Genomic DNA, 72,089 nt, shown 5'->3' on the forward strand with positions numbered 1-72,089 from the left:
TTATATAATATTATTGTATTATCCATCATTAATATTTTATCACTATTAATATTTTTTAAAAAGTAATATAAAAGTTATACATTTAAAGTAGAAAATCTATCTATAGATGCAAAATCGTTTTCTTTGTAAAGTTAACCTGTGAGCTTTCCACGTGCCCCGGCCTGTGAATCACGAACAACCCTACATAAAAGTTGTACCTGAATCAGCTCTGTAAGAATCTTTTTTCAACTGCTTGTGATGAAGATAACATTTTTTCACCATCTCCCACACTACACGCTTTAAGGCCTCCATGACGTTTTTAGGCCCCCACTTTTGTCACCTAGGCTAAACGACAATTTAACTAAGCTCGATAACATACTTTATCTCTAATGTTGGTTTTCGGGGAATCTAATATTTGTGTATTTTTTTAGGAAACGTTTCTCTCACTACATCTTTTCAAGGGTAGGTGATATAAGTAAGAAACAAAAGGGTAAGAGATGAATGAGAAAAGGGGAAAGGGAGATAGAAATAAGGGATGGATGATATTATGATATATTAACTTTATATAAAACATTTTAAGTCCATAAATATTAAAGTCACGGAAAAACAGGTACATAGTAGGACTCGTAAGAGACTCGTAGCTATGTTTGTGTTACCGGTGTGCCATTGGTGACATTTGCTTTAGCTAAATCCGATGCTAAAAAGAAAAGGACAATGAATGATTAAAGAGAACGTCCTCTAAAAAGATGTGCCGCATGATTGGATCCGTAAAATACTTGTCCGTTGGGAGCAGCTTTTAGTGCTTTATTATCACACAATTCCATTCACGTTGTTTCATATTGATTCCTGCATTTTTAGTAATTCGTGATTTTTACTGTCAATTAAAGTTGGTTTATCTTATCCATTTTCTATATACTAAGGAAAATGAAAACATGGTTAAGTAACCAACAAAATATTAATGTAATGATATAAGATATTACTGAATCTAAGTAGGTAAAAAAATTAGATGTTTACTTATCTGGAATAACACTTATTGAGAATGATAACAATATATCCAAAAAAGATTAAATGATGACATATATTTGATTATACAAGAAACATTATTAAACCTATTAATATTTATATACAGTTTATTAAAGTTATCATTTGTTAATTATTATTTTCTCTTTTTACGTAAATTGTTTGAATAAATAACAATATTTTTATAAAGAATTCATTTATTGTACATATAATCTTAAAATAATATTATAAATAAGAACTGAGTAAAAAACTTATAAAATGGAAGTGAAGGGAGTATTAGTTCCCATGTGAACGAGCCTAGTTTATTTTATGAATTCTTCTATGGTACTACGTTTGCAATGTATTCCGGTTTTGAATTCAGTAGTTGCACAATATTGTTGGTACCATTTACCTATAGCTTGTAATGAAATATAAACTAATAACCAGCCAAATGATATTAGATTGACTGTCATGTAAGGGTAAATTATTATATATATTTTTAGTGTTTGCTATGAGCACACGTTTTGGATATAAAGAAAAGCAAGTTTTCCATGAAAAAGCTAAATGTATAATATAAATAATGGTGATTGCTAAAATGCAAACTATAAAATAGTTAGTTTGGATGCGAACTATATTGTTGGATTAAAGTGTATGGTAATAGGATACCATTTTAAAAAAAAATTATGAACATGCAGAAGTTGGTATTGTCTTTTACAACTTCTGAAGTTGTGACACACGACTGCAACTTCCATGTGGGGTTTTGGAAAATCTCTGAAGTTGTGAAACAAGTCAACGACTTCCATGCATAAGTCGTGAAACAAGTCACTAACTTCCATGCATAAGTCGAGAAACACATGCACCACTTTTGATCTTTTGCTTCCTGTGCAATGAAAGAAATAAGATATTTTTTGTCTCCAATCTATGCAAGAGGAAATACAAAATCTTATGCTTCAAAACAATGATATTGATTATTTAAAGAGATTAGAGAGTATTGGCTTGTCCTTTCTTTTAGATTGGAGAGTATTGGTCGATTTTTTGACACGGTGGACTGTTCTGTTTTGGGTGATACTTTTTTCCCTCACACCAGAGTCCTTCATAGATAGATCAACCTTATGCTGCTCATCATTGGATTCCTTCTACTCCAAATTCACAAACAATTCATGTTTCCCCTTGCCCATTTTCTGCACTAGAGTACCTCCATTCTCAACTACTCTCCGTTTCTTGATTTTTTCTTGGTTATGTTCAAAATTTGGTGTTTATGAAACATTTCTTTTATTTTTCCTTCCTACCAATTTTGAAACAACAAACCCGACGACGAAGGTGCTACGTTTGGATGATAATCGTACTGAAGTTGGGGACCACTTTTCTCTAGTTCGCATGTTAGATGCCACCATAACGAGTCCCATGATATAGAATACACCCCTTTAGAAAAAAGAATGGTTTATTGGGAAGTGGTGTTGTAGTGGAATAATTTGTTGGTAAACAATGTAGTATATTTAATAGAGTAAAGTATAGGGTTAATTTGGTACTCCTCCCATCTTCCTTAAATTCTCAATTTAGTATACTTCATTTTTCTTTTATATTATATATGACGCTTTAGGGTTAGTTTAAGAGTTGAATTTTGGAAGGGAAATAGATGGTTTGAGAGTTATTTTACGAGTGTATTTCATGGCTCCCAAGTCTTCTATTTCAATTCCTTCCCATCCAAAATCCAACTCCCAAACTAACCATTAGAAATCAAGATTTATTAATTGTTTTTAATTTGTTTTCCTTATAATGTTAAATATGGGGTGAGAATAGCAATTTGGTTTTAATCAAAGCTTTTTCTAAAGCAATGTTAAATATGGTGTGAGAATAGAAATTTGTTTTTAGCAAAAACTCATACACGTTTTGGATATTACACTTATCTTTTATACCGACAACAATATGATATAATAAATATAAAATTTTACTACATTATTAAGTAAATCAAAAAGTCAATATTTATTTTTTAAGAGTGATTATTGTTGAAATAAATAATTACATTAACTCATTAACCAATAAGTAAGGGGATACAACTTATAATATTTTTACAAGTTGAGCTTTAAAATTAAATAAAAAAGACTAGCAAAGATATTCTAAAACTTTTTTACCTTCATTCCCCTCAAACACCTCGACTAACAAACAAATCCAGTGCACATCACCTCACTCGAAACCCCACTCTCATTGCAGGGTGGCCACAAGACACTATTCTTTCTTCTTTCATTTTCTACCCTTATCTTTTTGTGATGGTGCGTACTTGTACGTCTTCTTTTTCTGAACCCACTCATTGAACACGTGTACGTGATGGGCTGGTCCATTTGTCTGTTCAAGTGGTCACTCCTCATGAACACGACCGCATAGTATGACAACGTGTACCAGTTTTTTCACCTCTAAAATAAAATTTTAATTCTTCAAAGTTGGGAATAAATAACCAATTCAATTTCTTCATTGTTATTTTCCGATAAAGTCCAATATCATTTTTTATTTATTTATTTTTAAATAGTTAATAATAATAAAACATGATGTATCGATAATTAGTATAAACACTTTTTATCCATTCTAAATACTAGGAAGTCAATTAAAGTCTGATGTGAATACATTAAAATTATCATCATGTTTTCAATTAATGTTAATGTGTAGTGATAATATATCAAATTTATACACTATTTGTGTATATTTTTTTCTAATAATTGAATTGAGTTTACTTACTATAGTTTTTTTAACGTAGTATATAGTGTAATTAACGTTTGTGCATAGTGTAATTAACCGTAGAATATATGTGCCCAGTCATTGATATAAATTGGAAAAGATATTAATATAATTTTATATTAAAAAAAGAAAGGGGGTATGGTCCCCCACGTCACATGTGGGTCCTAACAGTTCCTAGCTTTGATTCCAGTATTGGTAGAGCCATGTGATGTGGGACCCTGGATGTATATAACATGTCAATTTCAAAGGTCAGCATCACGTAAAAATTGCAACAAAGCTGGAAGATGCACGATGAGAATGTGTACAGTGTTCTTTCTTTGGACGCAACAATCGGTGACAGCTCATCCACCTAATAATAATAAGGAAAATTATACATCTATTAAATTTTGTTACAAATTCTGATATTTATAAAAAAGTGACCTATATTATAAAATAATAATTTATTTATTATATATATATATATATATGATATGATATGATGATTTAGTAGGAATAGAGTTGGTTTGCTTTTGAATTTGTAATATCTAGTCTATGAAAGTATTAGAACCAAAGTAATTAAGAATGATAATACAATTTTATCTACTAAATAAGTGTGATAACTCTGAGTGTTTATATAATTTTTTTGAGATGTGTATGATTAAAGATAAAGGTCTAAAAAATAATGTATCATAAGAGAAATTGTTAAACTTAATTTATTCAATTGAATTAAGAATTGGCGTGCCTTAACAATTGCTTGCTCCGTGACTTGATTCTGTTAGAGAAATAGAACAAATCAACAAATCTAATACTAGGATTAAGAAAATGGAGAGATGCAATTGGTTATTCGTGTTGAAATTTGGTAAGTTTAATGGTTCGGTTGATATTTTTTGGGTTTTTTAGTGAATAAATGCCCAAACATTTTAATATCTTTAAAATTTCATAAAATTTCAACATGTGAAAATAAGAGTAAAAATTTAAATAATATGATTGTAGCTATATTTGTCAAGATTCTCAAAACTTTACATTGTGCCTATTACCACCTAACACAAATTAATTGAGTCCTAAAAATTTAACGTTATGACGTTTGTAATAGTCATGAACACTGATTTAAAACCTTGGCTAAAATTAATAATAATAAAATACACTAAATGATAAGAGAGAATTAATAAAAGGAAGAAAAAGGAGTTGAATAAAGGGGAGGTGCCAATTCTGAATTAGAGTGCACTTGGTCCATTGATAATATAGGATGATATCTTAAATTTGCTCAATATGGGTTGCGTAGAACCTCATTGTAGAGGATCTTGTTCTACAAAATTTATTGATTTTTATATAAGGCACCACAGAATCTTCATTTGTTGCCTCTTTCTCCCACTTCAGGTGTTTTTGTTTTTCTTCTTTCTAATCTCCTTTTGCTTTTCTTTTTAATTTAATAATTCCGCTTTTGATAACCCTCGTCATTTGGCAAATTAAGTATCAACATTATTGCATAGCCTTTTCTCTTTATATTGTGTGTTAAGTATTAACAAGCAGCTTACACATTAGGTAGCATGCTCCACTTTGTCCTTACAACCAATACAATGTTCCTGCACGTCACTTTTTATTCACAAAACAAATGCAAATCCCATAACTTTGTTCTCTTTAAATTTCAGCTTCTATATATACAGTGTATAAACCTTAATTAAATAAGACACAAGCATTCAAAAGTAGGTAACTGTGGAGAAGAAAATGCTAAAGCATAATTGGGCTCATCTATGATACATAAACGAAAAGTTTAATATGTGTGGTGTGGGTATAAAGTTTTTTATACAATTAATGTTTAATTAACTCTATGTATATTACTTTTATTGAAGAATTGAAGATATCAAGATAATAAATATAAGAATGACAAATAATATAATATAAAACGCTTACATTAATAACTATTTTTTCATAAATTAGTTGTCCACTCTAGCTTTTACGCTTTGTATATATATAAAAAACTTGATTTAAAATCCAAATAATAAAATCTTTTAGCTAAATGAGTTGATGGTTAAGTTATTATCCGGAAATGAATACCCTCAGACTTCTTTTTCTTAATTTATAACTTTTGTAACTAAGCTTGTTACTCAAAGAAGTTTAGTTTATAAAAAACTAATAAACTTAATAAAATAAGCAAAAACAATCTCTCCTAAACATGCACTTAATTTGAGGAAGTTTTTATTATAAAGCAAAAATATAATGGAGGGAATTAGAAGGGTAAATTCAAACCTTAATTGGAAAACGCTGCCAAACACTATTTAATTAAAGTTGTGATGATGTGTAGTAATGTATGACTAATTCAACTTATAAATTCTAATACGAAAACAACCAAAAATACAATTTCTTATACGCAATTTTTATGATGCATACCTTTCGATAATCCGAAAAGTCAAATATTTCATACTTAATTATTTCACTTCCCTACATATGCTAATTAAAAACCACTCATACTACCAGATACACAAGAAAGTCATAGTATAAATTCTCAAATATTATACACGTTATTTCATGATATTCGAAACTTTTACATAAGAAAACATGCATATCAAAGCATCAAACATATAATTTAATGAATTTTATCCACTCATGTAGCCACACGATTAATTGTTAGTGGTTGGTGATGCTATTATTTAAATAGTCATAGGAAGCTAGCTAGGACATAGGGGTGTTGAGGTTTGAACAATAATGGATTAGAAAATGGTGACCAAAAGCTCCGTTCATGTGTGCCCCATGTTCATAACTCACCAACCTCCATGAAGCTTTTTATACTCAACCATGAATTAGATGATGACAAGAATGAGGACCAGTGAGTACTCTCTATTTCATAAGATGTAAGGATTAGGGAAAGGGGCACATTTGCTTAAGACAGAAATAGTATAATCACCACTTTCCTATTATATCCGTCTTTCAAATGTAAAATGTCTTATAAAAAGAATTGTTAAAAACTTTTCGATTGATTTGCATTTACTATTATTTTTGTTAATAAATTAATATATCATTTATCTTTTTATGGTTATTAATTTTTTATTATTATTCAAGTAAAAATAAGAGAGTATTAAATAATGATAACTATCTAAAATATTAATTGAGAATTGTTCTTTACTGTTAAGAGTGGATGATCGGAAGCTGATGATGGATGGTCGGAAGCTGACGGTGAATGGTCGGAAGCCACGGATGGATGGTGGGAAGCTGAGGATGGATGATCGGTAGAATGTAGGAAATCAGGTGACTTGGTCGGATTGTCTTCTGGACTCGTTGGGGGAGGTACCTGAAAAGGTTCTCCGACGCTCAAGTCAGTAGAGTATTCTAGAGAGATAAAGGAGCAAATAAGAGAGAAGTTAGAGCAATATGTGTAGCAATAAATGAAGAAATGAGAATTAATTATACTCTCCGTGTGGTATCTTCTATTTATATAGCTTAAGAAGTGTTGAGATGACATCTGGTCATTGACCAGCATTTAACGGGTACAAAGGACGTACTCTGGTCGTCCTTGCTTGACCTACGGATCTTCCCTTGTCAATTTGTCAGGGGCAAGTAGAATGTTCAGGCGGCGTGACAGGTGGTTTGTTGTCTAATATTGATAGCGAGTCAACGACACACTAAATGGTATGTCAAATATGCATTCAATAGTATGCATGTGGTGCATTAAATAGCGTGTCAGATACCTTAATGTCATGTTAGGAGCATTTATTGCATCTGCCACGGATGGACCCATCTAAGGTGAACAATAGGGACATGCAGAGTACTGCATGGGGTACTCGGGTAGAAGGGGCAACCCGGGGATACCGGACTAATAAATTATTTTGGGGTTGACAGCCTGGGTATGACCGAGCTAGAATAGTTGCCCCGAGTCTATTAGGCCGATCAGAGATGACCGGGCTAGTAGACTTTATGGGGTCGACAGCCGGAGTAAGACCGGGCTGGAACAGTTGCCCCCCCCCAGTCTATTAGGTCGGTTAGAGATGACCGGGCTAGTAGACTCTATAGGGTTCACAACTCGAGTATGACCAGGCTAGTAGACTTGGATCATTCTGATTTGGCGCAATATAATATGGGTAGGGTTTCTAGGTAGATATAGGGGTAGGTCATAATGGCTAAGGGATTTTATCAGACACGTGGAAGAATGCTTGGCGTTTCGTCTAACATTAGAATGATAGATTGACGCGTCTGTTCGTTTCAGTTCTGTTGCCTGGGTTTTTGTGTCACCGTTGGATTGTCCTTGAGTGATTTTGAACGAGTGGATGCACATTTTGGGCTGGGCCCTTGGGGAGGTCTGGGCTTGGGTCTCTCTTTATAAATAAGGGTTCCCTCCTTCATTCTTCTTCACTTTGCCTTCTGAGAAATTGTCTCTTGCCGAGCATACGCATTGTTTGAATCCGACCTCCAATTTTCTTCTAGAATCTTCTACTTCCATTAAATCGGTAACTTTTCTCTCTCTTTTGCTTTTTTAAATAACATTCTAAGCAATTATGGCATCGTTAAGTGAGGATTCAAGCCCTGATGAGGTGGAGATCTTATCCGGACCTCCACCCATTTTTACTAACGCAACTCGTCGCCGTTGCCAACGAGCCCAACATGTTGCCGCCCCGGTTAGTAATCATTCCTCTTGGAGGCGATCTAACCAACTATCACTACTGGCCTTGCTGCACGATCTGAGGGAGAAAAAGATCGGGCATGAGGCCGCCTTGATTGATCGGACGGCTTTATCAGAGAAGTGGTGTCCGATCTTGGATAATATGTCTAGCTCGAATTCTGACACTTCTTCTTATGACAGGTCTACCATGGGGCAAACTTTTGCTGATCGGGCCAATCAGTTTATTCTCCCGGAGGAAATGGATGGTAGTGAGTGCCGCTATTGGTGGGTCGATCAAGAGGTTAGGGGAACCCCATTTTATTTCCTATTAGATGTACGTCCAACGGTAGAGGTGCTGACACGACCGACTAATGATATCCAGTGGTATGCTCCTACTGCTCAGGAGCGAGTTTTCCGAGACATCTTATTTGAGACCAAGAATAGGTGGGGCTTTTATATGTACGAGCATGTCTGCCGGGTGATAAGAGTGAAAATCCCCTTTGAGGGGTGGTACACTGAAGTGTTGCAGCACCTTCTGGTGGCCCCCTCTCACTTACACCCCAACTCATGGGGCTTTCTTCGGGATTTTAAACTTTTTTATGAGTTCATGAGCGGCCTTGCACGCTCCGGTTATTCTTATGGATGTTCCGGGTGACGCATAGTTCCAATAAAGATGAGGCTCGAGATGGGCGTCGCGGGTGGACGTCTCTTCAATCCCGGAACGGACGAACTCTATTTCTTTCCTTTGAGGGTTCTGTGAAGAACTGGAAGGGCGGTTATTTTCGTATCGAGGCTCGAGGGACCCACCATACCTGGGCGTATGGTCCTGGTAACGTCCCTCATTTTCCCTTTTCTTGGTATTGGGAAATTCACCAGAAGCCGGCCAACTCCTTTGGTTTCTCCTTTGATCATTTAGATGATCAGGAGAGGAGGAAGGCGAATGTGATGTTAGCCTAGGTTGAAGAGGGTCGTTCAATTCTTTGCTACAAACTGGTTCAGGGCGACCAAGTCTTTGAGGAGGCGATCGGTATGTGTCCGATTATCTATATCTTGTATTTATTTGTTGACATTTATCTAACCTTTTTCGTTTGTTTCTTTCAGCAACGGCCATGGGGGATCAGGCAGACTGAAGCAGGCTCCTGAAGCGGGCAACTGCTAAGAGGAAGGATGCGGAAAACAGCAAGTGTCCTAGGCTGAGTCTACCTACCCAGGTTGAGGGTCCTCCTTTGATCAAGGCCGTACCCGATACAAATAATATAACAATTAAAACTGCAGTATTAGGAAGTGACTCCTAGGTCGTTTCCCAAGGATTATCTTTCAAGCAAAGATTCAAACACCTTATACTCAAACACACAAGGGGGTTTTTGTTGTTGGATAGTATGAACATAAATCAAATTCAGAAACAGTAGTTAAACAATGTAATAAAACGGCTAAATCCCTTTGGTTTNTTTTGTTGTTGGATAGTATGAACATAAATCAAATTTCGAAACAATAGTTAAATAATGTAATAAAACGGCTAAATCCCTTTGGTTCGTTTGTTCACAACTCAATCCTCGGTTTCAAAAGATTTTCAGATTTAAACCATTAACTTCCGAATTTGTTGAGAATCAATTAACTAATCGATAATCAATTCAAAGTTCCAGAACCTAAACCTCCAACTAGGTGAAATCAGTATAAGCATGAAGCGATTAACAAATTCACACGAACTAAGCATTCATGCACTAGAGAGGGTAAATCAACTAAGTGAAGATAAACTCAACCAATCAGTTTCTAAACAATGGCATTAAGCAAACCATATTCAGAAAAGATAGAAGCAATCAACAATAAAGAAACCGAAAATGCATTAATAACAGAACATCAAGAGTTGTGATACATTACCAAAGGAACTTAGTCCAGAAATTTAGCCTTCCATGGCAATGGAAGAGCAAACCGAAAATGAGAAAATGAAGAGGGAGTTAAACCCTAGCAGAGCACAAAGAGGAAAAACGGAAATTGTGTTTTTGTTTTGTGAGGCAAAGTGAAAGTGTGTGTGTTTGGAGTGGGGAATCCGAATTTAACCCCTCCAACACACATAAACCGAATTGGGCCTAAACAATGGGCCCATAGCCAAATTACAATAAAAACAGCTCCTAAATTAAAAATACAATCTTCACTTCAACACATATCCTCGACTTCCATAATGCCCAAAATGCCATTGGTGCCAAATGTGATCTGAAAATGATAATAGATTTAATCAGGCCAAATAATACCAAATTAACTCATTTCAGGAATATTAGTCCAAAAGAGTCTAAAACACTAAACCATGTGAAACAAAGTCATTTAGGCACCAAGAATCATCAATCATGCTAAATTAAGGTTATGAATAGTGTGTAATATATTGTTCATCATCATTCTACTCCTCGAAGGGAAGCTTCTTAGGCAAGTGGTTTGGAGGGGACCACTGTAGACCGACCAACTCCCATCACGGTGGTGCCTCCTGAATCTGCCTTTGGTCAATTAGTTGACCTAACTGAGGAGCCTGTCAGCCCTCCTGATGCAGCCTCAGAGGAGGATACACAGCTGGGGAAGCAGAAGTCGGGCAAGTCCTCTAGCAAAGGTAAGTCTGGGCCCCTCTGCCTTAAGACTACTTACAACATTCCCAGGATCGTTGAAGAGGGTTTGGTCAACCCAGGGGTGAAGGACTTTATGGATGGGGTACCTCTGGTGGACCTATTGAGGAGGTCCCCAGAAGGGGAGGTTATGGTGGGTTTAGACGCCAAATATCTTGAAGGTGAGGAGGTGATTGCTACCCGGGTCCGGGAAAATGCTTTGGCCAACCTACAAAAGCTTCATTCGGGTGAGCTTCATGAGTTAAAGGAGAAGCATGCCAAAGTTGTGAAGAACTTGGAGGCTCAGAACCTCTCAGCTGCTAAGCAACTCTCTACGGTGTCCCTCTAGCTGAAGGCTGCCCGAGAAGTGGAGATGTTGGCCAAGATACACGTGGGGACCACTAAACTGGAGGCGCAGGCTCTGGCTGATCGGCTTCCGAGGAGTGAGGACGAGAGGCTTCAACTTGGGGATAAGTTGAAGACGTTGGAGGCTGAGAATACACGTGTGCATAAGGAGTTGGATGACCTCAAGGCTGCCTATCTGAAGTTGGAGGATGATGTTGGTGGGGCAGCTAATGCTGGATGAGATAATGCCCTTGCCCAGGTCAGCTTGGTTTATCCTGATGCTGGCTGGTCTTGGACTAGGATAGATGCTCGGGTTACCCCCGAGGGCGGGCTCGTCGTGAATGAAGATAAAGACCTCGTCGCCCTCCCAGTTCTGACCAGAGGTGGCGGGGGAATTAGGTTTAGTTATTTTTATTTTGTTTCTGCGCTTGTAATTTCTTGTTTTCAATGAAGACATTTTGTCATTTTATCTACTGTGCTTATAATGAAGACCTTTTGTCATTTTATCTACTGTGTTATTTTGTTTTTGCTCTTGTAATGTCTTGTTGACCGAAATAATTAATCAACTAATCAACCAATCGGATAACTAATCATGTGGATAATCAGTAAGATCTGGCTTACAACTTAATTGATGTTGAAGTGAGGGTTGAACGGATATCATTATTAAAATATGGGACATTCCTCAAGTAGTAAAGGTAATCATTTTTGAACTTGAATGAGAATGTTATGTTAACAGGTGAACTGATATTAAACTTGAATGAAAATGTGGAATACCCATTAAGTAACAATTGCTCGGTTAAAATGTTGTTGAACTAGAATGAGAATGGAATATCCATTAAGTAACAGTTGCTCGGTTTAAAATGTTTGTTGAACTTGAATGAGAATGGAATACCCATTAAGTAAAAATTGCTCGGTTTAAAATGTTGTTGAACTTGAATGATAATGGACTACCCACTAAGTAACAATTGCTCGGTTAAAAATGATGTTGAACTTGAATGAGAATGGAATAACCATTAAGTATTAGTTATTCGAGTATAACTGTTTTGAACTTGAGGATGTTGAATAACCCTTAAGTATTAGTTATTCGGGTATAACCATTTCTAAAATTGAGGATGTTGGATAACCATTAAGTATTGAAACTGCTGTCAGAGGGGGACTAGCCTATGCCTCTAAGGTTATATTGTTGGCGACCAAGAGGACTTGGTCCTGGCTTGGGTTTGTAGAGTTAACCACTGCCAGAGGGGGACTGGCCCACGCCTCTAGGGTTATATTATTGGCGTCCAAGAGGACTTGGTCCTAGCTTAGGTTTGTAGAGTGAACGCCGCCAGAGGCGGACTCGCCCACTCCTCATAGGGTTACATTGTTGGCGACCAAGAGGACTTGGTCCTAGATTGGGTTTGTAGAGTGAATCGCCGCCAGAGTGGGACTGGCCCACACCTCTGGGGTTATATTGTTGGCGACCAATAGGACTTCGTCCTGACTTGGATTTGTAGAGTGAATCGCCGCCAGATGGGAACTGACCCACGCCTCTGGGGTTATATTGTTAGCGACCAAGAGGACTTATGAAAGACATCTGAATAATACCTCGTTAACATATAAGTTGGCTTTGGTTACATCATTTTGCTCAGCCGTATAAAGGTTTGACACTGATTTACATTTTCAAGTGAAAAATTGTCATAGGTTTGCCGCGTTCCAAGTATGGGGGATCTCTTTCCCTGCTAGGTCTTCGAGCTTGTAGGCCCCTTTGCTGGTCTTGCTGGTTACTCGATATGGTCCTTCCCAATTGGGTGCCAGTTTGCCCTTTGTCTTTCCGATGGCAGCCCTCTTGAGTACTAAGCTGCATGTTTCAAAGCCTCGAGGTACCATCGTTCTGTCGTATTTTTTTGGTGGCTCTCCTTTTGACGGTGGTCACTCTAATTCTGGCTAGGTCTCTCTTCTCTTCGATCAAGTCCAAGCTATGTCTCAAGATGGTCGAGTTGGTAGTTTCATCAAAGTATGTTGTCCGCCAGGTGGGTTCACCGATCTCCACAAGGATCATAGCCTCAGACCCGTAAGTAAGGTTAAAAGGCGACTCCTCGGTGGTGGAGTGAGGAGTTGTACGGTAAGCCCATAGGACATGATGTAACTGCTATGGCCATGCTCCCTTGTCTTCTTGCAATATTTTTTTATCCCACGGAGGAGGACTTTGTTAGCCGCTTCCACCTGACCCTTTGTCTAAGGGTGCTCAACTAAAGTGAAATGTTGTTTGACGTGAAGGCTTGATAGTAGTTCTCTGAACTTCCGGTTAGAAAATTGAGTTCTGTTATCAATGACTATTGCAGCACGTATCCCAAACCTCGTTATGATATTCCTCCAAGTAAATTTCCGGATGTTGGCCGCCGTGATGTTGGATAAGCGTTCAGCTTCAATCCATTTAGTGAAGTAGTCGACCGCCACTATCATAAATTTAAGTTGTCCGATTGCCACTGGTAATGGTCCCAGAATGTCCATACCCCATATGCAAAATGGCCATGGGGTCATTGTTGTAGTTAGCTCTTCAGGGGGGCCTTGTGGAGGTTAGCAAATAATTGACAGGGTGCGTACTTCTTGGTGAACTCAAAGGCATCTTTGTCCATGGTCGGCCAATAATATCCGGCCTGAAGTATCTTCTTGGTGAGTGATGTTGTGTCGAGGCAATGAACGCAACTCCCTTCATGGATTTCTTGGAGGACATACCAAGCGCTATCTGGACCGAGGCATTTAAGATTTACTCTTCCCTAAACTCACACATAGATTGATTATAATATCAAGAACAAAAACCATCATGTTAATTAAGACCTTAATCTTGCATAAAATCACACATATATTGATCTTAATACAAAGAACAAAGTTATTAACTAAGATTTTTATCTTTGTGAAAATCACATAAGCACTGATTATAATATCAAGAACAAAATCTTCATGACTTTAATTTTGCTTAAAATCACACATACATTGATTTGAATATAATAAACAAAATCTTCATGCAAATTAAGATTTTAATCTCCCATAAAATCAAATGTGCACTGATTATGATATTAGGAACATATTCATAACGTTAAAAAAACAATCATTTTTTTAGTGACAAGTATCACCTAGAAGATATGTATGAGAATAGTCATTACATCCAATCAAAAAAATATATATAAATATTAATCTTTCTCAAAGAAGTTCAAGAATTTTTTTCCCAAGAGATAATCACCTAAGATATTCATGACAAATTTCTAAGTGCACCAATTCCACGTAAAGGAAGTCATATCATAGTTTTCATCATATTTAATGATTTCAATACAATTAATCATAATTAAAGCAATTCAGAGCTCAATTTTTGGGGATGAGTGATCTAGAGGGCTACTTGGCATGAGAATTAAAGATGGAACAAGTCTTTAATTGCCATGACTATTCAGAGGCAAAGAAAGTCAAGGTGACAACCATTGAATTTCAATAAAAGGTGGCAAAGAAAGTCTTTAATTGCCATATGTTATGGTTTGGTGGGATCAACACCAAAAGGATAGAGTGAGATGTGGAGATGTAGCCATTGATACATGGACTGAGATGAAGAGACCAATGAAGAGAAGGTTTGTGTCTCATTCTAATAACAGGGATGTTCATAACAAGCTGCAGAGGCTCACTCAAAGATCCCAAACAGTCGATGATTATTTCAAAGCCGTGGAATTAGCCTTGCTTAGGTCCAACCTCAATGAGGACCGTGAAGCAACAATGGCTAGATTTCTTCATGGATTGAATCCTGAAATCCAAGATGTGGTGGAGTTGCAGGAACTGGATATGAAGGTAGAGCAACAAATCGAGAGGAAGAAGTCTAAGTACTCCTCTAGTACTTCAAGGTCTCACTCTTGGAAAAAGGAGCATAAAAGGGAGAGCCCTAAGGCTAAGGAGGTCGTGGGCAGCCACAAAACCACCCAACCAGCCGTGGAGACCAATGGGAAGACTAGAAACGTGAAGTGTTTCAAGTGTCTTGGCCATGGTCACATTGCCTCTCAATGTCCTACAAAAAGGACAATGGTGATCACTAATGGTGTCATTGAATCCCAATTTGAACCATCTAGTGGAGAGGAGTGTGATGATGATACATTCATGCCTGATGGTGATATTTTAATAATGAGAAAGTTCTTTGGCAGCCAAGTCAAGAGGTATGAAGAGGGCCAAAAAATAATATATTTCACTCGTGATGTTTGGTCCAAGGCAAGGTATGCATGTTGATCATTGATGGAGGTAGTTGCTCTAATGTGGTTAGCCAAAGGCTAGTGTCAAAGCTAGACCTTGAAACTAAATCACATCCCACCTCTTACAAAGTCCAATGGTTGAGTGATGTGGGTGAGCTGGTTGTGGATAGATAAGTCATGGTACCCTTCTCCATAGGGCATTACCATGATGAGGTCTTATGTGATGTGGCTCCTATGGAAGCTAGCCACATGTTGTTGGGGAGACCATGACAATATGAAAAGAACACTAGCCATAATGATTTCACCAACAAAGTCTCATTTATGCACCATGGTCACATGGTAGTGTTAGCCCCTCTGAGCCCTAAACAAGTCCATGAGGACCAAAAGATGCTAAAGGCTAAGATTAAAGAAGAAAAGAAGGAAAGTGAGGCAAAAGCCAAGTTAATGGTCGAACCTACACTTGACATTGTTCCTACTTCCAAGGCTATAAAAATTTCTACACTTAGTCATTCTTTAAAAGATCATGGCAAGGATAGAAAGAAATATAAGAATGAAGGCTAATTGAGGATGAAGTCACTTGAAGGGGGGGGTGATGCAAATTCTCCTAGGGCAGCCTTTGAACCCAATGGCAAGAGAAGTCATGATAGTCCTACAACTAGGGCTAAGGCTAAGGCAGGGGTCCTTAAAGTATCAAAGGACACAATTGACCCAGGAGAGGGTATGTGAGAAGGACATTTATGTCCTTAGGTTATGTTCCAACTTAGGTTATTTTTATTGTTATGAATAAATGAGAATTCATTCTCATGTAGACTTAGGAATAAATTGATTACATCAAAGGAGATAAAGGTAAGAGGTTGGATAGCTACAATCAAGGATTCAAGTAAAAATAGATTTGTTTTGACCAACTTAGTCAAACATTATCTTTTCAACAAACCAACCAGTTTGGATTAGATCTTATCTATTTGATAATTTAGGATTTTAAATTTCATTATCTTCACATTAGCTTAAGATTAGTTAGGATTTTTATTTGCATTTCAGATTTGATTAAATAGGATATTATCTTTTAGTATTCAAAGATAATTAGGATTTTATCTTTAGACTTATCTTTAGTTTATTTCAGCCAAGGCAAATTGTCTATTTATAATTTTGCTTATTCATTAATAAAGTCAAGTTTAATTTTGAGAAAACCTTGTGTTTATTTTAGTTGAGAGAATTCTCCTAAAAACCTCCATTGTTGGTTGTGGCCACCATTGATGAATTCTTATCAAGCTTCCTAGCTTGTGGCGAATAACACTAGCGTATCAAGCATTCTTGCTTGTGGCGCTTCCCCCTTATAATCTTTAACATTTCCCTCACTAAAACAACCTCAAATTCCTCATAATTCACCAAAACCGAATTAAAACTTAAAAAGCTCAAGGCTTCAAGCTAAACGATCCTAAATTTCAGCGCCCATCTTTCTTTTCTTCTGGACCACCAGCCTTGCCCCTGGATTCGTCGTGAGTCGATGGCAAGCCACTGAGGGGTCGATTTCGGGCATATCCATAGCGGACCAGGCAAAAAGACCCTTGTTTGTCTTCAAGCACTTGATCAGTTTGGACCTTTGAGCTTCGTTGAGATTACAGCCGACATATACCAGATTTTCTTTTAAGGGGCCGAGTTGAAGGGAGGTTTTTTCTCCTTCTGCCTGAGATCATATGTATTTTGTGTCTACCCTGGCATCTAGCTCCACTAAGTGCACACCCCGTTGTTTTTTCTTGGGGGATGGTGCCCGTACTAAAGTGTGGTTCGGCCGAAGACTCATCTGATAGCAACTTCTTGCACTATGTTGGTCTTCCCTAACGGTGCCTACCCGGAGATAGAATGAGAGAAACTTCATGCAAAGATGCAGGATGGAGACAATTGCTTCAAGATGGTTTAGTGTTGGTCGACCGAGTATGGCATTGTAAGCCGAGACACAGTCGATAACCAAGAACTTTGCTTGAATCGCCCGGGTTAAAGGTCGCTCTTCGACAGTTAGCCATAGATCAACATAACCTCGGGGGTGATTCCTTGTCCAGTGAAATAGACAAGCTATCCATCATATGTCAACATGTCCCTGTCTTTGAGTTCCATCTTTGTGAACAGGTCTTGAAACATGATGTCCTTTGAACTACCTTGGTCAACAAACAAACGTCCCACTTTTTTATTGTTCATTTTCGAGGGTGTTGCCTGGTGGCCCTGATACTGACAGGGTTTGCGTACAATTGATTGTATGACTTCCCAGACATACCTTTTTTGGGCTGTCGTGAATGTACCACCAGCAGCGAATCCAACGGATATGGTGTTGATATCCACCGGACTCCATTGTCGTATTTTGTTGGAGCGATAATGGTCTCCCCGGTCTCTTTTCAGAGGACGTGCTTGTTGATTGGAGGGGGGTATCTCCGAGGAGGACTGGATCGACGCAGAGGTAGTGATCGCTCTTGGTGGATACAAGCTATAAATTTCTGAAGGTGTGCAACTTGAATCAGGTAATTTGATAGTGTCCCTTAGGTGGGTACACTATTATGTTACATGGCCAAAGAAGGTGTGGAAGTCACAATATTTGGAGCAGTCTTGGGTCCCTAATTTCCTGCTCGGATTGGGTTTGGGGAGCTGGACTAAAGGGTTGGTCATAACTTCTTGCGGGATTCTAGTGCGGCTAACATTGAGGGAGTGTAGGAGATGTATTTAGGTTTTTTGGGTTGTCGGGGTGGATCATCTCGAAGGTGTTCATGTGTTTTTGGGCGTTTGTCTTTCCGTGAGGGGAGTTGGTATTCTCTATGCTCGATGGATGGGCGGTTAGGATGAGTTTCTTCCAGATTGATGAATTATTGAGCCTTATATCAGAGTTCTTCTAGTGTGAGGTCTGAATATTTAGCCAACTCCTGTCTGAAGAGGCCATCCTACAAGTCTGTCACTAAAATATGCACCGCCACCTCTAGGCTCAGGGTGCAAACCTTCATGGCCTCCGAGTTGAATTTGTCTAGGTAAGCTCGGAGGGGCTCATGGGACTCATGCAGTATACCAGACAAGGTGTAGGAAGAGCGAGGTTGTTCTTTGCTTGTTGTGAAGCGGATGTTGAATTTGTTGGCGAGAGTGGCCCATTGGTCGATGTTTTTTTGTACGAGGCGAGTAAACCACTACAAGGCAGCGCGTTTCAGATTGAGGGAAAATGCTCGACACATGATGGGGTCGGCGGCCCCATAAAAAAGCATTGAGTCTTCAAAGACATCTAAATGATCTTGTGGGTCACTTGTTCCATCGTACTAGTCGATGTTGTTGGGTCGGGTAAGATGATTTGGGAGTAGTGAGGACATGATGGTTTCTGTTAAAGGATGTCTTGCTCGTGAGGAGTTGTGGTCGGGGGGTTGAGTTATCTGAGTGGTTTTCGTGTTTGGGGGGAGGGGGCTATTAGCCTAGATACATTGGCGGATTCAACGAAGTTATCGGCAACTGACCACGAGGGTCCGTTACTGGGTTCTGGTTTATGTTGGTGAAGCTTGGCTAGTAGGTGGACCTGTTGCTGAATAATTTGGCCTTGAGTTTGGATCATGTGGAGGAGTTGTTGGGTAGTGCGTGCTTTTAGGGTGGTGTTTGGGGGATGACTCTAGCTAGTTTGGTGAGATGGTTGCACTACTATTGGGGGTTCAATGGAAGGGGTGTTGTGATTTAGATTTAGTGGTTCTGCATGGCTAGGTGGTTAAGCTTGGTTACGAGTGGTCACCATGTTGTAGGTAAGCCATAGACGACGCCAATATTCTTTACTGTTAAGAATGGACGATCGGAAGCTGAGGATGGATGGTCGGTAGAATGTAGGAGATCAGGTGACTTGGTCGGATTGTCGTCTGGACCCGCCGGTGGAAGTACCTGAAAATGTTCTCTGACGCTCAAGTCAGTAGAGTATTCTAGAGAGATAAAGGAACAAATAAGAAAGAAGTTAGAGCAATAAATGAGGGAATGAGAATTAATTATACTCTATGTGTGGTCTCTTCTATTTATAGATCTTAAAAAGTGATGAGATTGTATCTGGTCATTGGCCAGCATTTAACGGGTACAAGGGACGTACTCTGGTCGTCCTTGCTTGACCTGCGGATCTGCCCTTGTCAATTTGTCGGGGTAGGTAGAATGTTCAGGCAGCGTGACAGGTGGTTTGTTGTCTGACATTGATGACGAGTCAACGACGCATTAAATGGCATGTCAAAGGTGCATTAAATAGCATGCCTGATGTGCATTAAATAGCGTGTCAGATGCCTTAATGTCGCGTCATGAGCATTTATTGCATCTGATATGGGTGAACCCATCTAAGGCGAATGATAGGGAGATGCGGAGTATTGCACGAGGTACTTGGGTAGAAAGGGGCAGCCTGAGGATACCGGGCTAATAGATTCTTCTGGGGTTGACAGGCCGAGTATGACCGAGCTGGAACAAGAATAAAATATATGTTGATATGAGAAGATAAATTATCTCATATAATCACTAAAATTATGACAGATATATTATTTGAAATTTTTATACAAAAATATTTCTAAAAACTAAAAAAAATAGAATATTAGTGACTTTGTAACTTATCTCCTAATGAGATATTTTATTTTCCTATTAATTAATACACTCTTAAACCTCTAGACCTGATGAGATATAGATAGGTGAGTATGAACATGGGGCACACATGAAAGCAACCTGCACCTGCCAATTTGCCCAAGATCTGGCTTTTCCGGGCTTAGGTTATTTGTTTATTCATTGTTACTAAAAGAATCATTTCCATCATCCATTTATTTAGTTAGTATACAGCAGGGAATTGATCCGGTAATTTAATGAAGATAAACCTTTAAATATTTAATACATACTATGTTGTAGAACAAGGTTTGATTTGTGGTTCAATGGAAGGTACATCACCAATATCAAAAAGAAAATTTATCGCTCATTCATAGGATGAAGATATCCAACTCGGACAAACAAATATAATCATTTATTTATACTTTTACTAAAAATATGTATCTTAAAAAAATAAGCTAAAATTTAGCAAAAAATAACTCAAATATATTATTAATTTAGTATTATATTATTTCTATTATATTTCTTCCTCCAATCCCATCCAAACATGTGCACTCCTCCTCACATGTCGGCAAATTTTATGACCAAAACCTTGTTCTAAGATTGTTTAATACTTTGTCTTATTTTTCTATTCTACAATAGATGGTGACAACTACTGATACAAAATAAAAGATCAGTAAATTATGTCAGAAAATCTGCTGAGAAAGCATAAAATCTGATACTTAATTATAATCCCAATATTAAATTGTTTTGTGAATTTAAGTTATCTGATGTATGTTTAATAACTATTATTTTCAGACATATGTTACATCGGGATCAAATATCTAATATATTTCCCATATGACCACTGTTTTGCATCTGGTGAGAACTTAATTAAGGAACTATATTTTTTTTTCACAGCAAATTAAGCAACTATATTACATGACCTTTCAACAATGTTCTAACAATTCAGTCTGAATAATAAGAACTATGGTTTTTTTAAAGAGCGTTTGTTTCAGGTAATCTGAAATCATTTTTTGAATAGGATGAAATGGACAAAAGCTATTAAAATGGGCTCATTTGGGCTGGTCCGAAAAGCCCACAAAACATAAGGGCTTAGCTAACAAAATGTAGCTCGAATTAGATCTGGATCTTTTTAGCATATTAGTTAATATTAAAGATGTGAAAACTTTTTCAATGAATTTCAGACGTAATTGTTGAAGACAAAAACATTGAGAAATTGTCGTTGGTACTCTTAGAATTGATGTTTTTTTATTGTTGTTGCTATTTTTATTTTATTGTTTTTGTAAAGTTGCTTTTCTTGTTCATATTGTTTTGCTAATTTTGTTTGATTTTTAATTTTGAAGTATAAACTGTGAAGGCTATTGTATTGTAGAGCCTTAAATTGTGCTTTCATTGTGGCATATTTCAGGAATTTCGATGGATTTTTATATTTTATTTTATCATAGATTTCAATATTCACTGCTCCCACCGGTTATGTAATTTAACAATGACCAAGGCATTTCATTGCAGTGAATGCTGTAATCAAACCCAAGAACCATCTCTCAAGCTAATAATGGCTAACCTAACATTTACTCACTTTTTTTTATATCTATTACAAAATATAAATTGATCGGGGAGTAAATTCACGAGCAAAACATTAGATCTATAAAAGGAATGCAATTTGAGATTATTCTCAAAAGGGTATGTAAAACCAAAGTGGAATTAAACTATGAATCTAACACAGACGAAAGAACTGCAAGAACAGTCTATTGGAACAATTTCAAGTATTCCTTCTATGTATCATCTACCTTTTGTATGATATTAATTTTCAACGTATGAGCTTCTGTATACCACACTATCTTTCAATCTTTAGGCAGAATTCGAGCATAAACTTCTGTTATAAAAAATAATTTGTTAATCACACTATACCACACTATATTGTACGTGAATAATATGGGCTTCCATTACCAATTATAATACACTTGCAATTTCTTGCACAAATTATGGGTATCATACTATCAAATATTTGCCTTCCACTCTAATCATCTTCATTATAAATACTCCTACCTTGGTCCAACGAAGGCTGTTTCATTCTTTGAAATATATCATCAAGGGACTCGGAGGAGGAAGCACGAGATATCTTATCTTCCTGTGTTTGTGGTAATGGTAAATACCCTTTTTTGGCCCCTATGTTGGCCTTGAAACTCTGAAAGCCTGTCTTCATTGTTTTCCATGTTGAAGACAAACCTGAAGATGACACTTCAGAAGTATTACCAGAATGTTCATTGATTTGATGAAGCAAGGAAACCTTAGCAGACGCTATGTTTGTCTCATCGGGCTTCGATTTATATGCTTGTCGACTCTGCTGTCTGACAGCAGCATACTTGCTGCTGATGACTTCCCTGTTTGAACTATATCTCCTTGTTTCCTCCTTGTATGCCGTTTTAGGCACACTTCTACTTATTTCTGCATTACTTGAATGGGAGGTTCTGTCAACTTCAACACCATTCTTCTCCTGAACAAAATAAGTTTATATAACATGAGTAAACTGTATGAACACATGAGTAAAGTAACAAATGTCCATATCATGCAGCTGTCAAAATCATGTTGAGGTGAAACTACATGTTACAATAAAGATGTGGGGAAAAAAGAATGGAAGATTGCTTCCTTTTTTTGTGTGTGGCATGTTGTCATACCATAGGATAGTTGGCAGATTCAACATCGACACTATAAAAATTCCTTGCTAGTGGAACAACTTGCTCGCCTACTTTGTGCCCTTGTTCAATCCAATACCGTTCTACAAATGATATGAACTCAATAGTCAAGCATGAGTATATCCAAATTACAATGATGTTAACTAATTCATGTGTTCATGTGATTTAATATTTAGTTATTTGAACTAGAGTTTTAACAACAAATGGAGTTTGGTTTTTGTACCTTTCTGCAAGATAATTAACCCTGATGGATCGAAACCATCCATATCTTCAGCATCCGTTTTAAAAATATATCGCTTCCAGCTCCCCAGAAAATCAAATACTCTGTCAAAGAAGTTGCTTGCTACCAAAATGGTGTAAATAACCATAATAAGTGGATAGATTCTGTTAAACTTATCTCCAAAGAAAGGAACAGCCTTATCAATGTTCCCCATTCGCTGCAATCAATATCACATGAAGTGCCAAATTAGAAAAAAAGAATAAATAGGAAGGAAAGAAAGCAAAAATGTTCTCAAATAAAGCTACTGATAATTTATCAGCTGCTAGCTTATGGGAATAGTTAATGAGAAATCAAAATATATGTTAAGGTTCCACCTCAAAACCAATTGACAATGAAAGAAGTAATCCAACAAGTATTTAAACCATTTCCGAGACAATGAGGTAGACGATTTGAGGCTTACTTCTCAACATGCCCCCACAGAAGTCTGCCAGAGCAGGCGAAGGGTTACCTTTGACTAATGATAACCAAAGATAAGTTGGACTTTGACTCTAATACCATGTTAAGATTCCATCTCAAAACAAATTGGTAATGAGAGGAGTAGCTCAACAAATATTTAAACCATTCTCGAGACAATGAGGTAGGCGATGTGGGAATTACTTCCCAACAATATAAAAGGCATTTAATGACATTAAAATACTACATACAAGCAAAAAACCAAAAGACACTTAAAAAATAAGTACACCTATATGGGACAATGAGAAAAGAAGAAAACAAACTTGGGTTAATAAACATCATGAAGCAATAGTTGAGTGGATTATGTCTATTTCAATGTACAGTATGTGCACTCAATCAGTGGCCATGACAATGGCATTTTCCAGGATTATATGACAAAGATATTTGGAACTCTACGCAAGAGAGATATGCGAGAGAATATCAAAGTAGACAGCAATACATGCGACCATGTTAAAAGAACTACCTGCTCAAATATTGTTGTTTTATCAGAACCAAGACGAATGAGATTGAGAAAGTTGTATGAGATAGGGGGAGCATAACGAGCAACCATACTGCAAACAAGAAAGAATGTAAATGCTATTTATAAGTCATAGCACTAGCAATTCAAGAAATAGAGATAAGTAGCAGTGGTAGTAGTATTAGTACTAATAACAACAACAATAACTTACGAGCATATCATAAGCAAGTTAACTGAGCTGGTCTGCCTGGGTGTCAATGTGTAAAATGTCAACCTCCCAATTTTGAACAAGGAGTAGTATGTGCAGACGCACATGTACATGAGAGGAACAAGAGCAAACACCTGGGAAGAAAATAGATATGTGATTTCATGCAAATTTTCGGAGAAGGTATGAGAAACATAAAATAAAGCCTAACTCCTCCCGACAGGTGATTTACACAAGTGAAACTATCACCCATTCATCCTAATAACCCCTTATGTTTGTTTTTTTCATAAATATTAATATTTCACAGCATGGGAGAACTAGAGTAACATTTTATAAGTACCATCCTCTGCGATGGTAGAGCTTTAAAACAAATGAACAGAACATTGAGGTATGATTCAAAAAGCAACCTGTTTTCATTATCTGATGTTCCATGAGTAATTTGTTGGCAGTAATTTCATGTATAACCCAACTCCACTCCACAACTGAATCCAAATTGATCTTTTTTGTTAAGTCACAACCGTCACAGGTAGTGAGTATCTTAAACCAAAAGGACACAAGTTTATTTTGCTAAAAAAAGTAGGCACAAAACCAATCATATTAAAAGAAAGGCATGTACGTAGTTGACCAATATGCATACAAGAGGAGCCCATATTACTAATCCATAAAGAAGTTTGTATGAGACATGATAAATTTCAATTTTCGCTATATAATTATATGGTTTTCAAGAGGGTGAGCCTTGACACAATAACAAGGTTGTTTGCCTTGTGACCTGGAGATCATATGTTCAAATCCTAGAAACAGTCTATTTGCTTGTCAAGGTAAGGCTACATACATCTACCCTCTTAAGACCCCACTAGATGGGAGCCTCGTGCACTAGGCTACCATATAATTATATGGTTTTCAAAATTCTAGAATGGAGTCGTCATCCAAAACTTTCATTTGACAAGGTCAGAGAAGATTTCAAAAATATATACAGCATCTCAGTGTCCAGGATTAGTACAAACACTTAAAATCATAGAAACTTAATCTACCTGCACAAGCATCTCCTGTGTTCCAAAAGATTTTATGAGGATTGAGAAAAGAGACAGATCAACACTAGGTAGAAGAGTTGCCTCTGCTAAAAGAATTGCAACAGACATTAAACCAAGTATAATAGCCAAGCCTTTCTGAACTTGTTTCCTCAAAATGCATCGCCAGAAAAATTCTGCAAAGAACCTCCATTTATTCAGAAGCCGCCAAATGCCTCTAATCAAAATATTCCATATTCATAAAAGGAAGGAAAATGTGCAGTTAACCTGTCATGATGAAATGATATAAAATAAAATAAATCCAACATGACAGAACTGAAAGGAAAAACTGAGTGCAAGACAGAACATAAGCAAAATGGAATTGAAGAAACTTCTGAAAACAGCATAATATATACATTTATGTGCATGTGTGAGGGGGGGGTGAATTGCACTACTCCCACCAGCTTTGCCAATATTAGATTCAAATTTTATGCTCTTTAAAAAACCAAGGAAATTTTCCATTGACAGACTTGAATGTTTTGTAATGACTGCGGAATACATAATTGCACTGAATACTTATTCTCTGTTAGACTACTATTCTACATGCAAAAACAATTATGTATACATAGATTTTTTTCAGTAAAGTTAGGAACAAATAGGTTATTAACAATTGTAAATAATTACCTGAAGTGTCAAATAGAGACCCCAACTTGCCAGTCCGATCAGGTCTAATGCTTGATATATATTTCCTGAAACGATAGTATAAAAGGTTGTTTAAGGTGAACTGGGAGAAACTTTAATATATATATATAAGGATATAGAAGCAAACCATCCAGTTGAGGTGCGGCGTTCATAATTCTTTATCGTATCTTCCAATTCAAGGGCTTCCAGTACATAAGTCATATACTCACTGCAAAAGCAACAGCATAAGGAAAGTTCCAAGAGACTTAGTCATTACAATGTGACAAAAGTAAGAACTACAACTAAATAATCAAGCTGGCATATATATCCAGTCAACAGTCTGTTGTGGAATTGTTGAACAACACCAATGGCACAATAAATTAATAATTCATCACAGCGTTTATTGACTATGTACATCAAAATATTTCAGTAATAAGTGGAATAGTTTCTTTCTATGACCAGGACTCTTCAATGGTTATTCAATATGTTGCAGGACTAAATATATTTCCTCATTGGAAAACGTCAGAAAGACAGAGATAGAAGCTAGGAAGCACGGCTAAAATTGTCGTCCATTAAGTAAAACCAAATTAACCAGAGCACTATAAGAAGATTCATTATTGAGTATGGTTAAAGAGAAAAAAGAAACCATCAAAGTAAGGATGCTTAGTTTGTTTTCTGTTTTCATTTACACTTAATATGTTTTCACTCATATTTACAAAAATGTGTTGTTCTCAATTACCCTAATGCCTCTCCATTTCCTTCTCAAAAGTTTGAAAACAGGAAACTAAGTCTCATTTTGTAAATATGAGTGACAATATATCAAGTGGAAATGAAAATAGAAGACAGACCAAATGCCCCCTAGAGTGTGTGGGCCATGTAAAGAAAGAGGTTTTTTTTCATATTAATGTAATTAATAAACAGTGGGAATTCTAATTAACATGAAGATTGCTCTCTTAAGCATTTATCTCCCTTGAAGAATATAACAAATGAATTTACCATTCACAACAATTGTAAAGGATTCAATAACAATTTTCCAAACAAACCCACTTAAAAGAACAAATTGACATTTGCTTACCTTCTATATCTGTAGTACTCCTCAGCAGCTCCCCGAAGATGACGTCTTAGTGTTGCCATCGACTTCTCATCAGTATCATAATCCATATCACTTTCCCCAAATTGACCACCTTGTGGTTTGAAAGATGGGTCTTCCCTAAACTGGAAAATTGAAGGTTATATATATCCAAACATACATCCAGGTTCCATAATCAGAATCAAGGAAAGTAGGCTCAATACCATTCGAGTTAGCATATCATCAACGACATCCATGAAAGGTCTCAGGGGGTCACGCTTGGATATTAGGTTTGATGTTGCTTGAGCAACCTGTATATATAAAACACCATAAAATTATGGATTTTTTTAAATGTTGGTGGTGTTGGGGGGTAAAAAGGGTTAACTAAAGGGTGAAACTGTTACAATAATTGGGCCTAAATCCACCCCAAAAAGCTAGCTCATACAGAGAGGATTGCTCAAGCTACCATAAATGTTCTTGCCTCATATTGTCACCCTATGTGGGACTTTGATACTTTAGTTCCCCACACCCGCACGCTTAGGTGTGATTTATCTGCAGAGTGGGATTATGCAAGAATGAACATCTGCATGTAGCCCAAGATCCGAGTAGGCTCCGACACCATGTTAGAGTAATTGGGGCTAACTCCACCCCAAAAGCTATAGCTCATAGGAGGAGGATAGCTCAAGTTACAATAAATGGCTCTTGGCTCACATTATCATCATATGTGGGACTTTGACACTTCAACAAAAAAATATTACATTTAACATTGTTTATTTTTGACAAAAGAAGAAACATCACAAGTTGTTAAGGATGGAGATAACATTCATTCTGAAGAAGTAATTCTTACTGGAACACCAACTGACCAACACGATGGTGAAAGCTGAAAACTAACACATCCCAAAATGGTTAAAAAATCTTAAATTGACTGAGTCACCCTGTTAGAAATTAGAATGTCCTTCTATAATAACGCTTTCCTTAAAAACTTGCGATAACCACAAACAATTTATCAACATTTTTTGTAAGACACGAGATCTTACCAAGACGAGGGCACGAACAGGAATCAGATACCAAACTCCATGCAACTTCACGAATTCATAATTCTATGATTCCAAGGATATGTAATATAAGACACTATTACCTATATAATCCCACCCTGCTTTGCTTAAAAATTACAAATTACTATATTTTTGATGTATTTTCTGGAACTTTAAATTAATCCAACAGGATTTGAGGAGGACATGGGAGAGAGGGAATTCTAGTATAAGTTTCTTATAAAACTAAGAAACAAGTTGTAAACAATGATAATTGGTCCTTATTTTGCTTGCAAGTAACAAAATTTCAAGATTGTATATATAGATTCGGAAAACAGAAAAGACCAAAACTACAAAAGAAATTTTACAGACATGTATGAACCACTTACAACAATGGCATTTGAAAGTTCTTGGTGAGCATTATCAAGTTTGACGGCCATTTTAGCAATTTTGTGGGTAAGAACTTTCTGGCGGGTTGTCTGGTCAGCATTTCTCCAAATGCTTTTGGGAATTTCACTTAAACCAAAGCCAAGAAGAAATGCACCAGTAACAAGTCCAAAAGTATTCGACAAAGCCATGGCTAATCCCAGAAGACTTCCAGTCCTGTTTATAGAAGAATCAACCAACTATAAATTATTTAAAAAATAAAGTGGGGCTTCACCTAAAACCAAAGAGAAAACATACTCACACACACAACAACAACAACAAAAATCAAGCCTTTTATCCCACCAGATTGGGCCGACTACATGGATTGAACAATGTCATAATAGTCACACACAAATGGATAATTGTTTTTGCAAGCTGATTTGTCAAACATGACTATCATGTCAAAAAAATATAAATTAATGAGACATCGCAGAGGATGGACATGTGTCCTTTAGTTGAAAAACCAAACAATACAAGCAACTAATTCAGTGTATTGAAAATATGTTACTTCTATGTACTTCTGTACATCTGGGATTTGCCTCAAATGATCCCATGACTTTTATATAGGTGTTGAAAAGCAGGGACTTAGTTACCATGGCCTATGATTTGTCTATATAATTAGAAACAAGCATATTAGTAGGATGTCAACTTGAGTTCCTTGAAATGTCATCATAGAGGAAACTAGATGGGCTCCAGGATTAATACAAAGACGTCATTGAGATTAAATGATTTGTATTAAAAAATTATTCGCAAATGCATGGCTTTAACAGATGCCCCATAAAAAGTGGTTGACATGAATCCCTCATTATTGACAAACACAAAAGCAATAGAAAGAGAGTTTGATGTATTTTCGGGCACAAAATTTCAGAACCCATCCATGACAGAAAATGCAGACAAACATTAATGACAAATAACTATAGACCACTTGGAGTAAAATTAAGAATAAAAAAAGTGATTAGAAAACTCTAGACAGCTTTGACTTAGAGCTAAGTTCATACAACAAAAAACTATAATATATGTCAAAACAACCAAGGTGAAGAGGATAAGAACCAACCAGGCCTTGCGCATCATGATGAGAATAATAAGTCCGATAAGGCCAATGGATCCCAAAATTAGATAGAATATCAAGTTAACATGTAAACTAGTCTTCAATCTTTCTGACACTGTAAAGTCCCCAGCATCTTCAAAACCCTGAATAAGGGGCGCAGCAGCCCTGCTTAGGATATAATTTAAGCATATGAGGAAATCTGCATTTCTGATCTGTAAATATAACATTCAATACTTCCTTGCAATAATCATGCATAGCATATAGGCAAGCATATGAGAAGACAAGGAGTGACAATGAAGCAAATTAGCATAATAGAATAAAAAACAACTAAGTTCTGCAAGTATACACAACAAATATTATTTTTGTCATTCATTGCCACATCAGGCATGGATTAATGTCTACTATATTATAAAAAATGTCAACATGCATGTATGCATTATGTATTATTAAGAAATTGGATATTAGATATACCAAATTCCAGTACCAATCCAAAGTAAATAATCTTAGTTTGATCATATATGTGTTGATGATAATTATAGTTATAGACATTCACATTAAATAGTTCTTTCGGCATAATCTAAGTCTGTATCAGATGCACGACAAAGTACATAGTTCCCTGACACAAACAAGGAGCCAACATGAATATTTCATTGCAAACAAAGAGAGAGAAAATCAACATTCACAATTTCACATGATAAACAGAAGGAGATCAAAAAAGCCCTAGATATCATCTGATGCAAATCAAAAGTATTTAAAATTCCAACACACAGCTCAAAAATTAGCCATTCTAGAAAATACATATCATTTGAACTACACAAAGGGTTGTCACAGTGATGCAAGCATGTATTAATAAAAACTTCTAAATGAAGCGTACCATGTAAGCAAAAATGTACTCCAATATGACCAACTCCAAAAGAAAGAAATGCCTGCAGTTTCATGGTTGGAAGATATTGTCTGTATGTGGTAAAGAAACACCATTATATGAATGAAATAAAAGCACAAGCTTTTCAATTGGCTGCAATTGTTTTCAACTGTTAACGATGCAAAAAGGTTTTAAAAATATGACTTTTGAAAGGGAAAAAATAGACCTTATGTATAAAAAAGAGTGGCCCGGTGCACGAGGCTCCCAGTTAGTGGGATATGGGAGGGCAGAAGGCAGATGTATACAGCCTTACCTCACAAACAAAGAGATTGTTTCCAAGATTTGAAACCACGATCTGGGTCACTAAGCAGCAACCTTATTGTTGCACCGAGGCCCACCCTCTAATACACCGTATGTATAAGTGAAAGAAATGGTAATTTGAACTAAACAGAAAATAAAAAAATGACAAGCTTAATTACAAATAAAAGGCCATATATCTGCCTTGCCCACAACATGGAGGTAGCATAACAATTGTGTTAGAACTTAGAATCAGAAACTATAACACTTTTAGACCATTATTGAAGCTTGACAATTAAATCTTTCTTCAAACTTCAGATATGAAATCCTCAGCTGTTCAGAATTTCTTGATATCCAGTCCTCTTAGAAACTTAACTGGTTAAGACTCCCCTTAAGGTGTATTTCTGTTGGAAACTGGCAATTAACAGAATCGTGAATCTCGTGAAGCTACTTCTACCGATTTTTTGTTAAGTGTTTTGGAATTCAGAGAGAAATAGCAATCCTATTCTGCATTTACTTGGAATGCTATGGAATAAGCTTTTAGGAACTTAAGTTTTGATTAGGTTTGTTCAAAAACCTTTGATAGTTGACAGATTATAGTGATTTACCGATGGCAATGATAAACTTTTTAATATTAATAACAAGTTTTCCCCTCTTTTTTGGCACTTGAGTTTTGATTGGTTTGTTAACATAATCATGCATTGCTTACGATTGTAAGAGACAAAAGCAACCACACCCCAAGCCACCGAAGTTTTATTTTCAAAATTGATAAATCAAAAGGAAACGACCCAAAATACAAGAAAAGTGCTAATCAATGTATTCAAAACTCTCTTGGAAACAGACAACACTTTCAAGATATAAACATTACACAGAAGCATGAGAAAATTACAGCCAATTAGAAAAATAATCAACTAGAGAAAGGCAGCAAGCCAGTTCCTTTTGCCTATGTCGTATATATTTATATTTACTTTTTCCGTGTTTTTTCATAAAAATGTTGGCTAGTGCTCGAGGCTCTCACTCGATAGATATAGACTAAACTCCTAGGGTACGATCAGGACTCGGGCACCTAAGTGGGGACCCCTCCCGATTGTGTATTTTACATACACATGAATCCAGGGATAGGACCCCAGGACCACATATTTAAGTGATCCAAGCCCCTTCTACTTGGACTAACACATCATTACTAGAAACTACAGTCTACGGAATACCAATAAGGCATATGATGCTCCTATGTAATATAAACACATGTTCCTCAATTATAAATCAAAGAGGGTGTTGCTAAGTACTATAGACTTATATTAAATACCATCCACTAATGAAGAAAATATAAAATGTATGGTAAATGAGGACTAAGGGAATAATAATTATAATAGTTCATATCGCATAAAATGTGAGAACTCATATTAGGATAGAGTGGAAAAGGCAAGCTAGATAAATCATTATTTAAAACCCTATAATGTATTAATAAACAAACGAAACCATATAGTAATTAAATTTTTAGCCAAAAGATATAGAAATTGAGGAAATTCGTTTAATAATGGTAATCGATAATATAAAAAAAGATTGATTGGAGTAGGAGTAGTACCGCCCAGATATCAGCGGGGACGAGAACGATGATGGAAAGAGAAGAGAGCCATGTATATCCAACGGTGAAGAGAACGTAGCGAGGGACATCAGGGCCAGCGAAGTACCTTAAAGGAAATATTACCATCCCTAAAGTTAATGGCAGTGATATCAGGTAGAATACCCACATCATGATCTTTCGCGGTGGTGCGATCAACCTTTCTTTCTCTTCCCTGAACTATGTGCTATCCGAATTAACTGAACCACCACGCTCGGTTGTTGTTGTTGTTGTTGGTTTCTGCCGTGGGGTACACTCGCGTCGCGCCATACGCAACCGCGTTTCCTTTTGTTTCTCTTTGGGCTACTGTCCCTATTGCCTTATTTGGAAGGACTGGACCGAGTCCACCATCTACACCTGGGCTCTTGAGTCCGATATATGCTATGATTAGTTTCCCCCAATAATGCCCTCATTAAAAAAGTGAATTACTAATATTATGTCTATGCTCTAATGTCATAGATCCAGTTTTAAACTCTATTATGTCAATGGTTGAGGAGTTGATTGCAAGTCAATCCAACAAGGAGGTATTTATTGTGTGTCAAATAATGTTAAGACACTTTATATACATATGTTATGAATAATTATTACTAAGTGTAAGGTCTTCAAAAAGGTAGTCTAAAATTGGTTGGGTAGCTTAGTCTAAGCCCAATTTTAAAACAGTCTGATCAAATCAACCTAAAAAGTCCAATATTAAGAAATGATAACTAATAAGATACAAAAGACATGAATTTCGGGTTTTAACAAATCAGACAACCCCATTTTCATATATCTAAAATGCGCAATAATTAAATCACTATTTTAATAAATTATGCGTAAATGGGTATTATTCATCCACAAGAAGCCCAACAAACCCTTGAAGTAGCATAAGCTAATTTGATTAAAACTAATAAGAAATTCAAACCCAATGAATTATGGGCTTTAGCATACTAGACAGACCCATTTCGACATGTCTAGAATATGCAATAATGAGATCACTATTTTAGTAAATGATACATATAAAAGGGTAGTGATATTAATCCACACAAAATCCAACAAACCCTTGAAACATCATAAGCTAACCTGGGTAAAGCTAGAGGCAAAAGAAAAATAATTGAGGCAAATTCTAGCTCTCAAAAGCGCTATAACATGAGTAGGGTTATCAATATTATTGCATACCAAGTTGGAGCGTCCGAAAACCCCTCTTTAATCAATAAAATTTCCTCAATATTATGTTAATTCCTTTTTCTCTCAATTGTGTTATATATATTCTTTTTTTATCGGTAATAGTAATTTTATTAAAGGTCTACCAAAGGTACAAAGAGGTTATAAGAGATTTCGTATTTGCTTAGTAAAAATAGAGAGACACCCAATCCATTAGCCATATGTGTGGTTTGTATTGACAGCTCAATCAAACTAAGTCATGTAAAACTTATCTTGGAGTCCCCTAATCTAAAATCATGCTTTCACCTTCACTTATTCTACATTATATATATACCTTCTCTATGATCTGGTACTTAACATCTCTCTATGATGATATGGCACCTAACATGATGTCAGTGTAAAGTGTGTTGATTTCGTTTCTATATTTTTTGTTGATTTCATTTATATATGATCAATACAAATCTGTCATCATCTGGATAAACTTTGAATTTCCATATTGTTCAATTATAGGCAGTTAGCACTTGCATAACTCACTACTACTAGTTCATCCCACACAAACCCACAAGCAGTGGACTATAAATCCTGAAAAGATAGCAACCACTTAAACTTCCTAATTTAATCTCCATTTACCCCATTATCATTAGGTGTATGCTTATCTTAGAAGCTTTAAAGCCTCCCCACTCCTTTTTTTGACTCCAAAAGTTAACACCTATAAATATTCTATAAACCACAATGAGAACTTCGAAAAGTTCTTCAACTTCCTTTGGCAACCAATTTTAAGGTGAAAAAGTTTATAATTTGTCACTATATCATTTATCATTTATTTGTACTACTTTTTCTTAAAAGTCAATAATCATTATATATGAATGATGAATGACACAATAATTGATGATAACATCTAGGGGATGCCTTTGATTGTAGGATCGTTTTAGCTTGAAATTAAGAGCTTTATAAACCAGAATTCGAGTTTGGTATTGATAGAGATTTTTAGGCCAATTTTAGGATAGATTTGTGGGGGAAAATGGAAAAGATATGAAGATGGAGATGCCACAAGTTTAAGAGCTTGATAAGTCAATGATATTCACCACAAGGAAGGATCCTTGATAAGAATTTAGACGCCACACCGAGAGGGTAACGAGTCTTAGAACGCCACAAGAATAAGGATCTTGATAAGTTCGAATTACGGAGCTTTGGCTCAACTTTAGGAATTCAATCCAATTTTTCTCAAAACAAACTTAACTTTTATTAATGATCAAATAAAATATAAATAGGCAATCCGCCTTGCTGAATAAAGATAAGACTAAGATAGAATCCAAATTATCTTCTAATAAAATAAAATTCCTAATTAATCATGTAGATAAGATCCTAATTGTGCATCAAATGATGTTGGTTAAGTTGAAATTGATTGTTTGACTTGGTCTCCACGTTTTTGTTTGATCTCCAATGCCAAAGGTTGCCAAATTTAATTTGACGTGTGGTTGACTGAATTGTGATGCTTAAATCAACTTAATCTTCACATTATCTCTAAGCAAGAATATGAGATTAATTCCCATAAATCAAGCATGCTAGATTTCAGATTTTTATCTCCACATTATCTTTTTCAATTAATTTCCTAACCCATATTACATGAATAATTGAAATAAACACTTGATCATTTAAATGAAATAACTCCTAAGACAGAATTAAATCCCAAGACTACCCATGAGAATAAATTCTCATTTATTAAACTTAAGCAAATAAATAAATAAACTAAAAACTTTCATAATTCCTTCCAAGAATATGAACTCCAATTGGCTCTCCTAATTGTAAGATTGTCCTCACAAATTATATAGGTTGCCCCCTTGGTTTACATCATACCCTCCTTCTTGAAAAGAATTTGTCCTCAAATTTGAGGCACCATCATCTCCGAGATCAAAAACCATCTTCTTGAATTGTTTGAAACAACTCTCCATATATTCATCATTGGTCATACCCTTGATGAATAATCCAACAAGAAGAAAAACAACCATAATCTTTGTTGTTAAAAAATATGCATCTTTAGAAAACACCATAATAGTTGAATCTTCATGTCTTGTCCTCATCACATCCATATGAACAATTTGACCAATGTAAAATTCAGCCTCCCATAAAGGTGGATGATCAGGTGCTTCTTCCTTAAGGAAGATTACTCCGATGTCTTGTAATTTTTTTTGAACAAAACCAGACAAAGACTTGTTAGTGGTAAAAAATAATTTTCCATCCTAGAGTGGGGGTAGGGGCTGTTTTGGACTCAACACATTTCCAACCTTACTTTTTTCTGTAAGGAAATTTCTCTCCTCTTCACCAATCTTCCTCTTTCTTCTAATGACTCTTTTCTCCTCATTTTTTCTTCTCGCTCTCAATTTTGCACAACTTTTCCTTTCTCTCATCCTCAATTCTCTTTTTCAAAATCTTTCGATCCTCAATCACTTGCGCAGAAGATAAGGGACATAACACCACCTTTCGGTTTTGGTGAAAAAATGTGTATTTGTTTGAGAATCCATCATGGATGGTTCTCTTGTCCATTTGCCATGGACGACCCAAATGTATATGGTTGGTCTCCATGTGAACCACATCATAAAGAACTACATCTTCATATTTCCCTATTGAAAAGGGAACCTCCACTTGTTGGTTCATAATAATCTCCCCAATCTCACATAACCATTGTAGTTGGTAGGAGTGGGATGTGGTTTAGTCGCAAGGTTTAGTTTTGAAACTAACCTTGAACTATCCATGTTGGTACATCCACCATCAATACTTAATAAACAGACATTTCCATGGGCCAAACACCTAGAATGGAAGATGTTTGTCCTTTGGTTGGCCTCCTCGGCCATGACTTGGGTTTCAAGCTAAAACTAGCTCTGATGACCACTTGATGACAACCTCCAGGGGATGCCTTTGATTGTAGGATTGTTTTAGCTTGGAATTACGAGCTTTATAAATCAGAATTCGATTTTGGTATTGATAGAGATTTTTAGGCCAATTTTAGAATAGAATTGTGGGGGGAAATGGAAAAGATATGAAGATGGAGATGTCACAAGCTTAAGAGCTTGATAAGTCAATGATATTCACCACAAGGAAAAATCATTTATAAGAATTTAGACGTCACATCGAGAGGGTGATGAGTCTTAGAACGCCACAAGAATAAGGATCTTGATAAGTTCAAATTAAGGAGCTTTGACTCAACTTTAGGAATTCAATCCAATTTTTTCAAAAACAAACTTAACTTTTATTAATGATCAAATAAAATATAAATATGCAATCTGTCTTGCTGAATAAAGATAAGACTGAGATAAAATCCAAATTACCTTCTAATAAAATACAATTCCTAATTAACCATGTAGGCAAGATCCTAACTATGCATCAAATTAGGTTGATTGAGTTGAAATTGCTTGCTTGACTTGGTCTCCACGTTTTTGTTTGATCTCTAATGTCAAAGGTTGCCAAATTCAATTTGACTTGTGGCTGGCTGAATTTTGATGATTAAATCAACTTAATCTTCACATTATCTCTAAGCAAGAATATGAGATTAATTCTCATAAATCAAGCATGCTAGATTTCAGATTTTTATCTCCACATTATCTTTTTCAATTAATTTCCTAACCCATATTACATGAATAATTGAAATAAACACTTGAACATTTAAATAAAATAACTCCTAAGACAGAATTAAATCCTAAAATTCTAAAACTATCCATGAGAATAAATTCTCATTTATTAAACTTAAGCAAATAAATAAATAAACTAAAAACTTTCACAATTTCTTTCAACTTTAGTTGGTTCTCCTAATTGTAAGATTGTCCTCCATAAATTATAGGTTGTCCCCTTGATTTACATCAATAATAGTATTTAATATTTTTCTATTATCAATGTATACATTTTTTTTTTATCTTTTCTCAACCTTTGTTTTCAGTCATCCTATACTTCTTATGTGATTCTTTTCTCACTTGTGGGTGACGTATCACTCGCCAAATTTCACTTTCACACTAGACTTTGAGGAAGCTAGGAAGACATTAATTTCTTTTCTATATGGCATCACAAGTCAACTTTGTGGGTCGCCTTGTTTATATATGGTTTTTTTTTCCATCAAAATTTTTTTTGTCTATTATAAAATCAATTTCAAAGAAAATATAAATTCATAAGAAAAGGTTATCTTGGAAGTTACTATTGATTGTAAATGTTATTTTTATATAATAATTTTACATATTATTTCTAAATAATTGTTAAAACTATAGAATGTTGACTAGATCATCTAGTCAGAATTTTTAAGAAGTATTTGTCAATATCCCTACAAAAATAAATGTTCAAGGGGGGAGAATACATGTGTATTTCTGGGTATTTCTTCCGAAGTGTAATTGATAACACCCATGCGTCTCAACTAAGATATGAATGAATGAAAACAATGTATATTTCTTAGTCAAATACAGGTTTGACTTGTTGCATGATAGAAGTTAAAGGCGGAAACAACTTAGGTTTTGCCTTCAATCTTATATAGTATAATAAGAGTCTAAGTCTAATTTGTTAGTATGTTTAAAAACTTCCAAAACCTAGGTATGATATGTTTAAAAGTTTGGTATGACTTGTTAGTATGTTTAAAGGTTTGTTATACTATATAGTTATGAAATAAACTATCATGTTTACATTTAAATGAGTTAATAGACATACTTTTAGTTAGGTTTATCTAACTCTAATAATTAAATAATATTTTTGTATACATTTTTATATTAAAATTATATATATAATAATATGGCTTATATTCAAATAATATAATTTCAATATTGTAATACAATATAACTAAATATAACTAAATAGACGGGTCTTTATGCTTAATATACTTTTTAGATGACCTAAAATGTAACCTGTTAAGCTAAATAAGTTTTTTTTAATATGAGTCTAACATGTTCACGAAAACAATCTAGCATAATCTACCTTATCATATGTCATATATTAGGCCCCTGATAAAAACAAACTTAACTTTTATTAATGATCAAATAAAATATAAATAGGCAATCCGCCTTGCTGAATAAAGATAAGACTAAGATAGAATCCAAATTATCTTCTAATAAAATAAAATTCCTAATTAATCATGTAGATAAGATCCTAATTGTGCATCAAATGATGTTGGTTAAGTTGAAATTGATTGTTTGACTTGGTCTCCACGTTTTTGTTTGATCTCCAATGCCAAAGGTTGCCAAATTTAATTTGACGTGTGGTTGACTGAATTGTGATGCTTAAATCAACTTAATCTTCACATTATCTCTAAGCAAGAATATGAGATTAATTCCCATAAATCAAGCATGCTAGATTTCAGATTTTTATCTCCACATTATCTTTTTCAATTAATTTCCTAACCCATATTACATGAATAATTGAAATAAACACTTGATCATTTAAATGAAATAACTCCTAAGACAGAATTAAATCCCAAGACTACCCATGAGAATAAATTCTCATTTATTAAACTTAAGCAAATAAATAAATAAACTAAAAACTTTCATAATTCCTTCCAAGAATATGAACTCCAATTGGCTCTCCTAATTGTAAGATTGTCCTCACAAATTATATAGGTTGCCCCCTTGGTTTACATCATACCCTCCTTCTTGAAAAGAATTTGTCCTCAAATTTGAGGCACCATCATCTCCGAGATCAAAAACCATCTTCTTGAATTGTTTGAAACAACTCTCCATATATTCATCATTGGTCATACCCTTGATGAATAATCCAACAAGAAGAAAAACAACCATAATCTTTGTTGTTAAAAAATATGCATCTTTAGAAAACACCATAATAGTTGAATCTTCATGTCTTGTCCTCATCACATCCATATGAACAATTTGACCAATGTAAAATTCAGCCTCCCATAAAGGTGGATGATCAGGTGCTTCTTCCTTAAGGAAGATTACTCCGATGTCTTGTAATTTTTTTTGAACAAAACCAGACAAAGACTTGTTAGTGGTAAAAAATAATTTTCCATCCTAGAGTGGGGGTAGGGGCTGTTTTGGACTCAACACATTTCCAACCTTACTTTTTTCTGTAAGGAAATTTCTCTCCTCTTCACCAATCTTCCTCTTTCTTCTAATGACTCTTTTCTCCTCATTTTTTCTTCTCGCTCTCAATTTTGCACAACTTTTCCTTTCTCTCATCCTCAATTCTCTTTTTCAAAATCTTTCGATCCTCAATCACTTGCGCAGAAGATAAGGGACATAACACCACCTTTCGGTTTTGGTGAAAAAATGTGTATTTGTTTGAGAATCCATCATGGATGGTTCTCTTGTCCATTTGCCATGGACGACCCAAATGTATATGGTTGGTCTCCATGTGAACCACATCATAAAGAACTACATCTTCATATTTCCCTATTGAAAAGGGAACCTCCACTTGTTGGTTCATAATAATCTCCCCAATCTCACATAACCATTGTAGTTGGTAGGAGTGGGATGTGGTTTAGTCGCAAGGTTTAGTTTTGAAACTAACCTTGAACTATCCATGTTGGTACATCCACCATCAATACTTAATAAACAGACATTTCCATGGGCCAAACACCTAGAATGGAAGATGTTTGTCCTTTGGTTGGCCTCCTCGGCCATGACTTGGGTTTCAAGCTAAAACTAGCTCTGATGACCACTTGATGACAACCTCCAGGGGATGCCTTTGATTGTAGGATTGTTTTAGCTTGGAATTACGAGCTTTATAAATCAGAATTCGATTTTGGTATTGATAGAGATTTTTAGGCCAATTTTAGAATAGAATTGTGGGGGGAAATGGAAAAGATATGAAGATGGAGATGTCACAAGCTTAAGAGCTTGATAAGTCAATGATATTCACCACAAGGAAAAATCATTTATAAGAATTTAGACGTCACATCGAGAGGGTGATGAGTCTTAGAACGCCACAAGAATAAGGATCTTGATAAGTTCAAATTAAGGAGCTTTGACTCAACTTTAGGAATTCAATCCAATTTTTTCAAAAACAAACTTAACTTTTATTAATGATCAAATAAAATATAAATATGCAATCTGTCTTGCTGAATAAAGATAAGACTGAGATAAAATCCAAATTACCTTCTAATAAAATACAATTCCTAATTAACCATGTAGGCAAGATCCTAACTATGCATCAAATTAGGTTGATTGAGTTGAAATTGCTTGCTTGACTTGGTCTCCACGTTTTTGTTTGATCTCTAATGTCAAAGGTTGCCAAATTCAATTTGACTTGTGGCTGGCTGAATTTTGATGATTAAATCAACTTAATCTTCACATTATCTCTAAGCAAGAATATGAGATTAATTCTCATAAATCAAGCATGCTAGATTTCAGATTTTTATCTCCACATTATCTTTTTCAATTAATTTCCTAACCCATATTACATGAATAATTGAAATAAACACTTGAACATTTAAATAAAATAACTCCTAAGACAGAATTAAATCCTAAAATTCTAAAACTATCCATGAGAATAAATTCTCATTTATTAAACTTAAGCAAATAAATAAATAAACTAAAAACTTTCACAATTTCTTTCAACTTTAGTTGGTTCTCCTAATTGTAAGATTGTCCTCCATAAATTATAGGTTGTCCCCTTGATTTACATCAATAATAGTATTTAATATTTTTCTATTATCAATGTATACATTTTTTTTTTATCTTTTCTCAACCTTTGTTTTCAGTCATCCTATACTTCTTATGTGATTCTTTTCTCACTTGTGGGTGACGTATCACTCGCCAAATTTCACTTTCACACTAGACTTTGAGGAAGCTAGGAAGACATTAATTTCTTTTCTATATGGCATCACAAGTCAACTTTGTGGGTCGCCTTGTTTATATATGGTTTTTTTTTCCATCAAAATTTTTTTTGTCTATTATAAAATCAATTTCAAAGAAAATATAAATTCATAAGAAAAGGTTATCTTGGAAGTTACTATTGATTGTAAATGTTATTTTTATATAATAATTTTACATATTATTTCTAAATAATTGTTAAAACTATAGAATGTTGACTAGATCATCTAGTCAGAATTTTTAAGAAGTATTTGTCAATATCCCTACAAAAATAAATGTTCAAGGGGGGAGAATACATGTGTATTTCTGGGTATTTCTTCCGAAGTGTAATTGATAACACCCATGCGTCTCAACTAAGATATGAATGAATGAAAACAATGTATATTTCTTAGTCAAATACAGGTTTGACTTGTTGCATGATAGAAGTTAAAGGCGGAAACAACTTAGGTTTTGCCTTCAATCTTATATAGTATAATAAGAGTCTAAGTCTAATTTGTTAGTATGTTTAAAAACTTCCAAAACCTAGGTATGATATGTTTAAAAGTTTGGTATGACTTGTTAGTATGTTTAAAGGTTTGTTATACTATATAGTTATGAAATAAACTATCATGTTTACATTTAAATGAGTTAATAGACATACTTTTAGTTAGGTTTATCTAACTCTAATAATTAAATAATATTTTTGTATACATTTTTATATTAAAATTATATATATAATAATATGGCTTATATTCAAATAATATAATTTCAATATTGTAATACAATATAACTAAATATAACTAAATAGACGGGTCTTTATGCTTAATATACTTTTTAGATGACCTAAAATGTAACCTGTTAAGCTAAATAAGTTTTTTTTAATATGAGTCTAACATGTTCACGAAAACAATCTAGCATAATCTACCTTATCATATGTCATATATTAGGCCCCTGATAGATAGTTTGGTCTGTTTAATAATAGTTATAATACAATATTAGTGTGAGTGAGGAAAGCTTCTACCTAATGGAAGAGAAAATGACTTCAATTGAAAGTTAAAAACCGAAGGGGCATCAAGATCCAAATTGGATGACTTATATATAGTTTTTTCCAATTCAATCCAAAGAGAGAGAAAATCTTTATATGAGATAACATATCTACTTTTTGGTAACAAAGATGATAAAAATATATGCAATGGACCCAGTGGCCCAATTTAGACAATGAACACTCATGATGCAACTACCCTAGATTTTATTGCACGTAACAACAACATCGAATTCGATAAATGTGTTAGATTGAAACAATAGCTAAATGTATAGTAAGTTATGTCTATTCATAAACAAGCAATAGAACAAGTTATGTAGACGTTAGAGTGTGAACTATTACATCAGACAAGTATAACTGCATATGAACTTAACCACTCAATATAATTGGGGAGAGGGTGAACAAATTTTGCAGTTTAATGATGTTTAGACGGCAGTGAAAGGATAAACTCTATCATTGTAACATCTAACATACAAATAATGTTAGAAGATATAGGTCCTAAAGATACCTTTAGCATTGATATGATTTCAACTGTTATTCTATAACATATGTTAGAAATTAATTTTTTCTATTGTCTATAAAAAAACATGCATATTAGTTGGTTTGCAGTAATAGATAAAAATAATATTTGATGTTTAAAATTAAACCACTAATAAGTGAAATAGAAATGATTTAAGTAAAAGGACTTTGAGCAGTGTTTAAGTATAACTTGTTTTTAAGGAATAATCTCAACTTCCAAAGTTGGGAAATAGTTTATTTTAATATCATCCGTCATTATTTTGTATTTTTGTTTGAGATTCAATAATGTTTAACATATAAATAGTAGATGATTTGTTGATAATTTTAAAAACATTTATATTATTAATGTATACATATTAAATCATTTCCATTTATCATCAATGTTGCTTAACAAATTAGTTATATTGAAACACTTAAAACACTTTTACTCTCTTTTTAATAAAAAATATAGTGTATTAATAATGTAAGAATTTTTTTACTCAAAATCATATTTAATTATTATTAATTTTTAAATATAAATAATAAAAGTAAATTATAGATCAATAATACTTTCTTCTTTGTAAACAATCTATTTTGGAGAAATCATTCCACAAAATGTGATATATTTTTGGGTAACATCAACATGGCTGTGAAGATTGTCTACTTAAAAAGATCATAGCTGTGGAAATTAAGAAATCCAATAATCGAGATGGGTTAAATTAGAAAAGTAAAGGAAAAGGTGAATTATGTGGTCGGTCACAATATAATACTATAATGGTAACCCTCTTCATATAGATTTCAGGATCCTATGATATTCATCGTGCCCTTTTTAACTGTATGTGAAAGTCAAATCATTGAAAAGTGCTTCCCTTACACCAAAGTAGTTGGTAATGATATCCAATTGTTTGAAAGTTGAAATTGCTCTATCTCTTCACAGAGAAAATAATTCATCCACCCAAATTATATAAGTTTTATATATTGTTACTGTCATGTACAATTTGTGTTAAATAATTATTAACTCTTTAAAAAGTAACAAAAATAAATAGTGAATAATACAATAATTGTATATAAATTTTTATATTAGTGCATAAATATTACACTCATAGTAAAATCAAGAAACTTAAATTCAACTTGACTCTAAGCTAGCTTTTAGTTTGTTTCTCTTCCACAAAAGCACAAACTTCCACCACTTCTCAATTCTCATCCCTTGTGGGGGGGAAACTAAGGTTGGTAATGCAACAGCTTGGGCAAGTGGAGACGTACAAGGGTAACTTGTGTTGTCACTATCTAAATATGCTACATACTCTAAATTTGTAATCTTTTACAAAACTTTTTCATTTCAATTCACAAGTGTGGTATTCAGGAACTACCTCCTCCATGGACCATGATAGGAGATAGCTGATTGTTTAACCTTACTACCTTACATTTGTTTCAGCTTTTAGTGAATTCCAAACCCCAAATGTTGTCACATGATCGTTGTCGAGTTCTTAATTCGCAAATCACTAAACTCATAATGCTGACTAAATATGGCCAAACAATTTTGGCATTATAACCATATTTATGCAAACTTCTAATTGGGTATTTTAAAGTGGAATGAAAGAAAAACAAGTTTGCCATTGTAGTCATTCACCACTACCATATTGTGTTACACAAGTACATTAATTTGGGTCAACAAGTGCCAATCACATTTTGGTTATGTAATCTTATGATTAATGTGAAGGTTTAAGAAATTGAGTAAATAAAGTTATGGGTTCGAGTGTCAATCATAATAAATTTGAAATAAAAAAGTGAGTTATAAAGTAATATGATAATTAAAAGTAAAAATTAGAGTGAAATATATTAAATATTGGAGTCTCTTAATAAAAATAAACCTCCCTATATTGGTGGCTTAAAGTTCTCTATTTCTCTTATTGCTCAACCATCAAGATTTTACAATTGAAGGACACCTCTTCTTTGTGTAGATTGCATGCTTTAACAAACTATTCCCTTTGCCTAACTCTTACATGTGTTTCCAACCATACAAAATTTTTCTTATCCCCATTTGAATCCTCCTATGGTGCAGTAAATTTCTCCAGTGACAATGCTCTATTTTTGCTTACGGGGATGAAAGTGGTAAATTTGTACTACAACACACGATCAAACCCTAAAAGGTCAAAATATATAAAAAAAAATAACAATTTTAATGAGCTAAATAATCCTAAAAGAAAGAGAAAATAATTTTGTTTCAAGGAGTTTGACTTTAATCTTGTTGTAGTAAAAGTAGGGTTTGTGATAGTAGGACTTCAATATTGTTGTAGTAAAAGTAGGGTTTACTATAGTAGGACTTTAATTTTGTTTTCACAACATTTGTATTCTTTATATATATTGTGAAAAAAAGATATTTCTTTTATCTTTCCGGATTTACATTTTTACTTTTTGTATATAATAAATTATTTTTAATTTATATTGACCAAATCATCCCCTAGTTTCAAAAAATGACTTAGCTTCTATCTTGTACATATTGTGTTGTGTATTTTTATATAATCAATGATATTCCTTCGTTTATGCATAAAAATTAATCAATATGTGTGTTGAAACACACATACCATGCCAATTTTATTTTCTTCCATTTCTAACGCAAGTAAATTTCTCATTCAATTATATGGCGAGATAATAAAATAACAACTTTAAATTGGACCACGTGGGTAGAGAGGAGAGGGATAGATCATTATTGACAAATCACAGTCAATGTTGAAATTCTAATAAAATCCAAGCTCCGATTTTCAAATGTGTGGCCAGTTCTCCATTATTTAAAGCATTTCCATTTGTGTACTGAAATTAATTGGCAACTACAAATAGTTCCTAATGCTAATCATCATCAACTACTAGGGTGTATCTAGCTTAATACCCCCAATTATTAACTCATATGTCTTTCCAAACAATTAGAGAATGATTATAAATATCATTATGATTATTATAATCTTAATATCATTGGACAAATCTTCATCCAATAACTGCAGAAGTTGCCATGATGGTCCTAACTAGGTATAACCAAAAAACAAACTGTTCCATTAGGCATCTTTATGACTTCCAAGCTTGCCAGCTAACAACTTTAAGTTTTAACTAAGGAAGATGATCTATTTTCCTAATAATCATCAACTCACAAGAAAAGTTGCATGTATTAAAATGTGATACTTTATTTATTAATGATTGATTTACAAATTATATGTGTCATTTTTTTGGTAGAAAGATTAATATGAGGATTTAGTATGAGAATATATCATTACTCTTTAACAAATCATAAAACAATAATTTGTTTTTACATCTAGTAGTTGATTCCATTGGAATTAAGCATTCAACTATTTATTAATTAGTTGATTGTTTAATTATTCTTATTACAGATTATTGCTTGAGTAAACTGAGATAGGCATGTGATTTTTGTGTGATGCAGGACCAATGGTGATCCCTGGCTCCTAAATTAATTAGGAGGGTGAACAAACCTCTCAACTTTACTAATTTTTATTCATAAATGTACATTCTAGATTTTAATAAAAGAAAACAATGGCGCTTAACATTGGAAGATAAATACTGAAAAAACAAAAGAAAAAATATATAGTATAACACTTTTATTATTCTTATTCAATGAAATACTATTTTTGTTGGATTGTTTGAAATACATTATTATATAAAGTCTCATATTGCTTAGTATTATAATATAGTAGAATATCAATATTATATATTTGACTCAAGTCCCTTGTTGTAATGTGCACAGCACCAAATAAAAACACCTCATGAGCAGGTAGGCCCATGGGTGTGTTGGAGTTTGTAATTATTATTCTATAATAATATCTTAGTAGTTGCTCAACACTCCAGATATGTAGGCACAATTGGTTAAACCCCATTAACAAATTCTCTTGATTCTTCTCTTCTATTTATTCTATTCCTTTATTTGATTGTTTGTAGTCAACGTTGCGGAATGACCGCTTCCGTTGCACCAACAATTGGTATAAGAGCCAATGAATGGAGGATGGCTCAATTAATTATAAGACAACCCAACATGAACAAATAAATATAATAAGAGAAAATGATGTATTACCAATAGTGTGAGAATTTTTTACACTATTAGGGTAATATAATGAATGGAGGATGATTCAATTAATTATAAGCCAACCCAACATGAACAAATAAATATAATAAAAGAAAAAGATGTATACACTGATAATGTAATAATTTTTGCATTATCATTATATTATTCACCATTAATTTTTAATCATTTTTTGACAACTGAATAAAAATAATAAAAATAAATAATAAATAATATAACGCCTATATATATAATTCACTATCAATAAGGACATTTTACGCTCGTGTAATACTTATTTGTTACACATTTAATATCACAACAATAAATTAAAGGTACGCTGTCTTTATCTTTTCTTTACGGGTGTAATTTACTTATTGGAATCTCATGTGTTTGACTTATTTTCCATATATTTCCTATACATGACAAAGACAATGGACTGATATTTGTATAAAATTTATATAATATCATTGTATTATTTATATTTAATTATTATTAATTATTAAAAAAATAAATAAATGATGGATCATATAATAGATATATAAAAATTGTTATATTAATAATACATAAATATTATATTTGTATAAATCAATTTTTATTATTAAACTTGGGGTGGGGAAGGAGTCTATTATTCTAAGGATCAACCGAAAAGTCTCTTATCCCCAATTTTGAATTTCTCTTACCAAATTTATATTTCAACCAAACTTCTAATATGCCTATGATGTTAATCATCTGAAAATAATTATCTTAAATACTTTGTTGTTTTTGAAATCACTATTCAAATTAAGGTTGGTTATATTTATAACCACATGTTCTTATAGAAATTGTACTTTTTTCTTTGGCTACTTAGTAGTAGATTAAGTGATAATACTTTGAACTTGATTTAAAAAGAAAAAAAATCAATTAAATGTATAAAAAACTTCATACTAAATAATTTATAAATATTAAACTTTAAAATAATTATAATGATGATGATATATATGTGATTTAAACACATGTGCATTTTAGTGTAATATTTTTTACATTTCATTTCATTATATATAAGCTGACAACATGAGAAATTTCTATATTATCAATGCATCATTAACTATTGATAATAGAATGTGATATTTGAATTAAGTGCAAATTTCTTATGAGTAAAATATGAACAAAATAAAAGTATAAAATTTTATCAGTATAAAAATTTATATACATACACTATATAATCTATCATTTATTTGAATTATTTTTTTTTAAAAATCAACTATAATTAAATATATTAATTTGAGTGAAAATGTATACATAATTTTCTTATAAAATAATCATTTACCGATTCAAGATTCACTAGGCAGGTACATTTAATTATGTACAAAAATACTAATTACTACTTGATTACTTCACAGTCCTTTTACAACCAAAAAAAGTCTAACTACCCTTTTCACTCTTCACACCATTTCTCTTACACACTTTTCATTCATTTTCCTATCACTTGTTTCTCTTCCCCTCACTGAATTTTCCGATGACCGGCAAAAATAACCGTTACTGGACGGAGAACTAAACAATAAGAACCCTATCTCTCTCTCCAGCATCCATCCATGTCCGACGACAACGACGAGCACGCGTTGCAAACCTTCCGAGCCCTGGTAGAGAGCTCAGACCGCAAATTCGCTAGGGTTCGCGACGCTCCGACGTACGGCCACCGCGGAAGCCAGGGCCACCTGTTCCAGAAGGTCTTCAAGGCCTACACGCGCCTCTGGAAATTCCAGCAGGATAACCGCGCCAAACTGGTCCGGTCCGGTCTGAACCGGTGGGAAATTGGCGAGATCGCGAGCCGGATCGGCCAGCTTTACTTTAGCCAGTACATGAGGACCAGCGAGAGCAGGTTCCTCATCGAGGCTTACGTCTTCTATGAGGCCATACTCAGTAGAAGGTACTTCCAAGGTTCCGAAGCTTCTTCGCCGAAAGATCTGGGAGTTAGGTCCAAGGAGTTGCGGTTCTATGCGCGGTTCTTACTTGTTTCGTTGATTCTGAACCGGTTTGATATGGTTAAACATCTTATGGATCAGTTCGTTGCTTTGATTGATGATTGCAGGAGTAACTTCCGGGTAATACATTGCGTCTCTTCTGAGATTGGAATTTAGCTGTTTCACTCTCTACACTGCTATTTTTTTCTAGCTTAATTGTTGGTTTTATTGTTCAATTGTTGTTAGAAATAGAATGTGAACTAATATTCGTTGATTTTTTCACCATTGTTAGTAACGAAGTTCGTAACAGTGAAAGTACTGAGTGTGAAGCATGCAATTGTTCTATTTAAGATCAATTAGTTTTTCATCATTGCATTATACTTGATTTAGGTCACTAAGTTTCATCTCAAATTAATCAGAATACCATCTCACATCTTTGAAGTCTTATATAGGTAATAGGTTTTAAATATTGGTCCGTGACTGCCATTGAGGTTGCATTACGGTTATAATTGTTGCTGCAGTAGCTCGCAATGTTAAGTTTTAAGAGTCTTTGCAACCAAAATGTTAATTTTGACCGCATTTTCTGACAATGCTATGCAATGTTAAGGTTTTGACAGCCTCCACAACCGCAATTTGATGCTTATAACCTTTGGCGTAGCACAATAATTTCATCTAATTCATATTGTTTTTAAATCCATGTAGCTCATCTCAACTAGTGACATAAGGATTAGTTGTTTCCTGTTAGAGTAAACTTATTGTTAGCGCAGGAGATATCAGCAATCTTATTCTTGACAGCTGATTATTTCATTTACATATCATTCCACTGGAGGAACTCTGCTATGCTCAGTGGTAGGGCCAGTTTTCCAGAGTAACATTGGTGGTACAGTGTCAATTTGTTGAAATTTCAATGTGAAGTGTCGATAAGCATGTAATAATTAAGAGAAAAGAATTGTTGTCATTTGCTAAACAAAACATTCTGGTGCCTGCCTAAATACATTTATACTCTTTCCTTAGATAAGTGGGCTAAATAACTATGCTTAACTAATAATACTTCACTAAACGGATGATATGATGACAATGTTAAAATCGATTCAATTGAATAAGTTTGTTAAATCTGTAAAATGAGCCACAAAAAATTGTCCTCATATCTTATTTACCTCTTCATTGTTCTGCTGCAGGTCTTTATCATTTACAAATTTATTGCATGCTTGTTTTTTTTTTTTTAACTGAAGTTAAGGTTCAACTTTTCAATCTCCTCGTGATATGTATTTTTGTTTTCTATACTCATATCATTCATTACCAAGTGAACTTTTAATGCTTTATATTCAGATAAAGATCCTTTAAAACTTGATAGTAATAAAATTTGTTGATGCTTTGTATTCAACTATTCATCCACAAAAGGATATATCTTTGTATTGCTTATTTGAGTTAATGAATATTGAACTATTTATTGTCAGGAAACCAACTTTAAGGAATGGAAGCAAGTGGTGCAAGAAATTGTCCGCTTCACAAAAGTAGATAAGGGCTTCAGTGTCAGGCCTATGCGTTATTGTGCCACAATTGATACTCATCGGGCTTCTCTTCCTTATGTGGCTCGTTTTCATGCAAAGAGGGTTTTAAAATTCCATGATGCACTGCTGACAAGCTATCATCGAAATGAGGTCAATACTGATTCCCGTAGCCATAGTGGTTCTTAAATTTGGATTAGTAGATTAATTATAATAGTGGGAAGGATGAAGATTATGGATCTTCATATATCCTCACTTTCAGGTCAAGTTTGCTGAGCTTACGTTGGACACCTATAGAATGATACAATGTTTAGAATGGGAGCCTAGGGTTTCATTCTTACAAAGACACACGGTAATAAAACCAAATGAGAATGGCGAGTTGATGGATCATTCAGTAGCTTCTGGGATAATTGATTTGAATCTTGCTGCAGACATGACAGATCCAACTATGCCTCCTAATCCTAGAAAGGCTACCTTGTATCGTCCGACTATAACACGTTTTATGGCAGTGAGTTTTCAATCCCCCAACATAACTTCTATGAGAAACTTTTAAATTTTTGAAGGGTACAAAATAGGACTTCTACTTTTTGTTTGGTGTAGCGTTTGTATTAATACTTGTCTATTTGATACAATATATGAGCTGTCCTGGTAACTATGCCTTGTCAATATCAAATAATATCGCATTGAATTCTTTTGGCTTTTCCTCTCACTTGACTTGGATATTCTAATCTGTTCATATGCATCATTGCTTTTGATGTCTTTCATTGGACCAGGCACATACATGATACTATTATATTTTTGCATTTATATTTGTGCACATTTGCATAACATGTTTGTGTTTTTTTCCTTCATGTCATGCACTATGATCTTATTTATGAATTGCTACCAACATTTTTACTTGTTATATGTGACTGCTACATCCTATTGGTATTTAATCTTTCACTGACCGTTTAAGATACAATTTGTTAATTTTATATTGAGCATCATGATGTTATGCAGGTTATGGCAACCATTTGTGAGGAGCTCCCACCAGATAGTGTTGTGCTGGTATATCTTTCAGCCTCAGGTTATTACATTTACAATGTGTCTTAGAGTATAAATAATCAGTCTATTTGTCATGTTCTATTATACTAGGTTAGTTACCTTAGTGGTCACTCTTACAGGGAAGGCTGGTCTTACTAATGTATCTCAGATGGAAAATTCTGGATCTGGAGTGTCATCCAAATATTCAAGACGCAAAGTCTTTTCTCAGACTTCCCACGAACAGAACTCAGGAACTTCTGAATCTCTAAGTAATGGCAAGAGCGTATTGAGCTGTGATGACAATTATCTGTGGTTTGGTCCCAAGGGTAATGGTGGTAGGTATCTGCATTGAGCCTGTATGTTAAAATGTGATATTCTTTCCTGCTTTTAGAGGTTATAGTTAATTTTATGTTTGAGAAGAAACAAGCACCTATGCTGTAGCTGCACTTATATATGCTGTATTTGAATTATCAGGTTCAAACAACCTCTACCCTGGCGATCTTATTCCCTTCACTCGGAAACCTCTTTTCTTGATTGTTGATAGTGATAACAGCCATGCATTCAAGGCAGGTTTGTCAAAACTTATCTGATTTGTTTAGGTGGAACAAATATTCGTTGAATCTAATTTTTCTTGTTAATGGCATGTGGAGTTTATAATTAATTTGGTACTGTTTAACTGAGGGTTTACCATAACTTTTTTTGAAGATAACTTCTTCAACAATTTGAGCCCAAATTTAGATCGAATCGTGTTAATTACATTGGCATGCCTTGATTAATTGTGTAAATAATGTTGTTACAGGTTTTACATGGTGCAGAAAGGGGAGAGACGGCTGCTCTATTTCTTTCACCTTTAAGGCCGCTTTTCAAGAACCCATCTGATGTAAATTTACATAATGGAAGCCAATTTACCTTTTTCTTGACTTCTCCTCTGTCAGCATTTTGCCAGATGATTGGTCTCTTCCCCAATGAGGCTGATACAGTGAGTATATGTGAATAACCTTTGAACTTTCTCAACCTAATTTCAATTATTGTGGGTCTAATTGTTGTGTTAATTGTAGGATATTTACAGTGAAGCTGAGAACATACTCACTAATGCTTTCACGGAGTGGGAAATAATTCTTTGCTCAACAACTAGCATGGATTTAGTATGGGCACAAATGATAGGTGATCCGTTTTTAAGGCGGCTTATTCTAAGGTATGTGCTCTCTAGTTTTTTATGATTTAGCTGATTTATTAATCTCTATTGAAATTGGTGGTTAGTTTTGGAAAGTAACATAATAGTAGTTAGACCAATAGACCTCTTCAGGCGCTGTTAAATTGAAGTTAATTAATGGACTTTCTGTATGATGTGTTATATCATTTATCTACAGATTCATATTCTGCCGATCTGTGGTATCTTTCCTCTGTCCACCTGAGGAAAGTGAACAGTATTTGCCGTTTTGCTTACCACATCTACCCAATTCCGTCGCACCGAAGTCTGAAGCTGTGCGTTCAGCTGTCATGCAACTTGCTGGGCACTTTGATGTTGCGGACTCTTTTTACTTTACTGATACATAAGATTGGGACAAATGTAAAAATGTATTGAAGTACAAACTAAAATATTAGTTTAAAATGAAGAGTTTGGCTGCAAAGGATTATAGGATCAAATGGGAATGAGATAGAAACATGGTTGACCTTTTTGGGCGATAAGATCAAGAGTAGTTGTGGTGGGGCTTGGGCTGTCAGAGTGGACACCAAATTATTGGCGTTGGTTTTGCCTCTGATTCTTATGCTTACTTCGACCCCACCTGATTCGTTGGTCTATGTAGCTGTGTTTGGTGGTTTGTTCATTTTTGTCAAGGTTAGGTCATGGTGGGTACCGAATGACTTCTCATGTGTTTTGGGCGTCACAGGGTAGTTGTTACTTGTTAGTTTTAAGTTAGTTTAATTTGTTCATTTTTCACAGCTATGAAAAATAAAAACCAGGTCAGTGTTAATTTATAGTGTTTTTAGCAGAACTAGAATTCATTAAAACAACATTGTTTGAGGAGGATGAACCATGTACTCAGGGAACAACGAATTCCATCTAAACTCCAGGAAGTACACTAATATACCCTGTCTATTCAATTTTAGAACTTTACCGTGTTTGTAGCATGTTTAGTAATAATGTTTATATTTTGAGGAAGTGTTTTTTTTTTGTTTTTTCATAAGATATGGAGGTTTTGATTATTAATTGTTTGGAATATAAAATAAGTGAATCTAGAATTATGAATTTATGATGATTAGTAGGACTAACTTTTTTTATTTAGTTATTAACATGAGTAGCAGGACCAACTTTTTTGTACTTTTAAAGCAACTTATTCATATTCCCTCGTTTTCTGTTTATTATTTACTTTTCCTCCTTTTTGGTTGCTGGTTCATCATCATTACATGTATATAAAGGATCTTATTCCTTCAAGAGATTGTACAATTTCACTTCATTCAATCCAATAATATGAGTAATTCTCTTTCTCCCATTCTCTCTTGTCTTTGTTTTTGGCTGGATTTGAGTGTTAACTCAATTGTAACCCGTGTAAGTGATATATGTCATACAAGTGATTACTTCATTGTTTTCTAAAAATCGAATTTCAAGAGAAAACTGACAACTTCTATTTGCTTTCCTTTCCATCGAGTTGAATGTGGATAAAGTAACTCCAAAAATCCATAACTTCATACTTTTAAATCTGAATCATAGGAATGAACTCAATGAAGGTTAAATCCTTAAATTATGTTACCAAATCTTGATTTGATGGCTTAAAATTGCTGAAATTAATGAAGTCAACAAATTTGGAAGTTAGTTGATTCAATCTTGAGTCCTAATAGTCTACATTACATCCTACACCTTCAAACTCCTCTTGTTTTTCTTAAAATTATTTTCATATCATATTAGATAATGCTCTTTTTACAATTACGTTTTTTGATACCTTATGGATAATGAATTAATCCATTTTGAATTCTTGATCTTTTAGTCTTTTTAGGAATCTAACGAGACCTTATAACACTAGACCAATATCTTGATACAATTGACTATTTCATCCTTGACTATTTCATCCTTTAGGAATCCAATAGTCATCGCTTCATCCTTGTTGCCATTGACTATTTCACCAAGTGGGTCAAGGCGAGTTCATATGCAAGCGTGACTCATAAGGTGGTGCTCAAGTTTGTAAAAAAAGGAGTTGATTTACCGCTATGTTTTACCTCGGAAAATTATCACAGATAATGCTACCAATCTCAACAACAAGATGATGACAGAGATGTGTGATGAATTCAAAATTAAACATCACACCTCTTCGTCCTACAGACCTAAGATGGACGGAGGAATGAAGGCAGCAAATAAAAATATAAAGAAGATAGTCCAGAAAATGGTGGTGACCTATAGAGATTGGCATGATATGTTACCCTTTGCACTTCATGGTTATCAGATTTCTGTCCGCACATCAACTGGGGCAACACCCCACTCTCTGGTTTATGGGATGGAAGCAGTGCTGCCGATAGAAGTCAAAATCTCATCATTGAAAGTGCTTGCTGGAGCTGAATTAGAAGAGGCAAAGTAGGTCCAAGCCCGACATGATCAGTTGAATCTTATCGAAGGAAAAAGGTTGGTAGCCATATGTCATGGTCAATTATACCAGAGAAGGATCATGAGGGAACATGCTAAAAAGGTACGCCCCCGAACATTCAGGGAAGGTGATCTGGTACTCAAGACGATTTTACCTATGCAAAAGGATCACCGGGAAAAGTGGACACCCAATTATGAAGGCCCGTGTGTGGTAAAGAAAGCTTTCTCCAGAGGAGCTCTCATTCTGACCAACATAGACGAAGAAGACCTTCGTCTCTCCGTAAATTCTGATGCAGTGAAGAAGTAATATGCCTGAGGCGGCTCCCCATAAAAAAAGAGAAACGAAAAAGAAAGAAAAGAAAAAAAAAACAATTTCTTAGGAATATTGTTGTAATGAACACAATATCTATTTATAAAATTTCATACATGTTTTAAGTGAAAATGGAGAATGATGTAGACAAATTCCCATAAGGTTTGAATTCTCAGATAATTGTTTCCGATGACACAAAGTTTCTTTGTAATCCTTAAACATTTTTGAAGATATCCATAGTCACCCCATTTCAGTCCAGACTTTATGAAGGATGATCAATTCCTAAAATAAAAATCCCGAAAAAAACATTAATAACCGAGGAAGAGTAGTTTTTCAAATGTTCCTCGAAATTCAAAAGAATAGTGCTTCAAATCAAATAGTGAGAGTCTAGAAATTTCAAAATAGAAGAAAAATGAGAAAAGATCCGCTAAGATCTTGAAGAGATCTTAGGCAAAAAATAGGACAAAAACATATCAGATCCTCGCCATCAATAATAAAAACGAAGCAATAAAATCACGAGAGGAATAATTGGAAATAGGATATTGGAGGAAATGAGATGTAGTGGAAAGGAAACGCGGTTTGAGCCTTTATATCTATTTTCTTGAAAACCATTTATTCAGGCCACGATTCAAGCCCAAAAAGTCTTTGTTGAGGAATAATTTTTTTGGAACCACGCTAGGGTAAAAAGCAAACTGACTCTAAAAAAATGTTTTAAATGCATTCATGTTATTAAACCAACACACGCACAAAGTGATCATTACACCAATATTTCTAACAAGTAAAAATAAAATAAAAAGAACATCATGTTAGGTCGAATACCTGAAAGGGCGGCCTATGTAAAAGTTAGGGATTATTATCGAAGAAAGTCGTTCTCAATCGGAAGAGTCATCACTCACGAAGACATAAAAACAAGATACTGAGGCAAATTTATTAGATGAGCAGACTCCTCCAATAAATTTATAGTAAAGGCCCAGAGCATGGTCATTAAGTGATTCACAACTTTCAGATTCCTAAGCAAGATACTACGGCAATTTATTGGACGGTCATTCTGTCCCACTAAATTCATAGCAAGACGTAAGGGCAAATCTATTGAACAATTGCGTTTTTGGAAAGATATTTGGGCAAAAAATTTGTGGAGATAATTTTTTTTGACGAAGTTCGAATCTTGGCGAGTGGAAATTAATGTTATCATTGTTATGGAAAGTTGAAAGAGATGTCATATACCCCGTCCCAAAACCCCTTCAATTTGTACTTCTGTATGTTAATATCAATACAATTTCCTACCTCGTCCATTATCCCTCATATAGTAGTGCATGCTTTGTTTTTATGAAATTACACCAATGAATAATAATATGGCCTTCTATGATAATCAATCAAAACAAGTAATCGAGCAGTCTGGCTATCCGTAAAGAAGAACTGAAATCATGTTGATATAAAAGATTTATTACTAGAGTTTCAACACTCATTGAAGTTGGAACTTCAGGTTGTAAGGATGCTCAAAAGCAAATTCAACGATGACAGACTTGTAAAATAAAAACAATCATGATTTTGTTAATAAATGATGCAAACATTGCAAGCAAAACCACTTACTTCGTACTACATATGCATAAACTAAAAAACATCTCATTCATATCACGCATCCATTTATGAAATTCATTGGGGAAAAAAATTATTTTAGGCCTCAATGGGTAGAAAGTAGGCTAGCTCTAGCTAACCCAATCCCTCCCAACCTACCAATAGGCGAGTTCCAGCAGTACCCGACCTGCGTTCTCGCTTGAACTTTTATCATCTAGAGTTCCGGCAGTATCCGACCTACGTTCTCGCTTTACCTTTTTAATGTTATCGAGTTCCGGCAGTACCCCACCTGCGTTCTTGCTTTACCTTTTTATGTTATCGAGTTCCGATAGTACCCGACCTTCGTTCTCGCTTTACCTTTTTTATCTTATCGAGTTCCGGCAGTACCCGACATGCGTTCTCGCTTTACCTTTTTTATCTTATCGAGTTCCGGCAGTACCCGACATGCGTTCTCGCTTTACCTTTTTTATCTTATCGAGTTCCGACAGTATCCGACCTGCGTTCTCGCTTTACCTTTCTATTATCTAAAGTTCCGGAAGTACCTGGCCTGCGTTCTCGCTTTACCTTTTTATCTTATCAAGTTCTAACAGTACCCGACCTGTGTTATCTCTTTACCTTTTTATGTTATCGAGTTCCGGCAGTACCCAACCTGCATTCTCGCTTTATCTTGTTTATCTTATCGAGTTCTGGAAGTACTCGACCTGCTTTCTCGTATTAAAATCTTCGCTTTCCAGGACCTTGAGCCTGATGTGCTTGCAATCAATCTTCCTAGGATCTCGAGCCTAGTTTAAATTTTCAAGACCCATTGGTATCCTCATGCTCTCAATTTTAAAATTTTATTTTGGGATCATTCCCTTGGCCTTGACAAAATGTGCATTCATTTTTTTTACTGATTACTTACTATGAATATCATGTAAACCTCAGTTTGCATGCAATATAGTAAGCAACAAGTAAAGAGGGGCATCTGTGAATATCCAATTTTGCCCGACCTACTTTTATAAAATCAAGAATACAAGAATTTCAAATACAAAAAATATAAAAAAATATTAATAAAACTTGAAAATAATATTTTTTATGTCGAGAACTAATATTGTCATCTTTGTGTGTCAGATTCTTAACCATCAATCATAAATTATTGACCACTTTTGAATTTGATTAAAAATATTGAAGCATGGGATGTGCCCTTTTGGATACTCTCTCTTAGTAGGGATCTAAAGGATATAATTTGTCTTGAATGTAAAAATTGGACACTTACGATGTTTAGCAAGATATGTGCATACTCACATTAGTGCATCTTCTCTCCGTTTTGTTTATCTTTCTAATTATCAAATGTTTTATTTCCTTTGAATAATGGTTTTATACATTAGTTATGATTAAAGAATTCAGATCAGTTCCTTTTAGTAGTTAATGTGTGAGCTGGACATATCAACTTTTCCATGCTGGACATATCAACTTTTCCATGTAGAATAATATTGGTTTCCTTGACCATCATGAAGTTTTTTAGTAAACCATTTGTTTGTTGGGATCAATATAATGCTGGTATGATTACCAGCTGCAACAAATGTGGATCATACCATGTCAGTTGTGTAGAAATTAATTGAAAAAGGAGAGACAAATAAGTAGTACAACAATTAGAATTAGTCTCGTAGCAACATCTTTAAGAGACAAGTGAAGTCATAAACTAATCAAAACAATAGAGGTTGATGTTGTTGCACCTTTTCAACTCTGCGTTTTTTTACAAAGACCCTCTCTCCAACTTCAGTCTCTCTAAATCAAAGTCCACAACATCTTCAGTTATAGAGTGCAGTTCAAGTTGTGTGCTACTTTTGTGCGTAAAATCAAAGACAGAAAATGAAGCTACTAAAGCTATTAAGATCAATAACACTATTAAGCTTTCTCAAAATGGAGATTTTTCTGTTGTTTTAAATCTGAATTGGATCAAACAATTATGCAACACTCTTTTCAAGTTGATTCCTTCATGAGTTCTCTTTCCACCATATGAGTTCGATTAATCTTCTTTTGAAAGGGAGTGCTTAAAGGCGTTTGGAGTCGAGCATAACAGGCCCCCTCAATTGTGGCCTTTGGTAAAAATCTAGCGACTCATGCTACACATGAATTCATGAAAAGAGAGTAGAATCATTGAGTTTTAGTATAGTATAATATCTTTAAACAGTAAACCAGATTCAAACAATAAACAGTCAGAGGTCAAGACTTACACAGATTTTTATCCCTTGTGGATGGTTGTAAAAGTTGAGGCATTGATGGAATAATGTGAAGAGAAAGAAGAGTCAGGTTGTGAGTCATCAAGCAGTGGATAGATGGTATTAATCAGATGGAATATGCTATTTTCAGTTACATAGTATTAATCAGTAATAAGATGTAATATCAATGAGCAGTATCAATATAATCAAAAGAGATGACATCAATCAGTCCAATAAACCGTGAGTTACAAATAAAGTGATACTAAACTAATGCAATGCATCATTATTGTATTAGTTACAATCAGCAAATGATGAGTATAATACTCAGAATAGAAAGCCAGGATGTGCAGAAAAGAAACCAGAAATATACAAATCAAAGGTCAATCCCTTTCACTTACAAAAATCAATAAAAAGGAGGAAAAATAGGCCAAACGTGAAAAGTAGGTGAACCAGTGCAGATTTCTGTTACGCATTCAGAGTCATTTAGGCAGCAAGAGTATTACCAAACATATCAGTCATCTGATGAATTTCAGAAAGGAGTTACTGCTTCTGTTACAATCAGCTATAAAGCTTCAGAATAAAATCTCAAAGATGATAATTAGGAAGAGAAAATCAAAAAGTTACGACGCAGTTACATAATCAGCAATTATTGAGCAGTTTCAGAATGATATAATCAGAGAGCAAAAGGTCAGGGCATATTACTAAATTTCAATTAGCAATTCAAAGGGTTTTTGTATTAACCTATACTCAACTGTAAAAGGCCATATAAAGCAACAAGCAGAGGGTAACACAAAAAAACCAGAGGAAAAGACTACAATACACAGAGAGAGAGCATACTGATTGGGGATGTACACATACACGTATCACACAACATAGCAAAATAGTCATCAAGAAGAAGAGAAAGAAAACAAACACCACATATACGCGGATACAAAGGTTTTTTGACACATGTTCATTACTACCTGCATCTTTTCTCATACACTATCATCTTGTTCTCTGTCTTCATAACCAAATTTCTTTACCGAACATAACCTCTTCATATATGACGATCTATTAAAAGATAATCATGCAAAAACCAGAGAGCTTGTATACAAATTCAGAATACAAGGTGCATAAAGAGATTAAAAGTGTAAACACTAGCCGAACCAAAGAGGTTTCAGGGATGAAGGAATTATAAAGGAGTATCAACAAAAGGAAGGAACCAACACCAGGTGCATTATTTTAATAAACCGACAACTCAGGTTAGCATTTTGTTTTATCATCAGCAATCATCATACTATACCATGTTTATCATTACATAATTTATATCCTTAGGTGTATTTCGCTGTTTATATACCCACGTCTTAACAACACACATGCTTTAGTACAAAGAACACCAACATCATTTCTACCCACTATTGATAATTGCATAACATATTGGTATATACACAAAACATCATTTTTAGCATTAAATCATACCCTTTAACTGGACTCGCATGAACATTCATTTAACTAGCAAATCATAAAAGCAATCAAACATGAACATACATAGACATAAGACGTGTCCATAACCATTGATAAAGTATTTGAAGTAAGAATTGGGAGTATGAAATATACCTTAAGTGACATCACCATTGCAAAAGCTTCGCTATTCCTCTGTTGTTGGTCTTGCGTAGATCCAAATCAGAAACCACCGCGAACCACCTTACCACACCGTCTTCACTCTCCCTTGATTCACCTATTGAAAAACCTAAAAAAAAGAGAACAAACCAATACCAGCATGACCAAAACCAATCGAATAAGAAAACGAAAAGTGAAGAAGGAGATGAGTTAACCTTCATCGAAGCAAGGAAGATGACCATCGCTAACCACGAAGAGACTTCAAAATGGGGCACAACCGTGAATTAACTGTCACCGCTAAAAAACGAAAAAACCGCCACTGACAGCCCTAGGTCACCATTGCCGCCGTCGAAGAGGAGGAGGAGGAGGAGGAAGAGGAAGAGGAAGAAGGAGAAGAGAGGAAGGAGGAGGGTTGTGCTTCCTTGCCGTGGGGATGAAGAAGAAAGGTATGAAGGGGGTTTCCCTATTTTGCTTTCTAATCTCTCCAATTAAACCCATTCTTATTTATAAAGCCCTACTATTAATTAATTCATATGATAACTTAATGCCTTTTTTTACTTCTTTCGATTTACTATTTGTTATGACATGTATAGTGAATTAGATAGTATATGTTATTACCAAATATTAAATAATATCATACACATTATCTTAAACTAAATAATATAAATGCATGTTTAACAATATAAATAATAATGCAAAACTATTTCATCAATAAATTAAATATGAAATTTTTATAGTAATATAATGGTTCGAGTCGTCTGTAACTTCTTTGAAAATGGGAAGAAGCAACACCGTCTCTAAGTTATTAATTTCACATAAAAAATAATTAACAACTATTTTATTACTTAAGTTATTATGAAATTTTTATAATGAGGTCATGGTTCGAGTTGTCTCTAACTTCTCTGAAAATGGGAAGAAGGTCTACGACCAACACCGTCTCTAAGCTATTAATTTCACATAAAAAAATAATTAACAACTATTTTATTACTTAAGTTATTACGGAATTTTTATAGTGAGGTTATGGTTCGAGTCGTCTCTAACTCCCCTGAAAATGAGGAGAAAGTCTACGACCAACACCGTTTCTAAAATATTAGTCTCATTGAATCAAAACAATTATATATTTTAAACAATTTCAAATTAATCAATTCAATAAATCAATACTTCCAAACCTATCGGTATTTTCCAAATCACGAACAATCAACCAAAGTAGTTAAACAATTTTCAAACTAGAACTACGTAGTCTTGATTTCCCTATTGCACCCGGGAATACGTAGTCTTGATTTCCATATTAGCGAGGGTACCATTTTAATACAGGCGAACAGGGTGCTAATACCTTCCCCGATCCGTAATCGACTCCCGAGTTCATAATCTCTATTCAAAGACCACTTTTATCCAAATTGGACATAAACTAAGAGTTTTTTACGTTTTAACCGCAAAAACGTAGTGGCGACTCCAAATCAATTAGAAGAGGTACAAAATCGAGTTCGCCTCTTCCTAAGTCGTAGAGCCGGTCTTCCAACCGAAAATCAGGTCGCGACATATCTAGGAATTTAGCGGAGCTGTACATCACTAGACCATTGAAAATACATTTAAAAAACATTGTTCTAATGGTCTGAAATTTGAATTCTGAGGCATTTCTCATGTCAAACCTCATCCCGGAGCAATAGTAATGTTTTGTTAATATTTTATTGAGTGTCTTTAGATACATATATCTCCAAAAAAGTTTTTCTTCATCAACGCAGCAACATAGTTTCCCAGAAACAATTTGAGTAAACATTTCAAAGCTGTAGAATACATCAATACAAATATGAACCAACTTCTGACTTTGTTCTACAAACATGATAATATGATAAGGAGGTTAACCAAAACAATCAATTCCATTACCAACGTATTATGGGTGAATGAAAAAAATCACCATTTCTGTAAAATGCAATAACTTAAAATGTCTGTATCAATAAATATTTGTTAACCAGTCACTTTCAACTCATTGCAGCTTTCACATCATTCATCATTTTTACCGTTGATCTCAGGTACAGGCTGTACTTCACCTCCAACATTATTAGAGGATTTGTCCACATTCACTGAAGCACCCTTTTCTGGGTCTAGACGTATTAAAAGCCTTTCAAGCAGTTCTTGACAATCCATTGCAGTGACCATCACTGTCAATCTCACCCTACCCCTCCAGCATCCAATGGCTATCGTTGACTCATCTACTTTGGGGGGCTCGGTTGCAGATCTGTTCCCTGCAGATAAAGGAAAATGTCATTACACAGATGTATCAATGTCAATGATGTAAAAAGTTAAGGGAGTAAAACCAAATTGGTGCCTGTGAAATCACCAAAACACATTGGGTCCCTAGAAATGGAAAATCCAAACTTGGTCTTTAAAAACTAAAATGTCCGTTAAATTTGTCCGTTGTAAAATAAATTTCAGAGCACTTAGTTCAGACTCTATCAAGGACCCTTTTACCAACATTTCAGATTGTTAAAGCACAAGTTAGGATCTACAATTTCTAGAAACCAAATATGTCTGCTTTTTTTCAGGGATGGATCTGGGTCTGTACACTTCACCTTTTCAACAGCATGGCTATATTTACCTTTATTCAGAATTACCACACAATACCCTGGCATTAGGTTTGCTGCCTTCTCACCAAACTCAGCATCAGCAAAATCTGCAAACTTTACATCTTTATCCTGTAGAAGACGCTTGAAGTCTTCCGGAGATGCATGTAAAATCTGTTTGGTTATGTATGGGAGAACAAGGGGCAATCCTTCAGATGATATCCGGAAAGCACATGGAGTATCACTACCTTCTTGTGCTGATTGTCTTTCCTATATGATGAGGTCAAGTACATTTCACTCAAAATATTCACAAGTCCTAATAACAAATCAAAAAGCACATTTCTTACTATGCAAAACAAAGTAAGGACAAGTGCACAATGCTACAAGTTGCATTGATGCCACAAGTTCCCGCAATCTATACCATTGACATATTAATCATTTAGTTAATAAAAACTAGTGGCATGCATACACCTTGATAAGTTTTATAATGAACCACAAAGAAATTAGGTTTGTAAAAAGGTTGTCAATGAATTATTTACATGTTATTATATAACCCTTACTATTATCACATGTCAATGAAAACAGAGTAGTTGACTATAGTTCATATCCAACAGAATTCAACATGTATTTCATCAAAATTGAGTCAATGAAACCAGAAATAAAAACAACTTAGTACGGAACAATTTATGAACCAACTCATGAAGTATCATCATATATACTAATCAAACTGAGTTAATCTGTCTCTCATGCCTAGATCTATCTTCTGCACCATCACCTAGCTGCCACTGCCCTTAGGCCTTTCTAATGGTACAGTCACTATTACTTCTGTTTGTTACTTTCATTTAAAATAAGGAGCACAGGTAATAAAGAAATCAAATATATAGATAATAATAATATAAAAACTTCTCCTAATTGAGAATAAAATATACTTACAAACATCTTCAGACCAACAGAAGTTATTTTAAGTTGCTGCCCAGCAGAGAAGTTCAACTTAAGAACATCCTTGACTGACTTGGAGACATAGTAAATTCTTTTGACATGACTTGCATCATTGTTTCTTGTAACAAGGTGACCATCCAAAGGAAAATGCTCACCGATGCCATAAAATGCCCTTATACTATTAATAATTGCTTCATCTTTGAAAAAGACAACAGGGTCAACGCCTCTCCATCTGCCTTGAATTTGTAGCTTTCTTTTGGCTGGAACCTTCTTTGCCATGTTTTCTACAATGGGAGGCTCTTCAGTTTCTTTGGAATCCTGTTCTTCAACAGGACTAACTTCTAAATCTTCTGTATTTTGTTTGTTGTCATTTAAGATTTCCTCTGGAACTGCTTTGCAGACTTCTTCAATTGCACTTTCTGATGAATTAATCTTCAGTGCTTGAGCATCTTCAAGACTTGGATTTAATGGTTCTACATTTTGCTCAACAATTTCTGATTTAGATTTTTCTTGAGTTGCTGCAAGAAAACAATCAAAAACTTACCATCACAATAAAGCACTGTCACAATGAAGATAAAAATGGTAGAAATGACATTGGGTGCGCAGTAATTCCCAATGTCAAGAACTTCTGACTATCTTTCAACAAAATTTGAGAAACAAATGTTCGTAAATTAATCATATGGGAAATTACCTGGCAGAGGAGCAACTTTTTGCAGTACTGCAATAAAGAAGGCTCCGGTATTTTGATCATGAGGCACTATCCTCATGCAATGCTCTAAAGGGAAATCACAAACTTCCTCAGCAGACTGATGAGTCACAGGTTCCTCAATTGTTTGAACACCATCTTCAGAATTTCTATTGGTACAAACACTAATATTATCTCCCATGTCAGCACTACAATTACTGTTGTCAACAAGTTCCTGATAGCTTCCTCCAGAAGGAAACATACCAGGAAGAATTACACTTCTACGGTACTTAGGCACATCTTTGCAAGAGACTAACCATGTGCCCTTGTCATGAACCTGCATCTCAAAAATCACAATCATTTAAAACAAACTTAATCCCCTCTACATTTTATATTGCGAGGTGAATCACATTCCAACAGCTTCTGCTGGAATCCATGTTCAAGTTGGATAAACATAAGACTTTTATCAGGAAGTTAGAAACCTGATTTTTACCATGCACATTAATTTGGATATCCAACTAATTGAATACCAGAAACTTGATTAGAAAGAACTTACTGCCAGCAACATTATCAACCCTCCTCAAACCCCACTAGTTGGAGCCACGTGCACTGGGACGCCATTTTATACATTTTAAACAAAACACAATCTGAATAATATTCAGAGTCCATCAAATATCAAGAAATAACACCTATAACTTATGAAACATGCATTTCAAGTTTCAACTAAGCAGTCTCAAGAGTTGGAATTGAAAGATATAGAAAACAGGCTATACTAAGGTTTTTGCCCACAGCTACTCTAAGGAAAGTGTATTTTATTGGAACATTGATCATTGCCCAGAGGGGAAAAGCAAAAGAAACTAAGAAGGCAAACTAAACCACCCCAAAATTTCCTTTGAAAACCCTCAGGTTGTCACATCACAGTGATCTCCTCAAATTCAAAAATATCATGAATGGACTAAAACTCTGGTATGTATAGGTAAGACAAAATACTTATTTTTAATATTGCATGTATTATCTTTGAAACGTGGATGTCTTGTCTGAAGGAAATAAATGGTCAATTGGTCACAGAAAAGACAAACCTTCCAGCTCTTGAGACCTGGCCGGCGAATAAGTTGAGGGAGCTTACTTGAGACATCAACAAGTTCAACTGACCCTCCACACCTACGCAAAACCTGCAACATGTAGAGAAAAAACAATTACCACCATATTAAAAACTGTTTGGACAAGAAGCAATGTTAATATGAATACATGAAACCTTGAAATGACATTTTGTGACAGATCATTTTCACTTACTTGTTCAGCCTCTCTAATTTCACAGACGATGTCACAAAATGCCATATATCTAAGGCATCAACCAAATAATTGCACGTTGAAGAAAATAATTGCATCAAATAAGTACACAGATTCAGGTACTAATTATTCATTTGATCTTTAGTTATCTATGTACTGCATGTGGAAAGCCCACAACTGGACAGACTACATAGCACGGCTGCACCAAAGATAAGTACATAGAAGTCAATGTCTTGATTACCTCTGCAACCACGGCTTCATTCTCAATAGGATTCATTGAGCATGTTGAATAAACCATTCTTCCACCAACATTAAGTAAAGATAAACCTGAGAAAATCAATATAGCAAGTGAGATTGCCAACATTGTCCTACAATCAATGTCTCACAAATCCTAGTTCTTTTCTATTCAGTTAAGCAATAAACAGAAGCAGTTATCAACCCAGGTAATCTTTTAAAAAAATAGAAGGGAATTAGGGAACAAGATGAAGTCAGTTTAAACTACATAATATGAAATTATTACTTGGTATAAAGAACATCTTTAATCCTTAGAGGATAAGATAAACAGGATACATTTAAAATTACTACATTGGTCCTTCAAGCCGAAGAACATGCAAGGGAGTATGTTCCATACTTCCATATCAAAGATTTAGGAAAGATGCAAGCAACAATAATTTTCAATGCAAAATTAATCCAGAGGCACAGTAGTTTCAACTTTCAATGGTATTGTTAAAGCTAAACAAAAAGATAAAGCAGCTCAAGTCACCCACCTCAAGCTTTTTGCAACTAAACCTAATTTGCTAATGACAAATAAGTCTTTTTGAATTCAACTTATGTTGTATGCACTCGGCTCATTAAAACAATAATTAACAAATGCAGTCATAAGCTATCTAATCACTCATCTTCTACTTGAAATTGAGGCAAATTAAGTACAATAACCATATGTCATAAGGAAGCACCAACACAAGCCCTTGGAAACAGAGAAAACTGTTAAGAAATACCTCGCATAGCAATTAGAACTTGTAGGCTGTGAAGCCCTTGTCCCATCCCTGAGTTCCTGCAAAATAGCAAAATAAGTCTTGACCAACAAAATAGAAATATGGTAGTTAAAAAGAAAATTAAAAGAAGGGGAGCTGGAAGGAAGACAATGCTACCATTTCCTCCAAAGATCAGGTGCCTTACGAAGAGTACCATCTCCACTGCATGGGACATCACACAAAACACGGTCAAATAAGAGTTGGCTAATATGCTGATCTGGCTCGATTTTTTCGTGATTCCTGTTTAGACGGCATCCTGGGAAGTTCTGCGCTTCATGATTAGTGACAATTAGGTTGGCTGTGCACATTCTTTTTGTTTGGTGGATGAGAAGATTACATCTTTGGACATCAAGATCATTTGCTATAACCTATTTACAGAAAGGACACTAATCAACAAAGTATGCAGATGCAGCTTGCACAATAGGACAGGTTCAAGTTAGGAAACTGTTCAGTCCAAAAAACAATTAAGATGTAAGCCATAAATACATGACAAAAGAGATAAAGGGCACGGACATAGAAAAACATGTGTAATTAAAACAGTACAAACCATTCCATCAGGTAACAATCCTGCTTTAGTTGATTGGTGTATAATCTCAAGCAATTGGAATGTTTTCGAACCTGGTGCAGCACACACTGAACAAAAGCACAGAAAAAGCAAAATAGTTAGGCACGCCAAAGTTTGCATTCCTGATAAGCAAACAGAATAACATCTGGTAAAAGATAAAGTACTTTGTGCACTAGAAGTTACTTACTATCAAGTACAAAATGATCTGAATGCACATCCAAAAAGAGGGGAGGCACCTGTATCACAAACACGCCATTAGACTTAGTCGTGGTGCCAAAAGGTTAGAACAAGTAACCTCCAGGCACAAAAAGGATCCAGAATAAAGGATCCAGAATTCTAAAATAAAAGAAAATCGTTTCGTATGGTCATTAAGATTGAAAGAGTATGTATAGTGGCTCACCATACTGACAGCTTCCTGCCTTGTAATATTTCCAATTTCATTTTCTAGCTTCAAGAATTCATGGAACCTGCAAGGTTAAGATAATAAGAGGAAGCAAATGATATGTCAGTCATAAGAACTAAGTAATGTCTGATTGTCCGTAATTCAGTTCAACTAATTGTTTGACCATATCATGTTCATGCATTTCTGATATATATATATATATACACACACACTCATATATATAATGTATCCATATCTGAATCGTTGGTAGGTTAGGATCACAGTCTTTCAAATTAAATCATTAAGACAATGATGGATATACCTTATTTCCTCACTTTACAAACAAGATAACATTAGATAAGCTTTTTTCAATAATAAAGATAAATGCACAAATAGGTGTACACAACGCTCCAGCAAAAGTAGAACCATAAAACTAAGATCTAAATAGAAAAGGGCGGCCAAGTGCATGAGGCTCCCACTGGGGTTTGGGGAGAGTAGATGTATGCAGCCTTAACCCTGCAAGCGGAGAGACTACCTCCAAGATTTGAACTCGCGAACTCATGGTCACTTAGCAACAACCTTACCATTGCGCCAAACTCACCCTTTATAAAACTAAGCCCTAAATGCCATTAAAATTTTCTTTAATTTTAGAAATCTGTATTGCTTTGTCCAGAAACATTTTCTAAATGGACAAAGTTACAAAGAAAGCTTCAGTTTTCCATGTTGTCAACAGGACAGATCAATTAAAAAATAACAACTGAAACTAAAACTACAACCAAGCCTATTCTCATTAGGTGGGGATAGCTACATTGAATAAACGATGTCATAATGCTCTCTTATAATCTGTAATAAGATAGCAAAGGAAAAGAGGAAACAGGGGAATACATAAGGATGGTGAATGCAAAGCCAAAATTGACACTAGTGTACATGAGTAGTTGAGTAGATCTCTTAATCAATTAAGATTTAAGAATTTAATGTGATGTATTGTACTATTGTTAGTGCTTATGTATTGCCAAGTCATTACAAATGCTTGATTCGTATAATTACTACCTTAAAATCACATACGATAATTATGATTGCTCCAAATTAATGTCAGGGAATGCAATTGAGTATCCTATCTATCACCCAATTTTTATTTAAAAAATAAATAAAAGAACAACATGTATTGTGGTGCAAAGAGAGTATATGTGGGTATCTAAACTTATGTAATCCTTCCTGAGATAACATACTAGATTCTGAAAATGATTCTATTAATAGCATGTACTCAGACGAATTACAGAATCTAATTACCTCTCAAGTGTTTGGTTCTTCCTGAGCTGCATTCGCGAAAAATTGGAATGCCAAGCAAAATTCCCAGGATACCAAAGCAAAGGCCTAATAGCCTCTTTTTCACCTCCTTCAGTAACCTCATCACGAAGAGAATGTGCAAAATCATTCTCCAATTGCGAACGAATGTCATCAGCGAACTGCGTACTGCAATCACCAAACAATAACAATTCAAACTCCACAACAGAAAAATAATAGCAGTTCGAAATAGAAAATAATAAACAGTTAGTTAGTTAGTTAGTTACCTGGAGTTGATTCGAAACGAAGCGGGTAAAGGAGTTCTGAGAACTGTGACGAATTGTTCCCATTCTTCTTCGTTCACTATGTTCTGTTCCTTGTAGTAGAGATCGAAAGAGGAGTTTTCAGTAGCGAATGGAGTCCACGAAGTGTGATTGGTTTGAGTTTGGTTTTCATCATTTGGTTTGGAATTTGGATCTGATTTAGAACGTTTCCACACGTTTTCTCTGCTTTGACGGAAATGTTTTCTCTGAGTGCGAGACCTACCTCCTCTTCCCATAACGATTTTCGTTCTTCTTTTTTGCTTTGGAGTTGGATAGTGAAACTGTTTCTGCAACTTACAGAAACTGTGGCTCTGCGAAACAAACACGGCGCCAAATTACGCTGTCTCTACATTTTGGGTAGGGTTTTCAGTGTTGGGCCCTCGCAGAATTATAATAACAGTTTCAACTGATTCGGGGCACGAAGGCCCAGAGTAAGGTATTAACTGTAAGGACACTTCTTTTCGCACATTTCATATTTTTCATTTCCCACCATCCATTTCATATTTTTCATCTCTGGGTAGGGCTTTTCTATGCTTCTAGGCTTTCCTTGTAGTAAAATAGTACAAAACCACAATGATGTAGACATTATGTTACAATTTATCTAGTGCTACATCTAAACCCCCAATTTATCTTACAATAAAGCTCACAAATTATGTTCCAATAAATTGAAAATATTTACTTCTCACTTAATTTTATCTCATTTTTATCTAAAATTGAAAGAAAAATTAAAACTTATTAGGATGGATTTATCAAAAAAACCTTTGGTTCGATCGGACCAATATCTTATTACCCAGACAAAACATTTAGTAGGTTGGGAGGTGCATTAATATTGTCGGCATAAATCTGGTATTTGTGACATTTCTGCACATGATCACAACAATCACTTTCCATTGTTAACTAGAAATAGTCCGCTCTCAAAATTTTCCGAGCAATTGAGTGCTCATTTGTGTGAGTCCCAAACATTCCTTCATGTATCTCTTGGATGATTTTCTCTGTTTCCTTGGCTTCTACACATCTCAGTAGCATCATATCATGGTTTCTTTTGTACAACACATTTTCGTTTAGAAAGAAACCCATAGCTAACCTTCGAAGAGTCCTTTTATCAGTTTCTATGGCCTCGGGAGGATATTCTTTGCTCTTGAGGTATGTCATGATACCAAGGCTTTCCATCAATCTCAGATTTGATTTCACAGCACTATGCTGGTTGATCTTTGCTTGCTATTCTGATAATTGGCATTTCCTTTCCATCTATCTGGAACATGGATGACAAAGTCGACAAGGCATCAGCCAACCGATTATCTTCCCTTGGAATATGGTAAAATTCTATTTTCTCGAATTGGTCGATCAATTTTTGGATATGATCTCTATATGGTACCAACTTAGTGTCTATAGTCTCTCGTTCCCCTTTTATTTGATGAATCACCAGAGCAGAGTCTCCGAATACTTCTGTGGACTTAATTCTTGACTCCAAGGCAACCTCCAAACCCAAGGCACATGCTTCATACTCTGCGATGTTGTTTGTGTAGTCAAAGCATAACCGAGTAGTAATCGAGATGAATTTATTCTCTAGGGAGATCAACACTGCCCTTATCCCGTGTCCAAGTATATTGGAAGCCCCGTCGAACACCAGAGTCCATCTATCTCCATCTATTTTAGTGCTTAGAGATATCGTCATAATTCTTTCATCGGGGAATTCTTCATTCATCAAATTCCCCTTGTCTACCGGTTGGCTGGCAAGATAATCGGCAATGACACTTCCTTTTATGGCCTTCTGGGTGACATATATAATATCGTACTCGGATAATAGCACCTTCCATCTAGCAATTCTCCCCGTCATAATAGGCTTCTCAAATATGTACTTAATCAAATTCATATTAGATACCAACCAAGTAGTGTGGCTCAACATGTATTGCCTAAGACGACGCGCAGCCCAAGCCAAGGCACAACAAGTGCGTGCCAGCAGAGTATACATCTTCTCACAATCACTGAATTTCTTGCTCAGGTAATAAATGATCTGCTCTTTATTCCCTGATTCATCATGTTGTCCTAGAATACAACCCATGGACTCATCCAGCACTGTTAGATACATAATTAGGGGTCAGCCTGGGACTATAGGCATTAATATCGGAGGTTCTGTTAAGTATTGTTTGATCATGTCAAACGTTGTTTGACAGTCTTCATTCCACTTCACAGCCTGATTCTTCCTCAATAACTTGAATATGGGTTCACAAGTTGCGGTTAGTTGGGAGATAAATCGAGAGATATAGTTCAGTCGACCCAAGAATCCTCTGACTTCTTTCTCTGTTTGAGGAGTCGACATCTCAAAGATGGCTCTGATATTTTCGGGATCAACCTCTATGTCTTTCTGACTAACAATGAAGCCTAGGACTTTGCCCAATTTGACTCCAAAACTGCATTTAGCTGGGTTCAACTTGACCTGATACTTTCGTAATCTCTCAAAGAGTTTTCGCAGATTGGTGACATGCTCCTCTTCTAATTTAGAATTGAAAATGATATCGTCGACATAGATCTCGATCTCCTTGCGCATCATATCGTGAAAAATGGCGACCATGGCTCTTTGATATGTGGCCATAGCATTCTTTAACCCGAATGGCATCACTAGATAGCGGAAGGTACCCCATGGGGTAATGAAGGTT

General features: G+C 34.9%; 3 protein-coding genes and 1 long non-coding RNA gene across 9 annotated transcripts; 1 reads left to right on the forward strand and 3 right to left on the reverse strand.

Moving 5' to 3' along the window:
* Positions 2,794 to 32,518, reverse strand: LOC109362346 (LMBR1 domain-containing protein 2 homolog A-like). 3 transcript variants are annotated; one of them, XR_002109397.1, is made up of 16 exons: positions 32,083 to 32,518; positions 30,213 to 30,292; positions 29,345 to 29,503; positions 28,254 to 28,467; positions 27,058 to 27,144; positions 26,840 to 26,979; positions 25,913 to 25,993; positions 25,768 to 25,832; positions 25,108 to 25,280; positions 24,083 to 24,213; positions 23,878 to 23,965; positions 22,905 to 23,118; positions 22,664 to 22,764; positions 21,902 to 22,482; positions 4,014 to 4,019; positions 2,794 to 2,804 (listed from the first exon to the last, which is right to left on the reverse strand). XR_002109397.1 is itself a non-coding variant. In XM_019608070.1 (14 exons), exons 1-14 carry the CDS (start codon positions 32,251 to 32,253, stop codon positions 22,006 to 22,008), a joined length of 2,181 nt encoding a protein of 726 aa, XP_019463615.1. In that variant the 5' UTR covers positions 32,254 to 32,518; the 3' UTR covers positions 21,649 to 22,005. The 3 variants fall into 3 exon arrangements, 2 of the variants coding, with proteins under 2 accessions (XP_019463615.1, XP_019463616.1); XM_019608070.1 differs by lacking the exons at positions 2,794 to 2,804; positions 4,014 to 4,019 and having other exon boundaries at positions 21,649 to 22,482; XM_019608071.1 differs by lacking the exons at positions 2,794 to 2,804; positions 4,014 to 4,019; positions 32,083 to 32,518 and having other exon boundaries at positions 21,649 to 22,482; positions 29,345 to 29,481.
* On the forward strand, positions 48,026 to 53,348 carry LOC109362847 (protein SCAI-like). Its single transcript, XM_019608895.1, has 9 exons — positions 48,026 to 48,717; positions 50,034 to 50,237; positions 50,347 to 50,592; positions 51,084 to 51,150; positions 51,248 to 51,442; positions 51,582 to 51,673; positions 51,907 to 52,086; positions 52,166 to 52,302; positions 52,478 to 53,348. The coding sequence occupies exons 1-9, from the start codon at positions 48,208 to 48,210 to the stop codon at positions 52,662 to 52,664; spliced, it is 1,818 nt and encodes a 605-aa protein (XP_019464440.1). The 5' UTR covers positions 48,026 to 48,207; the 3' UTR covers positions 52,665 to 53,348.
* Positions 58,190 to 60,827, reverse strand: LOC109361791. Of its 2 annotated transcripts, XR_002109331.1 has the most exons (4): positions 60,585 to 60,827; positions 60,367 to 60,499; positions 58,786 to 58,911; positions 58,190 to 58,674 (listed from the first exon to the last, which is right to left on the reverse strand). It is a non-coding gene; the product is annotated as an uncharacterized LOC109361791 (long non-coding RNA). The 2 variants fall into 2 exon arrangements; XR_002109330.1 differs by having other exon boundaries at positions 58,786 to 60,499.
* Positions 62,118 to 69,823, reverse strand: LOC109362630 (tRNA (cytosine(34)-C(5))-methyltransferase-like). 3 transcript variants are annotated; one of them, XM_019608566.1, is made up of 13 exons: positions 69,397 to 69,819; positions 69,116 to 69,298; positions 67,844 to 67,910; positions 67,631 to 67,679; positions 67,426 to 67,511; positions 66,996 to 67,246; positions 66,843 to 66,898; positions 66,086 to 66,171; positions 65,634 to 65,726; positions 64,561 to 64,891; positions 63,864 to 64,387; positions 62,966 to 63,200; positions 62,118 to 62,612 (listed from the first exon to the last, which is right to left on the reverse strand). In XM_019608566.1, exons 1-13 carry the CDS (start codon positions 69,666 to 69,668, stop codon positions 62,371 to 62,373), a joined length of 2,475 nt encoding a protein of 824 aa, XP_019464111.1. In that variant the 5' UTR covers positions 69,669 to 69,819; the 3' UTR covers positions 62,118 to 62,370. The 3 variants fall into 3 exon arrangements, with proteins under 3 accessions (XP_019464111.1, XP_019464112.1, XP_019464114.1); XM_019608567.1 differs by lacking the exon at positions 62,966 to 63,200 and having other exon boundaries at positions 62,462 to 62,612; positions 69,397 to 69,823; XM_019608569.1 differs by lacking the exon at positions 62,118 to 62,612 and having other exon boundaries at positions 63,141 to 63,246; positions 69,397 to 69,823.

Source organism: Lupinus angustifolius, chromosome LG12 (assembly GCF_001865875.1).
Source record: "Lupinus angustifolius cultivar Tanjil chromosome LG12, LupAngTanjil_v1.0, whole genome shotgun sequence".
NCBI lineage: Eukaryota > Viridiplantae > Streptophyta > Magnoliopsida > Fabales > Fabaceae > Lupinus > Lupinus angustifolius.

Excerpts from the sequence above, each read along its gene's own strand:
- LOC109362346 (XM_019608070.1), bottom strand. The coding sequence starts at position 32,253 with ATGATGTGGGTATTCTACCTGATATCACTGCCATTAACTTTAGGGATG. Across the intron at positions 27,145-28,253 it reads AACTTTCAAATGCCATTGTT|GTTGCTCAAGCAACATCAAA; the intron begins GTAAGTGGTTCA and ends TTATATATACAG. Across the intron at positions 23,966-24,082 it reads AACTTGCTTATGATATGCTC|TATGGTTGCTCGTTATGCTC; the intron begins GTAAGTTATTGT and ends TCTTGTTTGCAG.
- LOC109362847 (XM_019608895.1), top strand. The coding sequence starts at position 48,208 with ATGTCCGACGACAACGACGAGCACGCGTTGCAAACCTTCCGAGCCCTG. Across the intron at positions 51,151-51,247 it reads GGTATATCTTTCAGCCTCAG|GGAAGGCTGGTCTTACTAAT; the intron begins GTTATTACATTT and ends TCACTCTTACAG. Across the intron at positions 51,674-51,906 it reads ATAACAGCCATGCATTCAAG|GTTTTACATGGTGCAGAAAG; the intron begins GCAGGTTTGTCA and ends ATGTTGTTACAG.
- LOC109362630 (XM_019608566.1), bottom strand. The coding sequence starts at position 69,668 with ATGGGAAGAGGAGGTAGGTCTCGCACTCAGAGAAAACATTTCCGTCAA. Across the intron at positions 64,892-65,633 it reads CAGGTCTCAAGAGCTGGAAG|GTTCATGACAAGGGCACATG; the intron begins GTTTGTCTTTTC and ends TTTGAGATGCAG. Across the intron at positions 62,613-62,965 it reads TGTGGTAATTCTGAATAAAG|GGAACAGATCTGCAACCGAG; the intron begins GTAAATATAGCC and ends CTTTATCTGCAG.